Source organism: Spinacia oleracea, chromosome 3, assembly GCF_020520425.1.
Source record: "Spinacia oleracea cultivar Varoflay chromosome 3, BTI_SOV_V1, whole genome shotgun sequence".
Classification (NCBI taxonomy): Eukaryota; Viridiplantae; Streptophyta; class Magnoliopsida; order Caryophyllales; family Amaranthaceae; genus Spinacia; species Spinacia oleracea.
This window is the reverse complement of record NC_079489.1, coordinates 28,335,813-28,407,901: the sequence shown is the minus strand read 5'-3', so window position 1 is coordinate 28,407,901 and position 72,089 is coordinate 28,335,813. Positions and strand designations below refer to the sequence as shown.

Below are 72,089 nucleotides of genomic sequence, written 5' to 3'. Positions count from 1 at the left end.
TTTGGTGAAACTCAACGATATAAGTAAGGAGTCCTTTTATGTCGTGGCAAAATCGATAGGTTTACCTAATAAGTTCTTAGACGTACCTATCAACCAAGAATAGTTTCTAGACTATTAGCAAAAGGCTTTTGCTTACCTAAGATGTTCTAGGATTAAGTCGACAAACTGTGCTTAGTTCTTCAATGATTTTAGGATCTTTGAATCATTTTATTCACACCTGCCGGAACACATAACTTGAATAAAATGCTTAATAAACATTGAATTATGCATGTATGCTAGAATTTAAGTTTATTAAGAGAAACTGTGAATGGTTATTTATTTGTTTATTCTTTTCAATTGTAGTTTTTAATATGGCAAACAACAATCAAAACATCATCATGGGTTCTGAGCTTATGGTCAAGCTGAACCTGACAAATTTTCTTGAATGGGAAGCTAAGCTAGTTGAAATAGTCAAACTCAATGGACTTGAGTATGTACTGTCACATCCCATGCCAAGCTACTATGCCAGAGACATGACCCCTGAGAGATTTTACGCCTGGGATGCGGATCTCAAAAAGGTTATGAGTCTCATGCTGAACAATATCCCTGATGATTGGGCTAAAAGGTTTGTAGCCTATGAACCTTTTACGCTCATCAAGAATCTGAGGGATATCTGTCGTGGAAGTACGGAGGACAGGGACCTGAACGTCCATGAGTTGATTGAATCAATGTCTGGTCTAAAGGTTAGTTCTCCCAACAGGTGTTATAGGATGGAGGTCCAAGAAACACATGTTCAGCTCCTTCGCACTAAACATAGGGTAGGCGTCCCACTGAGGTTCCATGTGGATCTTATGTGTTCATACTTTGATCGCCTAAGTCTACTAGGAACACCAATAAGCGAAAGGATGGCAGTCTCTGTCTTGCTCAATTCACTACACAGTGGGTTTGGTCGCTTCAAGCAACTATACCTAAGTGAACCAAGAGAAGAAACAGTTGCAGAATTTGTTCACCTTGTCAGAAAGGCTGAAATAATACTGGACTGTGAAGCCAAAGATTTACTCAAGGCTAGAAAGAGACCGTTCAAGAAAGGTGGAAAGTCCAAGGGCAATGCTAAATCAAAGCAGGACAAGTCCACATCAAGCTGTCTTTATTGTGATGGAATAGGCCATTACAAAAGAGAATGTCCGAAGCTAAAGGAAGATCAGAAGAACGGAACAGTCGTTCCATCTTCAGGTATTTTCGTTATAGACTGTATACTTGCTAATTCAACTTCTTGGGTATTAGATACTGGTTGTGGCTCACACTTATGTTCCAATCCACAGGGACTAAGAAAAAGTAGAAAGTTAAGCAAGGGTGAAGTCGACCTACGAGTGGGAAATGGAGCACGGATTGCTGCATTAGCTGTAGGAACTTACTATTTGTCGTTGCCCTCCGGGCTAGTTTTGGAACTGGAAGAATGTTTCCATGTTCCAAGTCTTACTAAAAACATCATTTCAGTTTCTTGCTTAGATGCTAAGGGATTTTCCTTTTTAATAAAAGATAATAGTTGTTCGTTTTATTTTAAAGAGATGTTTTATGGATCTGCTAGATTAGTCAATGGACTTTATTTATTAGATCACGACAAACAAGTATATAACATAAATACCAAAAAGGCCAAAAAGGATGATTCAGATCTCACCTATCTGTGGCATTGTCGATTAGGCCATATAAACTTGAAACGCTTAGAAAGACTTCAAAAGGAAGGAATTCTACAACCATTTGACTTAGAGGATTATGGTAAATGCGAATCATGTTTACTTGGCAAAATGACAAAGCAACCTTTCTCTAAAGTTGGAGAAAGAGCAAATGAACTATTGGGTTTAATCCATACAGATGTATGTGGACCAATGAGTACAAATGCTAGAGGTGGTTTCAGCTACTTTATCACTTTCACTGATGACTTCAGTAGGTATGGTTATGTCTACCTAATGAAGCATAAGTCTGAATCCTTTGACAAATTCAAGGAATTTCATAGTGAAGTAGAGAATCAATTAGGCAAGAAGATTAAGGCACTGCGGTCTGATAGAGGCGGTGAATATCTGAGCTATGAATTTGATGACCATCTTAAAGAATGTGGAATTCTATCAGAATTGACTCCTCCTGGAACACCACAATGGAATGGTGTGTCGGAACGGAGGAACAGAACCTTGCTAGACATGGTCAGGTCAATGATGGGTCAGGCCGAACTTCCATTAGAATTTTGGGGACATGCACTAAATACAGCTGCACTCACTATAAATAGAGCTCCGTCTAAAGCTGTCGAAAAGACTCCATACGAATTATGGTTTGGAAAGCCTCCAAATGTGTCTTTTCTTAAGATTTGGGGATGTGAAGTATACGTCAAACGATTAATTTCAGACAAACTTCATCCAAAATCTGACAAATGTATCCTTGTGGGCTATCCAAAGGAAACAAAGGGGTATTACTTCTACAATACATCTGAGAACAAGGTGTTTGTTGCTCGAGATGGTGTCTTTTTGGAGAAAGATCACATTTCCAAAATGACAAGTGGGAGAAAAGTAGACCTCGAAGAAATTCGAGTCGAACAACAAACTCTAGAGAATGCTCAAGATGACATTCAGGATGAAACTCAGAGATCTTTAGAAGAATCTGGTGAGAATCATGGTCAATCTAGAAATGTTACCCCGCGTAGATCGCAAAGATATAGATCTCAACCGGAAAGGTACTTAGGTATTTTGACGAACGAGAGCCATGAAATTCTATTGCTAGAAAGGGATGAACCTGCGACTTACAAACAAGCTATGACGAGCCCTAGCTCCAAGCAATGGCAAGAAGCCATGCAATCTGAATTAGACTCCATGTCTGAAAACCAAGTATGGGATTTGGTCGATTTGCCAGATGGCTATCAAGCCATTGGAAGCAAATGGGTTTTCAAACTGAAAAAGGACAAGGATGGGAAACTTGAAGTTTTCAAAGCTAGATTGGTTGCAAAAGGTTACAGGCAAGTCCACGGTGTGGATTACGATGAAACTTTTTCACCAGTTGCAATGCTAAAGTCTATTCGGATAATGTTAGCAATCGCTGCATATTACGATTACGAAATATGGCAGATGGATGTCAAAACTGCTTTCTTAAACGGCGTTTTAACAGAAACTGTGTTTATGACACAGCCTGAAGGTTTTGAGGATCCAAAGAATGCTAAAAAGGTATGCAAGCTAAAGAAGTCAATCTACGGATTGAAGCAGGCATCCAGGAGCTGGAATATACGTTTTGATGAAGCAGTCAGTGACTTTGGTTTCATCAAGAACGCAGACGAATCTTGTGTATACAAGAAGGTCAGTGGGAGCAAAATTGCTTTCCTAGTATTATATGTCGACGACATATTACTTATCGGAAATGACATTCCTATGTTGAACTCTGTCAAGATTTGGCTTGGGAAATGTTTTTCGATGAAGGATCTAGGAGAAGCACAGTACATATTGGGCATCAAGATTTACAGAGATAGATCTAAAAGGATGATTGGACTTAGTCAAAGCACTTATATCAATAAGTTACTTGATAGGTTCAAGATGGCGGACTCCAAGCGAGGCTACCTACCCATGTCTCATGGAATGACTCTAAGCAAGACTTAGTGCCCAAAAACACTTGATGAGCGTAGACGAATGAATGGGATTCCATATGCATCATTGATTGGTTCAATAATGTATGCTATGATATGTACACGCCCGGATGTTGCGTACGCACTCAGTGCTACGAGCAGATACCAGTCAGACCCAGGAGAGGCGCATTGGACTGCTGCCAAGAACATTCTGAAGTACCTGAAAAGGCACAAAGATGACTTCCTGGTCTATGGTGGAGATGATGAATTAATTGTTAAAGGCTATACGGACGCAAGTTTCCAAACCGACAAAGATGATTTCAGATCACAGTCTGGGTTTGTCTTCTGCCTCAACAGAGGAGCAGTAAGCTGGAAAAGTGCTAAGCAAAGCACCATTGCGGATTCTACAACTGAAGCGGAGTACATTGCTGCACATGAAGCAGCAAAGGAAGCTATATGGCTAAGGAAGTTCATAGGTGAACTTGGTGTAGTCCCCTCCATTAAAGGACCAATAGCCCTGTATTGTGACAATAACGGAGCTATTGCACAGGCAGAAGAGCCTAGACACCACCAGAGAGTCAAGCATGTACTTCGTAGATTTCACCTTCTACGAGAGTTCGTTGAAAGAAAAGAAGTCGAGATAAGCAAGATTGGAACTGATGACAACATATCAGATCCATTAACTAAACCTCTGCCGCAAGCGAAGCACAACTCGCACACTGCAGCTATGGGAATCAAGCATATTGGAGAATGGATTTGATGTCTCTGTTTAATGTTTTAAAGTTTTAGAGTTTAAATCTTTGTAAAACATTATTGGTTAATCATTCACAATAAATGAAAAGAATTCATTTTTCCATTTAATTTGTGGTTTATTAAATGATGAGTCCCTTCAACTTGACGATATATTCAAGATAGACTGTCAGGGCCAGTCCTGTGACTAAGAAATGTCTATCAAGTGAACTTGAATGTCAAAGGTTGAAAATGGTCCCTAATCGGAGTTTTCTATAAAATTGGACGCATAGAAAACGTTAGACGATTAGAATGCAAGATGACTAGTAGTTCTGTTTCTTGAACTATGTGGACATGGCAATGTCATAATCATTTGCATAGATACTTACTTTGAGAAGATTAGTATCGGACAAGACCTATGAAACTTTACTGTAAGAGATGAAAATCTGTCATAAGTAAATTTCATTAAATTATTAGACACTAAATCCTCAATACCTGAGTGATTTGAGATTACTTGTTTGAGAACTGGTTGCTTTGACGTTGACCAACCGTCGCACCGTAAAAGGAGGCTATAAAGGCAACGCTCAGGTAATCACCTATCAAACGAAGTCTAATCTCAAGATCGCAAGATTGGGATTGTCCTCCCATAAATCGGGATGAGATGCTTAAAAGTTGTACAAGGCCACTCGGAGAGCTAGAAACTGTGAAATGCATGGCCGTGCTCGGATGAATCATAGGCTATGATTATCTGTTTATTTGATCAGTTGAACTCTGAAACCGAGGAACACCTCTGGACATAATAAGGATGACAACTCTTACCTTATGTTCAAGAGCAAGCATCGAGCGACAAAGGAATTAGGAAATGCACACTTGTCCCTAAGGACAAGTGGGAGACTGAAGGAAATAATGCCCTTGGTCCAAGTATGCATTCTATGTTAAGTCTAATAAATGCGGTTCAGTATTAATTAACAAGTTAATAATTCAGTGAGATCAAGTGAGCTGAATGCCTAGCTAGAGGCCGCTTCAGTTCAAGTGGAATTAATGATATTAATCCACAGCTTACTCTTGACTGAACCCGTAGGGTCACACAAATAGTACGTAAACGGATCAAGTATCTAATGGCATTAGATACTCTATCTATGGATATTCGGAATCGATGGATCTTGGTTTCAGTGGGAGCTGAGATCGTCACAGGTAAGAAATGAATACTCCGGAAACGATGATATTGCCGGAAACGGAAATATGGATCGTATCGGAAATATAAATATTATCCAAGTCGTAGATGTTGCCGGAAACGGAAACATGGTACGTATCGGAAAATATTATCGGAAATGGAAATATTGCCAGAATCGGAAATATTGCCGGAAACGGAAATATTGTCAGAATCGGAAATATTATCGGAATCGGAAAATAATTCCGGAAACGGAAATATTAAATATTTGTTCGAAACGGAAAATAATTCCGGAATCGGAAATGTTAAATATTGTTCGTATCGGAAATGAATTCCGGAATCGGAAATTTAATCGGAAGCGTATCGTACGAATAAGCATCGGACGAGGCCTGCCGGACGAGGGCCCAGCACGAAGCCAGGCCATCGCCCAGCAAGCCAAGCGCGCCACACGAACAACCAAGGCCACGCCAGGCCCAGCGCAAGGCCAGGCCCAGCAGGCCGTGGCAGCGCGCACAGCGCGCGCAGCGCGCGCAGGTGCTTGCGTGGGCTTGTAGCTCGCGTAGGCCTCGCTGCGTGGGCTGCTGCTCGCACGCACGCGCATGGGCGGCCCATCGTGGCTGCCGTGTGTGTGTGCGTAAGTGTTTGTGTTCATGCACGATTCCTAAAACGTGCAGAGTTCGGTTAATGATTAAATTCCTAATTCTATTTGATAAATTAATTAATTAGAGTTCTTGTAGGATTCTAAGTTTAATTAATTCGTATCCTAATAGGATTCCAATTCTCTTTCCATACCCCTATAAATATGTGGCCTGGGTTCACAATTTAGAACGAGTTTCAAGTATTCAAAGTGAGTTTTTGAGAGAAAAATTCAGTCACACATCTTGCTCAAAAGTGCCGAAAATTCTAGTACCTTAAGGGCGATTCTAGTTGGTCAATCTTAAGGCGGATCCGGACGTGCTGTGGACTATCTACGGAGGGACGACATTTGGAGTCCTAAAGACTTGTTCTTGCTCGGTTCGGGCGCAGCTAGGGAGGGCACGCAACAAAGAGTATGCATCTAAATTATGCTATATGATTATGTGTAAATAATATGTATTCCTGGGTTAATGGTTGTTTCCGCATGATTTATGTAATATCATATGTATCATAACCTAACAGCCTTGCGTCTCGCAAGCTCGTTCGTCGAGCGTTTGCACGTCGCGCTTCCTATTCGTTTTCCAATTCCGGAATTCATTTCCGATTCGAACAAATATTTACGTTTCCGGAATTTATTTCCGATTCCGGTAATATTTCCGTTGCCGGCAATATTTCCGATTCCGGCAATATTTCTATTTCCGATAATATTTTTCGATACGAACCATGTTTCCGTTTCCGGCAGCATCTACGACTTGGATAATATTTATATTTCCGTCATGATCCATATTTCCGTTTCCGGTAATATCATCATTTCCGGAGCATTCTATATTTTGCCTTTTGACGATTTCATAAATGGAGTATTTAATGAATAATATATTCACTTAAATACTTGATTCGTTCACGTACTATTTGTGTGACCCTACGGGTTCAGTCAAGAGTAAGCTATGGATTAATATTATTAATTCCACTTGAACTGAAGCGGCCTCTAGCTAGGCATTCAGCTCACTTGAACTTACTGAATTTATTCACTTGTTTAATTAATTAATACTGAACCGTATTTGTTAGACTTAACATTGAATGCATGCTTTGACCAAGGGTATTATTTCCTTCACCCCTCGTCAATGAAGGCTGTAAATCACAGCGATATTACGGTTTGTTATTTAGTTTGGTTTCAAATTTTCGGACAACTAAACCAGACCATAAAATGCGGTTTGAATTTCTCTTCCTACTATTTAATGTGATTTAGATTAAACTCTGAAAACTCCTAAATTACTTTATAAAGGAGAAAATATAAAATAAGATAGAAAGAGGTATTGGAGGTACCACTGTACTGGTTTCAATATGTTTTGTAAATTTAATGAAATTTTGGTATTTACTACTTTAAAAATACACCACTTTCGTATTTACTAACTTATGAAATTTTTATTTTAAATTACTATCCTATGAAATTTTTATTTTAAACTACTACCTTAAACTTTCAATTTTTTATTTATTTACTACCACTTTACAATTTTCTCGTTGTAAAATTAAGATATCTTTTTCGTTTCTTAATCATTTAAAGTGATTCAAAGTTAATTATTTCCCTTTTCCATAGGGATTTCATTCAGAAGGACATTTCAAAATAATTCATTTGATAATTCATAGACATTTTAAAATTTTACAAATAATATTTAATTCGTTTTGCCTTTTACAATATGTTAAAAGCAAGATCCCTATGGAATCATTACACATAAATGAGAAGAATGAGTGTTGAATCCCTTAAAATGATTAAGAAACGAAAGAGACATATCAATTTTAAAATAAGAAAACTGTAAAGTGATAGTAAATAAAATAAGATTGAAACTTTAAGATAGTAATTGACATGTACTCCGTATTTATGTAAGAGAATAATGGACAAAAAAAAAAAAGAATAATGAACAAAATGTTGCCATCAACAAAGAGCTTTCATTAAAAACTTACAAATTACAATATTTGACTTTGGGGTCGAACAATCAACAATAAGATGAAACTTCAATTCAACGTGGTTGTACAAAGTTGAGGTAATAAACATGCTTTGGGATTGCAAAGATAATTGTATAGCTGTCTTATTAATTCCCATTCTCTGTTTTCAATCCTTACAAAATTAAATTAAAGTGAATTCTCTGTTTTCAATCCTTACAAAATTAAATTAAAGTGAATAATAATGGAACATGAGCACGTGGCCCCTTCTATCCTTTAAACTCCAAAATACGAAAGTGGGACCCCACAAATGTACAAGATCTGAATTCTGAAGAAGAATGCCTTCAACTCCCAAAAATAGAACACTTCCAAATTGGCCAACCATTACCTTTACTTTCTGATTTGAAGTATTTTACACGAATTCTACTGAATTGTTGCTGACCTTCTGCACATGGTTCATATTTTTTACCTTTGTCAATTCATCCGTTAGTTTGGACGGTGATTTTTTTTACTGTGGTAACATTCATTTCTTATTTTGTGAATGTTACATGAATTCACTAGATCTAGCAAACATTATTTAGCCATAACTATGTTGTCATTTTGTGAATTGTGATTGTCTTTGTACAATACTCTGCAGTCTGCATGTCACATGTTTAAATCCCTTCTTCCATTCATGATATGTTATGGTTTTATGACATGTTTGTATTAAAAAATAAAATTATATACTCCGTAGTAATAGTTTCATTTTTAAGTTAAATTTATTTAAATGAAGTTTTAATTTGTTCATTTAAGATATAGAGAGTTTGGTTTTTTAATATAATTAAATACAAATTAAGCTGATTTGAAATGAAATAAATCCAAATTAACTTCAACGAATGTGCATATGTAAGTAGAATTTGACGACAAACTCTCATAGTCCATAAAATACATCTTTCGATAATATTTGCACTTTATAAACATACTAAATTCTAAGTTAATACTTCTTTCCTATGTCGCTTATCTTAAAATAAGTTTATATGGATTTATATTAGAATATTTTATCTAAATTCAAACAAAACTAATTTTATACAATTTTTTAATAATAAGCTCATTGAAACTGTATAAAATACTCCATAATAAGAAGGGTGTGATTTTCTCAAGACACGATATGTAGATAATGATATAAGAAAATATTATCCCATTCAAAATTAAATCCGGAGTGAATCATATGAACCTAATCCAAAAAACACAATTACCAATAAATTCTACTACTAGTAATTGGTAAGGACATGGGTCTTAAAAATCAACCATCATTTTAATAGTAAAGTCTAATTCATTAAACATGCTTAACCAAACTAGAGCTTCCTCTCTACTTCCTTAGTTCCTTCACTTAGTGACCAACCACTTTATGCCCATCAAAGAAAATGTAAATAAATAAGACGAATACTCCGTCATTAAAAAAAAAGATCGGATATGGCACAGACATTGACAGCAGTATATTAGAGAGAAAATACAAAAGAGTAGTATAAACTCAATTATGCAACATAAATAAGACAACATCTCTGTATATTAAATATGAACTGACCAACTAACGACAGCTTTGACACAAGGAAGGAAGTGCTGCTACGTCGTTATTATTGTTACTCTCCAATGTATTTGATCTACGGAGTAATTATTAATTTTCCATTTTACATTCATTGTTGAAGTAGCTAAAATGGGGAAAACAGGAAAGTGGTTCAAGAATTTGCTGGTAGGAAAGAAGGACAAAGGCGAGAAGGATCAGAAGAAGAGTAATACTAATAATAATCAGTTGTCTAAAGGTGAGAAGGATCAGAAAAGTAATACCAATAATGAGGTGTCTGTCGTTTCGACGGATAATCATCTGAATGGTACGACTACTCAGGTAGCGGTAGTGGTACCGAGACCGACAACTCCGAAGGAGAAGGAGAAGAAGAGATGGAGTTTTAGAAGATCGTCTGCTAGTAATAACAGTAATAATAGTAATAATGTTAATGCGGCTAAGGATGTTGCTTCTGCTGATGCTGTTAGTGTTGAGAAATCTCAAGTTCCGCAGATGGCCGTAAATTTGGCGGGAGAGATGCAGGAGGCTGAGGTTGAGGTTGAGGTTGAGGTTGAGGTGGAGGTGGAGGTAGAAGCCGATGCAATTGTTGCAGAAGAGAATGTAACAGTGATGGATACACAAGTGGAAGAAGTGATGAATCCCCAGGCGGATTTTAGTGATTGTAAAGAAAATGAAACCGCTGTTGAGGATGAGGAGGCTGCTGCTGCTGCTGCTGCTGTCAAGATTCAGTCTGTGTTTCGCTCGTATCTGGTATGTCAAATTTTTAACTTTTTTTTTTAGTGAAAGAAAATAAAAGTGGTCAAAGATTAGGAAATTTGTTTGACCACAACAGGTAAACTATGATAATGACAGTGTCAAGATTCAAAGAATTGTGTGAATTGTAATAAATGGAAACGTGTATTGCAGGCTAGAAAGGCTCTGAAGGCACTAAGAGGTTTGGTGAAGTTGCAGGCGTTGGTAAGGGGTCATTTGGTAAGAAAGCAGGCAACAGCAACACTGAGATGTATGCAAGCGCTTATCACGGCTCAAGCTCGAGCTCGAGCTCAAAGGATCCGATCAGGGGATGACGGGACGCCCATTAATCATAGACAGTCTACTAACCGACGAAATAGCCAAGAGAATTTCAATCATGTTAGTATTCTGTTATTTGACTTTTCTTATCCATCATTTTCCATTAACATTCACATTTTGACAGTAGCAAAGTACTTCTATTCTTAGAATTATTTGATGCTAAAAATATGATCAAGATAAAACTAACGGATGCACTCCCAATTAGCAGAGTCAATCTCATTATTTCGATCAATCAAAGAATCAGGATTTAGTTTTCCTGATCCATCTTGCAATGTTAATTGATTATGGCTTAATCAAATCATGTAATCTTGCTGTGTAGAATAGGTGTCACTAATCGATTTAATTTCTTATTAGTAAATCCAATCATAAATCATTATTTTGTAAGAAAGTTGACAGATATTTCCTGACATCTCAAAGTAGTCTTAATGAGTCTGGATCGAGGAAGTCGTATATTAACAGTGCTGCTGTCTGTTCACACTGATCTCTTAACAACTAGGATAAAACAGAATAATTTGGAATTTGTATAATGATGCAGGACATGGAGGATAATATCAAGATAGTAGAAATGGATCGCGGAGATTTTATATCAAATGTTGACAGCAGGGATAGCTATTCGATATCAAGCCAACAACAAATTGATGATCGAATGGACAATAGAATGTCTACATATTATTCTAACCACAACCAGAATGCATACATAAAGCAGCAGGACTATCAGCAATATTCACCAGCTCCTTCAGCCATCACCGAATTGAGCCCAAGAACTTGCAGTGGCCACTTTGAGGATTATTGTTTCACCACTGCACAAAGCAGTCCGCAGTGCTACCCATCATCAAGGGCTCCTTTCTCATTCCCCCAACCTGATTTTGCAGAGACAATGTCATATGATTACCCTCTCTATCCAAATTACATGGCAAATACTCAATCTTCTAAAGCTAAAGCACGGTCACAAAGTGCACCTAAACAAAGGCCAGAGTTGGAGAGGCAACCAAGTCGTGGGAGAAGACCGTCTGTTGAAGGACGGAATATACCAAAGGGTGCCAAGATGCAGCGTTCCTCCTCCCAAATAGGTTCTGCTGCACAAAAGTACAATTATCCGTGGTCAGTTAAGCTTGATAAGTCCAGTGTTTCACTTAGAGAGAGTGAGTGTGGTTCCACTTGCTCCATGGCTACTAACGCTTACTACTGCAGATCGGTTGTATCATTTGATGTAAGTAATCATTCTAAACTAACCTTACAATTTCCAATTACAAACATTTTTTACTACAAATGCACTAAATCTTTTCTCTTTGTGAATTCAGCCAAGATGCTAGAGTACTGATGCTGTTTTCTTGCTAACACGCTCCAATGTCAGATTGGTTTAGTCACACAAGGAGAGCGCTCAGAAGAACAACTCTGCTAAAAGGTTGCTACATCATAATTGTTTTCGTTTGGTGTTTGTCTTATAATTGATTAATTCTAAGGGAGTATGCTACATATTAAAGTTTGCTTCTTTTTTTTTCTTCTTCTAAATTTCACTGTACTGAAGTTATTTGTATTTGATGTGTTCTTGGATTAATTAGTGAAGAAAATCAACAATTGATGTGCAGAGAGTAATAGCTATTTGAGCTATGTATAGTTTCTATAAGGTCCATTTGGATGCTTTAAGTGGTGATTTCACACAAAATTTTCCTATACATGTTTATATGATTTTTATTATTATTATTATTATTATTATTATTATTGTACCGTTTTCTTTGATTGTGTTGTCTAGTGTCTCGTTTAGGGTGCTTTCTATTCAACTTATCTAAACTTATCTGATCTGAACTATCTAAACTCATTGGATATGATCAAAACTTATTGGAACTGGTCAAGCCCGATTAACCTTTTTTTTTTTTTTTTTTTTGACATAGGCTCAATTTAACTTTAACATAAATACAAGAGTTTTACAAACTAAACAATTAAACTAAGGCCTTTATAGACCATTACATGTACTACGAAACAAACTAAAAACATATGCCTAACAGCTGCAAGGGAAGCCGACTCTTCCCCTGGCGGTCCTTGATTGTCAAAACTTTGTTTACACCACCAACAAGGTGTTATTGTGCCAAGATCACTCATGGTTGTGATATCATTGCAGGAGATTGGCCAGTAGCTTAAGCAGTTAACACTAGGAGGTTCCTTAACTAACCTGTAATACATGGAAAGCAAAGAAAAGAGTGGAAGGGAAACAAAGTGACAGCGAATTTGGTTAAACCTTGTGATTAACACACAAGCATTTACAGTCACGGGACATGACTTAGGTAGCATACTATGAAACCCCAAAATTTGAGGAGCAGCGCTCAAATAACAGATTTTGAAAGCATCGAGAACAACTCTCGACGTTAACCTAAACAGAGGATTAACAACAACTATCCTCCAAAACCACTTAACAACCAAAACCCCAATACCCAGGCCCTTCCTAAAACCTAAAACTCTTTTCCTCACCAAGGTAGATGAACACAAAACACCGACCTCCAAGATCCTGACAGGCTAAATCGCACTCCTATCAAAGATAAACCTAACATTCACCAACTAAAAATATAGCAAGGGAAGCAGGGATCGTATCCACAGGGAAACAATGTTCTTTCTACTATTAATTAACTAATCTAGACTACTGGTAACAAAGAATTGGATTGGTTTGTATATTAAGCTAAGGCAAATAATCAAACTGGAATATAACAATATTAAGGGAATCTAGGGCAGCGGTTCACCACAAATGCAGACCGGGATTGGACAACGGACAATAACAATTAATTAACAATCATAACTAGGAAAACATGCATCTCTCGAATCTTATGAATTCCTTAGGATAGAACAACCAGCGGGCTCTCGCTACGTACTAGAAATAATTCCTATCTAATAGCCACAGACCAAAAACATCAGATTTATACCTCTCGGCGCATAATCTAAGGTTAATCAAACTCAAATCAAAATAGTCCGGCCGAACAGAATTGACGAGCAATAATAATAAGCTATAGAAATTATAATCAATCAATCAAATAATCAAATCCACATATAATCCCAATCATGCATTCATGGATCCCCTAAACCCTAGAAATTAAACTACTCACTCATGATAACTAATAACAAAGCGATTAACATAATGGAAAACATGATCAAAGCAATAGAATAAATTAAAGTAAGAAACAATACCTAATTCTCCCACAATGGAAATTGAAAGCTTGTGTTTTTATATCAATCGAACTAAGTGTTTGAATTAATGTAGAGAGGAAATAAAACTTAGAAAAATAAACTAAGGGTTTAGTGCTGGAAAATAAGATGATCCTAAAAAAAATAAAACAAGTTTGCTTATATAGTTTTGCCAAAATAAGGCCTAAAAACGGAATTAAAAACGCGAAAAACTGCTGGAGGTTGGCGTCGCCCGATCGGGCGACGCATCGCCCGATCGGGCGAATCACTCGATAGTCGGCCCGATCGGGCCAAAATCCGCCCGATCGGGCGGATTGCGAAATCTCCATAAAGCCTCCAGATTGACCGCCCGATCCGGATCGGGCGAGCTGCGCCCGATCGGGCGCGCGTTGATGAACTTGGCTTGCTTATACTTCCGCCCGATGGTTGCATTTCGCCCTCAGCTTCCAGGGCGATTTGCAATCTTCAAGGTATGTCGCCCGTATCACCAAGTCTAACTCCCGGGGCTCAACCATAAGCATCTAAGGCTCCCGAAAGTCGACGATGGAGGTCCCGAACTTCTCGGACTCATATAGTGGCCTTGATCAACAATGAAACGGGTCTAAAACGACCAATTTCTCATAATCAAACCTGAAACTCAAGGCACACTCAATAACACACATTAGTACTAGAAACGGCTCCTAAGAGCACGTTTGATACATAAAATTACTAAGGGACGGGGGTAAAAAACTCTATATAAAACGCATATATCAAACTCCCCCAAGCTAGATCTTTGCTTGCCCCTAAGCAAAGAAATCATCGATGAATACATAAATCAACTTCACCCCAAACACATCTTAAAACAATGGATACGATTCAAGGCAAAATCCAACAAGCATGCATCAATGTCAACCAATCAAATCCATCCAACCGCTAATCCGCCTTAACAATCGTCACGCAAAGCGAACCAAAAATGCACATTGGAATTCAAGACTAGTGCTCACATACTCGTCACTCATTTATGTGGCGGATAAAAGATGTACCCGTTCGCTCTCCTCCCAACATATAAGTGAACAATGCCCTCCCAAACTCACAACACTCGTGTGTCTAGAAAAACATACACTCAACCTAATAGTCGACTCGAAATGTGTCATGTCATAACTTGCATTGATAAACAACTACTTTCACATTAATACAACTCTATGCACAAAGGTCGGAAGGTCTTTCAAGCTTGTAATGTTAGGCTTAGGTAAGGGTGCGGTAAATTTGGGTAAAATGTGAGCTTAAAGCCTTGGCTTTGGGGAGCATAAATCCTAGCAAAACCATGGTCAACCACAAATGATGACCGCAACCACAACTTCCCACTCAACACATGATGAAACAACAAACAAACCACACTATACTTTCTTGCCTTTCTTTCACAATTAAAATCAATCACTCATAAAGATAAGAAATTACAATACTTGAGTGAAACAATGCTTTGAATTTTCTTGAGAATAACGATTTTTCCTTCTTATTTTTTTTTTTTTTCTTGCTCAATCTCTTTTTTTTTTTTTTTTTTTTTTTTTTTTTTTTGGAACCTTCACACGATTTTTTTTTTCTTTTATTCTCCTCATCTCATTCATTCTTTCATTTCATTTTTTTCAACAACAATCATGATAAGAAGAATTTCCCTTTTCAATACTCAATATGCTCAAAATGTACCACACTGCAACTCCCTCACCTCACTACTATTAGCTCCCCCAAGCTAGGCTTGGGACTAGTAACCAATGGGGAATTTACGGGCTTGTAATGTGGTTAGTCACCGAATAAATGGCACAGGCACAACATGGGTAGAAAAAGAGGGAACAAACGTATCTAATTTCATCTGAAGGCTACCTAAATAGAAAAATGCCTTCGTCCTCCACAATGTGCATGTATATGAGTCATAAAACATTACTAATAGTTGCAAACCAATACTCAAAATCAATGGCACACCAGGAAGCTATCACACATCCTAACCAAGTCAACTAGTCAAGCACCAAGTCCACAAGTAGTTGGTCAGAGTTGACTCATGTCAAGGCATCAAAGTAATCGGATCTCAAATCATGGTTAACAAATCAACAATGCTCGTCATCAAAAACCAAGAATCAAAACAGTTTACAATCAAGGGGCACAGGGAAGCATGGTTTTGTATTCATCGGAACGTATTTTTGTATTTTTTTTTTTTTCAAAGCAATAAACTAATCTAGAAAGCATTAAACACACCAAAATAAACACACCAAAATAAAGAAATGCAATAATAAAAGAAAGACATACCTACAATGTACAAGTAGTGTGAAACCCCCCCCCCCCCCAAACCAAATCAGACAATGTCCTTATTGGCTCAAGGGTATCGAACCTCATCATCAACATCATCTCGGCATCACTGATGGCGTTGGCCATCATCACCATCATCTCGGCCAGCATGCCCACTAGGACCCGCTCCCCACCCTCCGTACTGGGTGGGTGTGAAGGTGCCCATAGAACCCGGAGCTCCATATCCCTCCGCGGGATAGGTATACCAGGTAGGGTGCTCGTAATCTGGGGTAATATAGCCCTGCCTGGCATACTGATCATAAAATGGGAACATGGTCCTCTGGTAATCAGCTGCGAACTCCCGGAACCCGAGCTCAAGTCTGCTCAGTCGCTCATCAATGGAGCCCTGCTCCTCCTCTACTACCGGGCCACTCTGGGGCCTCCCCGTGTCTCGACGCCCCCTCCTGAAGTAGGTGCGAGGCTCTGGCTGGTACTGATGGGGCTCTGGCTGAGGGTCAGGCTGAGGCTGGGGGTCAGGCTGAGGCTCTTGCTCAAATCCAACAAATAGATAATGAGCCTGACCGGGTCTGAAACTAGTGCGGCCCTGAGGGTCGGGCAAGGTGAAAAGCCTGTTTCCCTCGAACATCCAGTACATGGCTCCCGGCCTAAATAACCCATGCTCCCCCTGTAGCCTACGGAGTCCAGCAAAAGAAGCCAAATCAAGCAAGTTGCTACCCAGAACTGGAATCTGGTTAGCCTCAGTAAAATTGGCCGTGGCCATGGCTATGTGGGTGATCAACCCACCAATGGTAATCTTGGTAGTATGTGTGGAGGTGGCTATAGAGTAAAATTGAGAGGCCATGTGATGTGCAAGGTTCATTTTGTAGCTCTCCTCTCCTTCGGAAACGTAGCCACCTAAGATCTCTAGCTCCGTACTCCTAATATTCTGGGTCTCATCCCTACCAAAGATCGTAAAACCAAGAAACCTGTAGAAGACAATGGGTACCGGGTGTTGAATCTTGGAAGCATGCAAATGTTGCATACTCCCGGGATTCGCATTGCCCGTAAGCTTTCCCCACATGGTGCAGTTATTGTGAGTCTCCTTGGGTTTCCTACTATATGTGGTAGACAATCCAAAAATCCTACCAAAATCAGATAAGCTCATGGTGTAGGTCCGGTTCATCACACGAAATTGAACCGATGACACGGTTCGATAACCATCCCTACGAACATTAAAACTACTCAAAAATTCTAGAGTCAACCGCCTAAATGTGAGACGGAGCATACCATACATGCTACTCATACCAACACCAACAAAAACACGTTTTACATCACGCTCAATTCCCATATCATGCAATGATTTTTGACATATAAAGCGAGTAGGGATTACCTCCCTCAATTTGAGGTGCATGAATCGTGCTCGTTGCTCCTCCGTAGTAAAGATGACATCCGGAAAATCTGTGTCGGGCTCGAATTGTGGTGGTGGAGGTGGTGGTGTCGGTTCCCGAGCTCGGCTTGTGGAAGCCTCATGTTGATTTCTTGGTACCCCCGTGCATTTTCTTTGTGGTCTATTTGCCATTGATGAAAAATCTGAATTTTTGAGTTTTTTGAGCTTTTTGGGTGAATTTGGGGATTTTGTGGGGATGAGAGAAAACTTAAATCGGTTAGGTGTAGGTTGTAGAGGATGATGAGAGGATGATTTTGATGAAAGAATTGTTGAATTTGGTGGAGATTTGAGGGAGATATGGTGGTTTGAAGTTTTTGGAAGTTGGGGTTTAATGGAGGAGTGAGAGAAAGTTAGGTTGAAGATGAAGAGGAAGTGAAGAAAGATTGGGGAAACCGTGAGTTTATCGCTGAAATCGCGTCTCGCCCGATCCGGCGACATTCCGCCCGATCGGGCGATTTGCGATCCTTTTCTTCTGATCCGTGCGCGCCCGATCGGGCGCACCTCGCCCGATCCGCATCGGGCGATTTGCGATTGCCTCTTTTCTTGACTTTTTCTGCCCAGAATTCCTCCTTGACTTTTTCACGAACTTTTCCTCAACCGCCCGATCGGGCAAAATAATTTCGCCCGATCGGGCATTCCACTCGCCAGTCCGCCCGATCGGGCATGCTGCGCCCGATCGGGCAGAAATAAGCTGCATGAAAATCATCAGTGCGCGCCCGATCGGGCGCACCTCGCCCGATCAGCATCGGGCGATTTGCAGCGTGCTTGGCCTTGAGCTTTATTTCACTTTCTCGAACTTGGGGCTTTAGGCCTGCACATTAAGAAACACCCAAACAGCGTAATGCCCTCTTCTCGCCTCACTAACACTAAAAACAATACTTAAACACACGTAGGTAATGGAAAATACTAACTAAACACACAAAAATTAGAATCAACAATCAAACTTATACTACTAAGGCAATAAATGGATAATGAAATACTCATCCCCTCTGAGATTGATGTAATGTCCCCATTACACAATCTCCGTTTATGCGCAGACAATGGACATGAAAGGGATGAGAGCCACGACAGCTCATCGAATGGGGGCACCAAAGATGGTGCCATCTGGTGTCACATCGATTACCTTGGATGAGCTGTGTGGTGCGGGAAGTGACAGATCACGACCCCGATCACGAATACGATGTCCACCGTTTACAGAACTTTCGGCCCTTTGGGTCGTGGCATCATCAATCCGTCCCTTCTTTCGAACCCATGCCGAAGAGTGCATACTCCGATCACCTCCACCTGCAAGATAATTTGAAACATGTGCTTTTTCCGAGGAGTTATTAGAGTTAGTATGAGTCAATTCGGTATTAAAATAATCATTAGAAACATTGACTCCAAAACATGACTCTTCTACCATAGGGTTCTTAGCAACATGGGTTAAATTGAAAGTAACCTTATCATCCCCCACATTTAAGGTCAGCTTGCCATTTTTGACATCTATGATTGCCCCCGCAGTGTGTAAGAAAGGCCGACCTAAAATAATAGGAATTTGCCTATCCTCTTCCATGTCTAAAACAACAAAATCAACAGGAATAAAGAATTTACCTACTCTAACAGGCACATCTTCTAAGACACCTAGGGGGTATTTTACAGATCTATCGGCCATTTGCAGAGTTATGTTGGTAACTTTTAAATCACCCATGTTCAACTTAGTACATACAGACAGGGGCATGACACTAACACTGGCACCTAAATCACATAAGGCTTTGACAATAAAAAGGTTGCCAATATTACACGGGATAGAGAAACTCCCGGGGTCCTTCAACTTGGGTGGAGACTTATTTTGTAGTAAGGCACTGCACTCCTCAGTAAATGCAACAGTCTCCACCTCACTAAATGCTCTCTTCCTAGTCAAGATGTCTTTCATGTATTTAGCATATGCAGGTACTTGAGTAATTAATTCAGTGAAAGGGACTGTTACCTGCAGATTCTTTACCACTTCTAAGAACTTACCAAACTGCTTGTCTAGCTTGTTCTTTAGCTGATGATGAGGGAAGGGAAGTTTGATAGGTGGAACTTGTATCTCAACTTTCTTCTCAACCCCTGTGTCAGCTTCCTTATCCTTGACCACCTTCTCACTTTCTCCTGGCACAGCACCACTAACAGATACTTCAACCCCTTCCTCTATAGTCATAGGTGGCCCATCATATTCATATCCACTCCGCAGAGTGACAGCATTTACAGACTCTCTGGTCACAGGCTGTGAAGGGAGTTGACCTTTGGGTCTCTCTGCAAGAGCGGTAGCCATTTGTGCCAACTGTTTATCCATGATCTTGTTATGAGCAGTGAGGGCATCGATTTTGGCATCCTTTTCGCTTAGAGATCTCTGCAATTCCAACATCATATTCCTCATCTCTACAAACATGGGATCAGGTTGTGTGGTTGAGGTTGTGGTGGTAAGCCAGGTGATCCACTAGGTTGCGAGTTGTAGTTACTCCGCGGTTGGTAGGGTTGTTGTGGTGGTGGAGGGTGTTGAATCTGGTGGGGGTTCTGAACATTAGTACTCCTATATGATAATAGGGGGTTGTTTTTATACCCCTCATTGTATGAGTTGGAATACGGATTGTTCTGCTTGTAGGACTGGAATGCATTGCATTGTTCGATGGAGCTCCGGCATACCTGTGCATAATGGCCTTGCATCCCACAACTATTACAGACATTAGCAGATTGGGCACTCATTGCAGCGACACTAGCATGTTGGGTGGATTGGGAAGATGCGATCTGTATATTGTCGAGCTTGTGATGTAGGGCAGTTAGCTGAGCAGTAAGCTGTTCAATAGAATTCATCTCATGCTTAACACCTCGGTCGGCAAAACCTCTAGGATTCCCATATTGGGCACTATGGATGGCCATCTCCTCAATCACCTCCAAAGCTCTAGGCACCTCCAGTTGCATAAATCTCCCACTGGCAGCTGAATCCAAAAGACACCTAGACTCATTACCCAGACCATTGTAAAACTGCTGAACCAGGAACCAGTCATCCAAACCATGGTGTGGGCACTCTCTTTGCAAGTCCTTGAATCTCTCCCAGACTTCGAACAAACTCTCATCTACTTGTTGAGAGATACCTAATATCTGACCCCTCAGACAAGCTGTCTTCTCAGGTGGGAAATATTTAACATAGAATGCAAGGGCCAAAGAATTCCAATCGGTGATTTTCATAGCTGCGCGGTTGAGACTGTTAATCCATAGCTTGGCCTTCCCACTCAATGAAAATGGAAAGAGTATCTCCATAGTCTGCTCCGGTGTTAAATTCTTCTGCTTAATGGTGGCACAATACTGAATGAAAGACTGAATGTGGAGATTGGGATCTTCACCCTTTTCCCCACCGAATTGGTGTCTCTCGATCATGTTTATCAGTTGGGGTTCAATCTTGAAATTCTCGACCGCAATGGAAGGCATGATTGCCTTGGGAAGCATAGACAGACTTGGTTTAGAATAGTCTGTAAGCCTTGGCACAAGTGGGGGTGGTGGTGCTTGGTCACCCATCTCTGAATCTGTATGGAATAGATTGCTTATCAGATAGTCGGATTCAGAGTCAGAATAGTCTCTCAACTGTTCAACGAATCTACGCCGTCTACGAAAGGTCCGTTCAGGTTCAGGATCGAACGAAGTCAGATCGCTGGTATGGACAGTCCTGGGCATAAACAAGCAAGAACTAGAAAACAGTCGTGAGATCCGGTCTCAAGGAACGGGAGTCCCTTGAGAAGTGACAAACAATAATCTAGAAAAACAATTAATAACAGAAAATAAAACCGTTTCCCCGGCAACGGCGCCAAAATTTGACAGGCTAAATCGCACTCCTATCAAAGATAAACCTAACATTCACCAACTAAAAATATAGCAAGGGAAGCAGGGATCGTATCCACAGGGAAACAATGTTCTTTCTACTATTAATTAACTAATCTAGACTACTGGTAACAAAGAATTGGATTGGTTTGTATATTAAGCTAAGGCAAATAATCAAACTGGAATATAACAATATTAAGGGAATCTAGGGCAGCGGTTCACCACAAATGCAGACCGGGATTGGACAACGGACAATAACAATTAATTAACAATCATAACTAGGAAAACATGCATCTCTCGAATCTTATGAATTCCTTAGGATAGAACAACCAGCGGGCTCTCGCTACGTACTAGAAATAATTCCTATCTAATAGCCACAGACCAAAAACATCAGATTTATACCTCTCGGCGCATAATCTAAGGTTAATCAAACTCAAATCAAAATAGTCCGGCCGAACAGAATTGACGAGCAATAATAATAAGCTATAGAAATTATAATCAATCAATCAAATAATCAAATCCACATATAATCCCAATCATGCATTCATGGATCCCCTAAACCCTAGAAATTAAACTACTCACTCATGATAACTAATAACAAAGCGATTAACATAATGGAAAACATGATCAAAGCAATAGAATAAATTAAAGTAAGAAACAATACCTAATTCTCCCACAATGGAAATTGAAAGCTTGTGTTTTTATATCAATCGAACTAAGTGTTTGAATTAATGTAGAGAGGAAATAAAACTTAGAAAAATAAACTAAGGGTTTAGTGCTGGAAAATAAGATGATCCTAAAAAAAATAAAACAAGTTTGCTTATATAGTTTTGCCAAAATAAGGCCTAAAAACGGAATTAAAAACGCGAAAAACTGCTGGAGGTTGGCGTCGCCCGATCGGGCGATTCAACATGCCATTTTTTTAGTTATTTAACTATTAACTATACTTTTCATAATCTCATCAAATCCTCCAAATTTTAGGATTATTTTAGAATCCTATCTTGATTACGTCAAATGTTCGTTTAGAAAACGTGGTTCGAGGAACTATAAGTGGAGCAATTCGGCATAAATTAATACCGACTCCTCAGAATTTGGTAACTTCAACTCCATTAACAACGACTTTTGAATCTTTTTTTGGTTTGAACCCAGCTCACGTACCGCTTTAATGGGCGAACAGCCCAACCCACTCGATAGTCGGCCCGATCGGGCCAATATCCGCCCGATCGGGCGGATTGCGAAATCTCCATAAAGCCTCCAGATTGACCGCCCGATCCGGATCGGGCGAGCTGCGCCCGATCGGGCGCGCGTTGATGAACTTGGCTTGCTTATACTTCCGCCCGATGGTTGCATTTCGCCCTCAGCTTCCAGGGCGATTTGCAATCTTCAAGGTATGTCGCCCGTATCACCAAGTCTAACTCCCGGGGCTCAACCATAAGCATCTAAGGCTCCCGAAAGTCGACGATGGAGGTCCCGAACTTCTCGGACTCATATAGTGGCCTTGATCAACAATGAAACGGGTCTAAAACGACCAATTTCTCATAATCAAACCTGAAACTCAAGGCACACTCAATAACACACATTAGTACTAGAAACGGCTCCTAAGAGCACGTTTGATACATAAAATTACTAAGGGACGGGGGTAAAAAACTCTATATAAAACGCATATATCAGATCCCCCAGGAGATGACTATCTCCCCCAATACCCATAGTGCTCCTCTAGCAGACCAAAACCCCATTGCAGAGGAGAGGGGACCTTCTAATTCCTTAACCTCCCACCACTTATTAACCACCCTTATTGCTACTACAACCCTCCTAACCAACAGAAACCACAATTTATTACCACTATCAACAATCACAGGAAAACCTTTACCATCAAAAAGAGAAAACAACACAACTACCCACAACAGCCTAAGCATTGACATTAGAACTAATAAAACAACCAAACAAGCCAACAACCAAACTCCAAAGGCTACAGAAACAAAAGAAAAATTGGCACTTAACTGAAACCCTTGACTACCCTTTACCTTTACCATCAAGATCGGGATATATCCGACACTACAAGACGGCGGCGGGTGATAGATTTCAGAACCCAAAATTCCCAAACTCACAGATCGCAACCAAAAATTAACAATCTAAACCGAAATTGAAACCCTTTTCCCTAAACCTTTACCTTTACCTACAGATTAAAAGAGGCGGCTCTTTACCTTTACCAGCAATTAATGGAGGCGGCGATTTAGGGGAGCTCGGATTAGAAGACGATGTGAACTGGACAGATCACCTCCGAAGTCGAAGAAAACCAGTGAACCCTTGTCGGTTGAAACAGACCCGGTGAGAAGAGCGGCGTAACTAAGAGGAGGTGGAAGCTCCCGATTGGCTCCTTCTTCTTCTTCTCTTTCCCGAAAACCACCTTCGTCGGCACCGCAAAAGAGCTGCAAAGGAAACCTATCAACCTTATTTCAGTCACCCAAAGTCGAAACCCTAACTTCGATTTGGTCGGAATCCTTGATGCAAGCTTCGCCAACAAGAATTAAACACAAAACAACCCAAAATTATAACAGAGGCTCACCGGCGACCCGATTTATGAGTCAAGATCGGGCCGCCGGTGAGCATGGGAGATACTAGGGTTTTGGTTTTTTGGGATATTTTAGAGAGAAGTGAGAGAGTTTTTCGATTAACCTTATTGGACATGATTGAAACTCATTAATAATAATGACAATAAAATAATTAATAATAATACTCCCTTAATTTTAAGGGGTATAGTAGGGATAAAGGCTTACTTGAGAATAAACAAGTGGGTAATTTAGATATTTACAAGGGTATAATGGGGATAAATGTTGGACAAATAAGAAAAGATTCTAAAAAAGGACTAATAAATAAAAACAACTCAATACGGAAAGAGGACTAAAACTCAAGAAGGGAGGGAGTAATAATAATAATAATAATATTAATAATAAGTACTTATTATTATTAATAAATAATAATAATAATAATAAATAAGAATAATATTAATAATTATAATTTATTATTATTAATTATGATTAATAGTAATAATTAATAATAATAATAATAATGATAACAGTAAAAATAATAAATAATACTCACTCTGTTCTTAAATATTAGTCCTATTTGGAATCTTGACACTATTCGCAGTTGAAGAGAATCTTCTAATTTATTTCAATACGTATTTCAAAATAGAAAATTTTGTGAAACACTAACTTTAAGTTTGGAGGTTTTGGGAATTGCTACTTTTCAAAAACTTTTTAAATTTTAACTGCCTTATAAATTTGGTTTGTTTGACTAACACTACCATTTGACATTTTTCGATAATGTTTTCGTCGTGTACTTCTTCTATTCTTTTAAATAGCTCTGTTCATTTTTCATTTTGTTTATTTGTCATATTAAATAACCGTTGTAGTGGGGTCCAAAGACGAAAAACATTAATGAAAAACGTGAAATGGTAGTGTTAGTCAAACAAACCAAACTTATAAGGTAGTAAAATATAATTTTCTTTTTAAAGGGTAGCAATTTAATTATAAAACCACCAAACTTAAAGGTAGTGTTTCACCAAATTTCCTTCAAAATATAGGGGATTTTGAATCGACGCCCTCATTCGTTAATAACGCCCGTATTTTTTATGGTAAAGTACGATTTTACCCTTTATAAAAAAACTCACGCTCACCCTCCTTCTCCACCATTACTGTCACCCTCACCCTCACAAAAACTCTGGGCACCTTCAAGAAACTCCGGTCACAAAAACTCCCTACCACCGGAATTCGCGGTCTCCGTTGCCGACCCTCTTGTCGCCTCCCTTTTGTCCTCCATTTTCGCCTCCTTCGTCCTCCCTTTTCGCCTCCCCTTCGTCCTCCCTTGTCGCCAATCCGCCTCCTCCTCCTTCGTTACCTCCACTGCGTAAGGTATAGTGTGAATTTAATGTATTTTTTTTAAAAAAAACTAAACGTCGCGCACGACTTTTCCGAGGGTTCCATGGCAGCCGGCGCAAAGGCTTTGCGCCGGCGATACGGTGGCCGTGCAGATCCGGTGCACGAGCACCGTGTCGCCGGCGCACAGCCTTTGCGCGACGGCCAAGGAACCCCCGCAAAAGCTGTGTGCGGGCCATGGAAATAGGTGTATTGCACGATCGCGCACGGTCATTGCTTGGCGACCATGTCAGCCGCGCACGGGAATTGCTTGGCTTTCATGGCCACCAAGAAAAGACCGTGCGCGGCTGACCGTCGGCGGTTCCATTTTCCGTGCGGTAGACCATGGTTCAAGGCCGCAATTTTCGAAGGTGAAGGTTGAAGGGAGATGGAGATGGTGATGACAAGAAGATGGTGGTGAAGGTGGATGGAGATGGTGGTGAAGGAGGGGGGAAGATGGAAGAAGATGGGAAGAGGGTCGCCGGAAAAATTTGGTGGGTTGTCGGAGAAGGGGTGGCAGTTTGAGGGGAAAATGGAAGGGGGGTAGAATTGTCCTTTTATATAAATAATGCGGGTGATTTTAGCGTGCGTGGGCGTCGAATAACGGCACACAAAATATATTCATGTGAGATCTTGTTTTATTTGTCTCAATGTATGGTTTCACAATATCAAATTTTTATAATTTTTTAACATACGTATTTGGAGATATTTTCAGCAATGTTGAGTTGAAACCAGTGAAAAGGTCAAAATGTGACTAATATTTAAGAACGCATGGAGTGATTATTATTATTATTATTATAATATTCATAAAAAATCATTAATAATAAAATTATTATTATTATTAATTATTATTGATAATAAATAATATTATTAAGGAATTTTTGTCAGAAAGGACCTTTTATAATCAAAAAATTGTGACAAAGGACCTTTTAAAAAAAAAGTTGTAAGGTAGGACCTAAATCAGAATTTTTGTTGTGAATAGGGACCAAGACCCATTTTCCGGTAGTCAAACCATATTCTCCGGCGTTGACCAACACGTGCGTGGCACGTGCCCCATAAAAGCGATTTTTTTTAATTTTCACCTCCAATTCCCCCTTGCATGCCTACTGAAAATCTAAAATTAAAAATCCCCTTTTCTCTCTCCTTCGTTGCTCTGTTCCTCGACGTTACCTTCTCATGGCTTCTTCATCTTCTTCATCAGTCCGTTGCATATTGCTTATGGAAAATAAAATTCATTGCTTCCTCTTGATTTTCGTTGCAATTCGTACCAGGTAAGAGTAAAATCCCTAATTGTTTTGGTCCAATTCCTCCAATTTCGTAACTTTCGAAATTAGGGTTCATAAGCTAAATTTATTTTCAGGCCGTAATTGGTTGTTTTTAGACCATATTGTTAGATTATGATTCATATGACAGTTCATAAATCATGCGGAAAAACCATAAAGCCAGGAAACATATTATTTACACATAATCATTTAGCATAGTTTAGATGCATACTCTTTGTTGCGTGCCTTCCCTAGCTGCGCCCGAACCGAACAAGAACAAGTCTTTAGGACTCCAAGTGTCGTCCCTCCGTAGATAGTCCACAGCACGTCCGGATCCGCCTTAAGATTGACCAACTAGAATCGCCCTTAAGGTTCTAATATTTTCGGTTGGGTAGGCAAGAATATTGGCTGATTTTTCTGCTTAAAAATCTTAGTTTTGAATACTTAAAAACTTGTATATAAATAATGACCCCTAGGCCTTTATTTATAGAGTTATGGAAAAGGAATCGCAATCCTAGTAGGATACGAATTAATTGAAATTAGAATCCTACATGAATTCTATTTAATTAATTTATCTAATTAGGAATAGGAATTTAATCACACACTAACTCTTGCAGTTTTAGGAATCTCGCATGAGCACAAACTCACACACACACACGGCAGCCACAAGGGCTGCCCATGCGCATGCGAGCAGCAGCCCATGCAGCGCGGCCCACGCATCCGTGGCCTTGGTGCGCGCTGGGCTTGTGGCGTGCGTGCTTGCTGGGCGATGGCCCGGCTTCGTGCTGGGCCTTCGTCCGGCAGGCCTCGTCCGATGCTAATTCGTACGATACGCTTCCTGATTAAATTTCCATTTCCGGAATCTATTTCCGATACGAACAATATTTAATATTTCCGATTCCGGAATTAATTTCCGTTTCGAACAAATATTTAATATTTCCGTTTCCGGAATTATTTTCCGATTCCGGTAATATTTCCGATTCTGACAATATTTCCGTTTCCGGCAATATTTCCGATTCTGGTAATATTTCCATTTCCAATAATATTTTCCGATACGTACCATGTTTCCGTTTCCGGCAACATCTACGACTTGGATAATATTCATATTTCCGATACGATCCATATTTCCGTTTCCGGCAATATCATCGTTTCCGGAGTATTCATTTCTTGCCTGTGACGATCTTAGCTCCCACTGAAACCAAGATCCGTCGGTTCCGAATATTCATAGATGGAGTATTTAATGCCATTAAATACTTGATCCGTTTACGTACTATTTGTGTGACCCTACGGGTTCAGTCAAGAGTAAGCTGTGGATTAATATCATTAATTCCACTTGAACTGAAGCGGCCTCTAGCTAGGCATTCAGCTCACTTGATCTCACTGAATTATTAACTTGTTAATTAATACTGAACCGCATTTATTAGACTTAACATAGAATGCATACTTGGACCAAGGGCATTATTTCCTTCAGTCTCCCACTTGTCCTTAGGGACAAGTGTGCATTTCCTAATTCCTTTGTCGCTCGATGCTTGCTCTTGAACATAAGGTAAGAGTTGTCATCCTTATTATGTCCAGAGGTGTTCCTCGGTTTCAGAGTTCAACTGATCAAATAAACAGATAATCATAGCCTATGATTCATCCGAGCACGGCCATGCATTTCACAGTTTCTAGCTCTCCGAGTGGCCTTGTACAACTTTTAAGCATCTCTTCCCGATTTATGGGAGGACAATCCCAATCTTGCGATCTTGAGATTAGACTTCGTTTGATAGGTGATTACCTGAGCGTTGCCTTTATAGCCTCCTTTTACGGTGCGACGGTTGGTCAACGTCAAAGCAACCAGTTCTCAAACAAGTAATCTCAAATCACTCAGGTATTGAGGATTTAGTGTCTAATAATTTAATGAAATTTACTTATGACAGACTTTCATCTCTTACAGTAAAGTTTCATAGGTCTTGTCCGATACTAGTCTTCCCAAAGTAAGTATCTATGCAAATGATTATGACATTGCCATGTCCACATAGTTCAAAAAACAGAACTACTAGTCATCTTGCATTCTAATCGTCTAACGTTTTCTATGCGTCCAATTTTATAGAAAACTCCGATTAGGGACCATTTTCAACCTTTGACATTCAAGTTCACTTGATAGACATTTCTTAGTCACAGGACTGGTCCTGACAGTCTATCTTGAATATATCGTCAAGTTGAAGGGACTCATCATTTAATAAACCACAAATTAAATGGAAAAATGAATTTCTTTCATTTATTGTGAATGATTAACCAATAATGTTTTACAAAGATTTAAACTCTAAAACTTTAAAACATTAAACAGAGACATCAAGGCCATTCTCCAATATGCTTGATTCCCATAGCTGCAGTGTGCGAGTTGTGCTTCGCTTGCGGCAGAGGTTTAGTTAATGGATCTGATATGTTGTCATCAGTTCCAATTTTGCTTATCTCGACTTCTTTTCTTTCAACGAACTCTCGTAGAAGGTGAAATCTACGAAGTACATGCTTGACTCTCTGGTGGTGTCTAGGCTCTTTTGCCTGTGCAATAGCTCCGTTATTATCACAATACAGGGCTATTGGTCCTTTAATGGAGGGGACTACACCAAGTTCTCCTATGAACTTCCTTAGCCATATAGCTTCCTTTGCTGCTTCATGTGCAGCAATGTACTCCGCTTCAGTTGTAGAATCCGCAATGGTGCTTTGCTTAGCACTTTTCCAGCTTACTGCTCCTCCGTTGAGGCAGAAGACAAACCCAGACTGTGATCTGAAATCATCTTTGTCGGTTTGGAAACTTGCGTCCGTATAGCCTTTAACAATTAATTCATCATCTCCACCATAGACCAGGAAGTCATCTTTGTGCCTTTTCAGGTACTTCAGAATGTTCTTGGCAGCAGTCCAATGCGCCTCTCCTGGGTCTGACTGGTATCTGCTCGTAGCACTGAGTGCGTACGCAACATCCGGGCGTGTACATATCATAGCATACATTATTGAACCAATCAATGATGCATATGGAATCCCATTCATTCGTCTACGCTCATCAAGTGTTTTTGGGCACTGAGTCTTGCTTGGAGTCATTCCATGAGACATGGGTAGGTAGCCTCGCTTGGAGTCCGCCATCTTGAACCTATCAAGCACCTTATTGATATAAGTGCTTTGACTAAGTCCAATCATCTTTTTAGATCTATCTCTGTAAATCTTGATGCCCAATATGTACTGTGCTTCTCCTAGATCCTTCATCGAAAAACATTTCCCAAGCCAAATCTTGACAGAGTTCAACATAGGAATGTCATTTCCGATAAGCAATATGTCGTCGACATATAATACTAGGAAAGCAATTTTGCTCCCACTGACCTTCTTGTATACACAAGATTCGTCCGCGTTTTTGATGAAACCAAAGTCACTGACTGCTTCATCAAAACGTATATTCCAGCTCCTGGATGCCTGCTTCAATCCGTAGATTGACTTCTTTAGCTTGCATACCTTTTTAGCATTCTTTGGATCCTCAAAACCTTCAGGCTGTGTCATAAACACAGTTTCTGTTAAAACGCCGTTTAAGAAAGCAGTTTTGACATCCATCTGCCATATTTCGTAATCGTAATATGCAGCGATTGCTAACATTATTCGAATAGACTTTAGCATTGCAACTGGTGAAAAGGTTTCATCGTAATCCACACCGTGGACTTGCCTGTAACCTTTTGCAACCAATCTAGCTTTGAAAACTTCAAGTTTCCCATCCTTGTCCTTTTCAGTTTGAAAACCCATTTGCTTCCAATGGCTTGGTAGCCATCTGGCAAATCGACCAAATCCCATACTTGGTTTTCAGACATGGAGTCTAATTCAGATTGCATGGCTTCTTGCCATTGCTTGGAGCTAGGGCTCGTCATAGCTTGCTTGTAAGTCGCAGGTTCATCACTTTCAAGTAATAGAACGTCATAGCTCTCGTTCGTCAAAATACCCAAGTACCTTTCCGGTTGAGATCTATATCTTTGCGATCTACGCGGGGTAACATTTCTAGATTGACCATGATTCTCACCAGATTCTTCTAAAGATCTCTGAGTTTCATCCTGAATGTCATCTTGAGCATTCTCTAGAGTTTGTTGTTCGACTCGAATTTCTTCGAGGTCTACTTTTCTCCCACTTGTCATTTTGGAAATATGATCCTTCTCCAAAAAGACACCATCTCGAGCAACAAACACTTTGTTCTCAGATGTATTGTAGAAGTAATACCCCTTTGTTTCCTTTGGATAGCCCACAAGGATACATTTGTCAGATTTTGGATGAAGTTTGTCTGAAATTAATCGTTTGACGTATACTTCACATCCCCAAATCTTAAGAAAAGACACATTTGGAGGCTTTCCAAACCATAATTCGTATGGAGTCTTTTCGACAGCTTTAGACGGAGCTCTATTTATAGTGAGTGCAGCTGTATTTAGTGCATGTCCCCAAAATTCTAATGGAAGTTCGGCCTGACCCATCATTGACCTGACCATGTCTAGCAAGGTTCTGTTCCTCCGTTCTGACACACCGTTCCATTGTGGTGTTCCAGGAGGAGTCAATTCTGATAGAATTCCACATTCTTTCAGATGGTCATCAAATTCATAGCTCAGATATTCACCGCCTCTATCAGACCGCAGTGCCTTAATCTTCTTGCCTAATTGATTCTCTACTTCACTCTGAAATTCCTTGAATTTGTCAAAGGATTCAGACTTATGCTTCATTAGGTAGACATAACCATACCTACTGAAGTCATCAGTGAAAGTGATAAAGTAGCTGAAACCACCTCTAGCATTTGTACTCATTGGTCCACATACATCTGTATGGATTAAACCCAATAGTTCATTTGCTCTTTCTCCAACTTTAGAGAAAGGTTGCTTTGTCATTTTGCCAAGTAAACATGATTCGCATTTACCATAATCCTCTAAGTCAAATGGTTCTAGAATTCCTTCTCTTTGAAGTCTTTCTAAGCGTTTCAAGTTTATATGGCCTAATCGACAATGCCACAGATAGGTGAGATCTGAATCATCCTTTTTGGCCTTTTTGGTATTTATGTTATATACTTGTTTGTCGTGATCTAATAAATAAAGTCCATTGACTAATCTAGCAGATCCATAAAACATCTCTTTAAAATAAAACGAACAACTATTGTCTTTTATTATAAAGGAAAATCCCTTAGCATCTAAGCAAGAAACTGAAATGATGTTTTTAGTAAGACTTGGAACATGGAAACATTCTTCCAGTTCCAAAACTAGCCCGGAGGGCAACGACAAATAGTAAGTTCCTACAGCTAATGCAGCAATCCGTGCTCCATTTCCCACTCGTAGGTCGACTTCATCCTTGCTTAACTTTCTACTTCTTCTTAGTCCCTGTGGATTGGAACATAAGTGTGAGCCACAACCTGTATCTAATACCCAAGAAGTTGAATTAGCAAGTATACAGTCTATAACGAAAATACCTGAAGATGGAACGACTGTTCCGTTCTTCTGATCTTCCTTTAGCTTCAAGCAATCTCTCTTCCAATGCCCCTTCTTCTTGCAGTAGAAGCATTCGGATTCAGAAGTGGGTTGACTGACCTTCCTCTTTGCAGATTTGGCGCCAGTTTGCTTAGTTGGGCTGGCCTTGTTGCCACCTTTCTTAGCATTCCTCTTCTTTCCAGATTTCTTGAACTTGCCCCCACGCACCATAAGCACATCCTGCTTATCACTTTTGAGCGTCTTTTCAGCGGTCTTCAGCATACCGTGAAGCTCAGTGAGCGTTTTGTCCAGACTATTCATACTGTAGTTCAGTTTGAACTGATCATACCCGCTATGAAGAGAATGGAGGATGGTGTCTATAGCCATTTCCTGAGAAAATTGCTGATCCAGCCGACTCATATTCTCAATGAGTCCAATCATTTTGAGAACATGTGGACTTACGGGCTCGCCTTTCTTAAGCTTGGTCTCAAGAATTTGCCTATGAGTCTCGAATCTTTCGACTCGAGCCAGATCTTGGAACATGTTCTTCAACTCACTGATGATTGTGAAAGCATCTGAGTTGATGAACGTTTTCTGCAGATCCGCACTCATGGTGGCGAGCATTAGACATTTCACATCCTTGTTGGCATCAATCCAACGATTGAGGGCTGCCTGAGTGACCCCGTCGCCTGGAGCTTCGGGCATCGCCTCATCTAGGACATACTCCTTTTCTTCCTGCATAAGAACTATTTGCAAGTTCCTTTGCCAGTCAAGGAAGTTTTTCCCGTTCAACTTCTCCTTTTCGAGAATTGATCGAATGTTGAATGAATTGTTGTTTGCCATATTAAAAACTACAATTGAAAAGAATAAACAAATAAATAACCATTCACAGTTTCTCTTAATAAACTTAAATTCTAGCATACATGCATAATTCAATGTTTATTAAGCATTTTATTCAAGTTATGTGTTCCGGCAGGTGTGAATAAAATGATTCCAAGATCCTAAAATCATTGAAGAACTAAGCACAGTTTGTCGACTTAATCCTAGAACATCTTAGGTAAGCAAAAGCCTTTTGCTAATAGTCTAGAAACTATTCTTGGTTGATAGGTACGTCTAAGAACTTATTAGGTAAACCTATCGAATTTGCCACGACATAAAAGGACTCCTTACTTATATCGTTGAGTTTCACCAAAACTAACATGTACTCACAATTATTTGTGTACCTTGCCCCTTTAGGACCAATAAGTAACACCTCGCTGAGCGAAAACTATTACTAGATTGATGTAAAGGATATCCAAGCAAGTGTATATTTTGGCATGGCACCTTTTAACTCAATTTTTTTTAAGTTTGGAACTTAAGGCTCTTACTATGTTGGTTAGATTTTAAGTGAACTAAAATCCTTAATCATGCAACATAATCAAGCTTTTGATCTCATGCATTTTAAGACATATTTAAAACAATAAATAACTTAAAACATGCATAAGATATTTGTGATCTAGTATGGCCCGACTTCATCTTGAAGCTTTGACTTCAAAGTCCGTCTTGAAAATCTCCGTGGGAGGCACCATTTTCTTCAAATAGGATAAGCTATAACTAATTACAACTATTTGATGGTACGCAGACCATATTTGAATTGAAAAATAACTTTGGTGCTTTAGACCAATTACATTCAAATTAATGGTACGCAGACCATATTTTCTATCCTATTTGGGCCATACTAGTCACTTCATAACCTGCAAAACAGTACATATACAATATATACCATTCACCCATTCATTATCATGAATGGCCCACATAGCTGGTTAGTAAAACACATTATGCATCACGTAAACATTTGCAGCAATTAATCAAGGGCACCAATAATCTACCAATTATTCAGTCCTTATTAATTCTAATCAAGTTGTTTTAACCTTAAGGATTTGTAGACCTAATCAAGAGTTTATGACTAAAAAGCGCTCCCACTTAAACCAATAAATTCATATGCTTTACTAATTTTAAACATAAAATTGTATTTCTAGTCTAACCGGAAACATACAAATTTAATTAAAATTTAAAGCTCATATAAATTTATAATTGAATCCAAAAATTTTAAAATTAATTTCAGTCGCATTTAAATTAATTCATGATTTTAATTTTAGTAAAATAATTAGAATAAATTCCATTTATTATAATTATAATATTCAAAATTAAAATCCAAGAAATTAATTCAAATTATTAATTTTAAAATTAATTAAAATTACGTGAACTGAAATTTTCAAATTAAACATTCAAAACGATCTAATCGTAACGCAAACACCCTACGCGTTGCACGCCCATGGGCCGTACGCACACAGCCATTGCTGGCCATGTGCGCGCAGCCCATGCGCTCGTCGCATAGCTGCTGCTGTCCTATCGCAAGCCTCCGCACAGCGCCCCATCGCACGCGAGCTATCGCTCGCAGTGCGCGCGCGCGAGATTGCTCGCTGGGCGCGCGACATCGCTCGCTGGGCGCGCTGGCTCGCTCGCTGTGCGCGCGAGCCATCGCTCGCTGGGGCGCGACATCGCTCGCTGGGCGGGCGACATCGCGCGCTGTGCGCGCGAGCCATCGCTCGCTGAGGCGCGACATCGCTCGCTGGGCGAGCGACATCGCGCGCTGTGCGCGCGAGTAGTGCTGGGCGCAGCGCTCGTGGCACGCGAGCTTGCGCTCGCTGCGCGCGAGGCTGCGCGCACTTGTGCGAGGCAGCGCGCGTTGTGGCGCAGCTCGCTTGCTGCCCACACGCGACTGCCTTGGCTCGCCCCTCGCCCATGCCCATTCGTTCATTGCTCGTGGCACACGACACAAGGCAGGGCTGCTGCCTTGTGCTCGTGCACTACGCCCTTGCTCATTGCATTCGTGCCGCACGGGCGACGAGCTCCCTTGCTCGTCGTCGCATGCCCGCATTATACAACACCCCTTAAGGGTAACACGAAGCGTCCATTGCTTCGTGCGTGCAAGTTATTTGAACGAATCGCATAAAAATTTAAAATTTATATTTAAAATTAATGACAAATTAATAAATAATATTAATTTCATAATTTTAGGGCGAAAAATCGAAAATTTATTATCCAATTGATTTCCGATTGATATGGATTCAAGTCTAGGTCATAAAAATTTAAAATTTATCGTAAATTTACAATTTTTATGGTGGTTTTTAATCATAGGTTTCTAATTAAATTACAATTAATTATGAAAATCAAATTAATTCTAAATTATTCTAATTTTCAACAAATTAATCATAATTACAAATTAGATTGCATAATTAACAAGACTAGGCATTCAAACTTGTTAAACATATGCAGTAGGTCAATCAAAAATTCAAGATTTATCAACAAGAATCGCAAATATTTAATTTAACATCTTAAATTTACGAAATTTTGCATTCGAAAAACTAAAACCTTCGAAAAGTCATAGTTAGGCTTCGAATTTGAGAATTCTGGGTTCGGCAGAAAAATACTATTTTTGTCAAAATTTTAGAATGCCTTTTACATGCGGAATTGACACAAAAATCACTCAATTCGGATGAGTAACGAAGAAACTGCCGAAAAACTGCGTACGTATAATTAAATAAACGCAATTTGCAATTAATTAACAATTACGAAAATTAATCACCCCTTTTAATTCTTGCAAATTTGTAATATTTAACCATGTTCATGCAATTTAGATTATGAAAATAATAAGGGGCTCGTGATACCACTGTTAGATTATGATTCATATGACAGTTCATAAATCATGCGGAAAAACCATAAAGCCAGGAAACATATTATTTACACATAATCATTTAGCATAGTTTAGATGCATACTCTTTGTTGCGTGCCTTCCCTAGCTGCGCCCGAACCGAACAAGAACAAGTCTTTAGGACTCCAAGTGTCGTCCCTCCGTAGATAGTCCACAGCACGTCCGAATCCGCCTTAAGATTGACCAACTAGAATCGCCCTTAAGGTTCTAATATTTTCGGTTGGGTAGGCAAGAATATTGGCTGATTTTTCTGCTTAAAAATCTTAGTTTTGAATACTTAAAAACTTGTATATAAATAATGACCCCTAGGCCTTTATTTATAGAGTTATGGAAAAGGAATCGCAATCCTAGTAGGATACGAATTAATTGAAATTAGAATCCTACATGAATTCTATTTAATTAATTTATCTAATTAGGAATAGGAATTTAATCACACACTAACTCTTGCAGTTTTAGGAATCTCGCATGAGCACAAACTCACACACACACACGGCAGCCACAAGGGCTGCCCATGCGCATGCGAGCAGCAGCCCATGCAGCGCGGCCCACGCATCCGTGGCCTTGGTGCGCGCTGGGCTTGTGGCGTGCGTGCTTGCTGGGCGATGGCCCGGCTTCGTGCTGGGCCTTCGTCCGGCAGGCCTCGTCCGATGCTAATTCGTACGATACGCTTCCTGATTAAATTTCCATTTCCGGAATCTATTTCCGATACGAACAATATTTAATATTTCCGATTCCGGAATTAATTTCCGTTTCGAACAAATATTTAATATTTCCGTTTCCGGAATTATTTTCCGATTCCGGTAATATTTCCGATTCTGACAATATTTCCGTTTCCGGCAATATTTCCGATTCTGGTAATATTTCCATTTCCAATAATATTTTCCGATACGTACCATGTTTCCGTTTCCGGCAACATCTACGACTTGGATAATATTCATATTTCCGATACGATCCATATTTCCGTTTCCGGCAATATCATCGTTTCCGGAGTATTCATTTCTTGCCTGTGACGATCTTAGCTCCCACTGAAACCAAGATCCGTCGGTTCCGAATATTCATAGATGGAGTATTTAATGCCATTAAATACTTGATCCGTTTACGTACTATTTGTGTGACCCTACGGGTTCAGTCAAGAGTAAGCTGTGGATTAATATCATTAATTCCACTTGAACTGAAGCGGCCTCTAGCTAGGCATTCAGCTCACTTGATCTCACTGAATTATTAACTTGTTAATTAATACTGAACCGCATTTATTAGACTTAACATAGAATGCATACTTGGACCAAGGGCATTATTTCCTTCACATATATACTAGAGGGTTGTTGGTCTCTTCAGAGGCGGCAACGACGACAACTCGAGTGTTAATTCTGATTTAGGTCCTACACCAACTCGAAATAATTAATAAGTCATTTTTATGGGGCACGTGCCACGCACGCTCTGGTCAACGCCGGAGAATGTGGTTTGACTACCGGAAAAGGGGTCTTGGTCCCTATTCACAACAAAAATTCTGATTTAGGTCCTACCTCACAACTTTTTTTTAAAAGGTCCTTTGTCACAATTTTTTGATTTTAAAAGGTCCTTTCTGACAAAAATTCCTAATCGTTTTAATGGGTCACGTGCATTGCACGTGGTGGTCAACGCCGGAGAAATGGGTTTGACTGCCGGAAAATAGGTCTTGGTCCTTATTCACAACAAAAAATCTAATTTTAGGTCCTATTTCACAACTTTTTTTTTAGAAGTTCCTTTGTCACAATTTTTCGAATATAAAAGGTCATTTCTTACAAAAATTCCTATTATTAATAATAATAATCTGTACTGCCTCCATTGCTCGAAGTTCTTTACTCCTAGAAATATATGTTAAAAGTACAAAAACTTTAACAGTAAATTCTCACAGTTATATACATCAAAACTTTATCATGTAATCTGTAAGATTTTGTTAGATTGATATCGTTATGTACTTTTAGAATATCAACTTTTTATATTTTTTTCATGTACGAAATTGGATATATTCATGGTTGAAACTGCATTGGAATCCGTGCAAATAGTAACTGTAATGAATTTTAAGGAATGGAGGTAATAATAATAATAAAAATATAAAAATAATAATAATAATTATTATTATTATATAATATAATAATAATAATAATAATAATAATAATAATAATAATAATAATAAAGTAACGAGTTTAAGTAAAGATTCTTGATTGATTAATTAGCCGATTTTGCTCTCGAGAGGTTTCGAAGAGGTGACTGACTTCTCCTATTTCGACGCCATGGCTGATGAATCATATTTATATAGGGTATTCTAGGCTCATTTAGGTTGCATTTCTAGGCATTCGTCTCATTTTAGTTGCATTTAGAGTCATAATTGCATAAGTCGTCGTTATTGTACTCTATTACGCTCCGTTTGTGTTTTCTTTGATATTTCAGGTGATTTTACAATCATTTGGGTTCTTTCGGAGTGTTTGGAGGTGGAACTAATGATCACCGGATGGTTTGAGTCGGAGACGAAGTGTTTGATCGGAGAATTGAGTTTTCCGGGGATGATTAACTCGATGTATCGCTTGTGCATAGCTCGCAAGATCCCTCGTTGGCTTGCAAGATCCCTCGTTGGCTCGCAAGATCCCTCGTTGGCTCGCAAGACATCTATCGTAGGCTCGCTACATTTATCGTTGGCTCGCAAGATCCCTCGTTGGCTCGCAAGACATTTATCGTAGGCTCGCTACATTTATCGTTGGCTCGCTACATCTATCGTCGTGCCTCATCGCTTCATGGTTGCTTGCTTCACTAGGCCAGCGAGGGATGGCTCGCTAGCTCCCTCGATGCCTCGTTGCTCGTCGCCTTGGCCTGCTATGCATCTCACTAGGCCAGCGAGGGATGGCTCGCTAGCTCCCTCGCTGCCTCGTTGCTCGTCGTCTTGTCTTGCTGCACTTCACTAGGCCAGCGAGGGATGGCTCGCTAGCTCCCTCGCTGCCTATAGCTTCGTCGCTTAGCTTGCTACACACACGCGCAGGGCAGCGAGGGATGGCTCGCTAGCTCCCTCGCTGCTCTACCTTCTTGCTAGTCGCTCATCATGATGCCAGCGAGGGATGGTGCGCGAGATCCCTCGCTGCCCATGCCTCGCCATCTATCTTCCCGTGTGCGCGGCTCGTGCTCGGGTTTGGCTGCCACATCATCGCTCCATCGACCAATCATCGACGACTTTTATTTTTTATTTTCATATTTATTTATTTATTTTATTTTAGAAAATAGGAGCATATAAATACTCAAGGGAACTAATTTATTTCCCTCATGTTATTATTTCCTGAGAATTCTTTTAAACGCTCAGTTTTATTTCTCTCTCTACACATTATTGAGCCCTAGTTCATTCCATTCAATTAATCAATATAGAGGTATTTTTCATAATTTCTTTTGCTTTAATTTATTATTATTGTTTTCGTTCCTTAGTTTAATTTTTCCTTTGATTATGAAATTCATGTTTATTATTTCTATCATGTTTATTAATTCAATTATGAGCGAGTAGTCGTACTCTAGGGCTAAGTAAGGGAAGTCATGTTTATACCATGATTATTATGCATAAAGTTTGGTAATTTATAGATTATTGCTTGAGTATTCCGATTGATTTGTTTTAATTGTTGATTCATGTTATCGGCCAGTTTCATGAATTGATTATCTAGCTAATAGGAATTAGAATCGAAAGATCGTATTTTTAGAGGCTTAGTGCAATTGGCAATTCTTATTATGTTAGCGACCGTACTGCATTTGTTGAATTGAAAGTGTTAAGACCCGACCGTAGGATTAGCATGTACTTTAATTACTCGGTCTAGTTTATTCGTTGTCGAATTGAATTGTGTTATTGGATTGGTACAAGCATGGTGAACCGAACAGACGCCCTAGACCTTTAATTCATTGATAAATTACTCATTTTTATTATTGCTTTAGCTTTAGTAGTTAATACTCAAACTCAACTTTCGTTATTGAAATAGTTCGTATAATTGGGCAAAAACTAATAGAACTTGTCTCCCTGTGGGATCGACCCGTATTTGCTAAGTATCTGCTAATAACAGACACCGTGCACTTGCGGTATCACTTTTTAATTCATCAAGTTTTTGGCGCCGTTGCCGGGGAGACGGCTATATTCTATTAGTTTTAGTTTGATTATTTGAACTGTTTCCATTGTCTCATTGGAACTCTCAGTTCCAATTGAGGCAAATCTCACTGCGTTTTCTTTCGTTGTTGTTTATGCCCTGGTCTGCCAGAACGGGTACCTTGGTTCCTCCCGATCCCGATCTTGGAAAGACCCTTCGTCAACTAAAAAAGCAATAGAAAAAAAAGAAGCAGTCAGGGTCCCAAGACTCACAGACTCCACCGAGTCACACGATGTCTAAATCCCTAAAATCATATGGGGTTCCTTCCTCGAATAGTGTTCCGACTGGGCTCACAATGCCAACTATTGATGCAGTCAACTTTGAGATCAAGCCCGCTCTAATCTCCATGGTCTCACAAAGTCAATTTGGTGGCCATCCATCTGAGGAACCCACCAACCATTTGCAGAGGTTCAACCAACTGTGTGGTACTATCAAGCATCAAGGGGTCACTCAAGACCAATTGAAAGTCATGTTGTTTGGTTTTAGCCTTCGTGATAAGGCTCAGACATGGTTGAATGATGTCAAGGAGACAGAGTGGAGTGCTATTTCACAGGCCTTTCTAGAAGAATTCTTTCCACCCACCAAGACTGCTGAAATAAGGCATAAGCTGACTACATTCACTCAAGAACCTGGTGAATCACTTCGAGAAGCCTGGGATAGATTCAAGGCTTTGCAGCGGTCGTGTCCGCATCACAACATTGAAAAATGGTTCTTGGTTCAGATTTTCTACCATGGTTTGCAAGATGAAACAAAGAACACGGTTGATTCTGCTGCTGGGGGTGTTTTTCTTGACAAAGAAGTGGATGCAGGTTATGATTTTCTTGCCAATTTAGCTGCCAACCATTACAGCACCACCAGATCCACATCTAAGAAGGGAAAATTGGATGTCGATGCTTATGCTCTATTGTCCTCACAAGTGGCAGCCTTGAACCTGAAGATCGATTCTTTGAAGGCTCCTCAGTCTAGTACTCCCCCAATGAGTATTAATGCTATGTCTAGTGTAGCTCCAGTGACAACTTCTTACTGCGAAGTATGTGGAATCCAAGGTCACTTTGGTCATGAGTGCTCTTATAGTTTACAGGATACTACGCAATTGGAGCAAGTGAATGCTTTTCAACAGAGACAACCCAATGACCCATACTCCAATTCATTTAATCCGAGTTGGAGGAATCATCCAAATTTCTCATATCGGGGCAACCATGTTCAGAATCCTCAACCCCAGCAACAATGGTCGCAACCACAGTTCCATCCACCTCAACCACATGTTGCTAGGCCTCCATTTCAACAAGGAGCCTCACATAATGCTCCCCCGGGGTTTAATAGGCCCCCGCATCAAGGATATCAACAACCCCCTCAGAGCAGTGCTACTCCAGAGCCTAACATGGGTGATCTGTATAAGCTCATTGCAAATATGCAGAAGACCGCAGAGATAGCTCAAAAGAACCATGATGAGAGCATCAAAGAGTTGAAGAATCAGAATAGAATGTTGGAGAATCAAGTTGCTCAACTTGCTGACACTCTATCTCAAAGGCAACCGGGTACACTACCAGGGCAACCTACTCCGCCCCAGAACAGAGAAAGTGCCAATGCTATCACTCTTAGAAGTGGCACTAAATATAATGGACCCCCGATGCCCACTAATGATGCAACTCTTGCTAAGGAGAACACAGATGGACCAGGGAAAGCAATTGATGCAGAGCCTCAAGTCCTGGAAGTTGGTAATGCTGATGATGTTGGTGCAAATAAGGGGAAAGAGAAGAATTCTGATTCTCTCCCTATTGTGCCTAAGTTACCTTTCCCTCACCGGATGCAGAAAACTAAGGTTGATCAACAACTTGGTAAGTTCTTGGCAATGGTCAAGAATCTTGAGGTAACGGTCCCTTTTACTGATTTAATATCTCAAGTTCCTGTTTATGCAAAATTTTTGAAAGAGATGATCACTAAGAAAAGGGATTATGGTGGTGTGGAGAGAGTCGCTCTAACTGAAGAGTGTAGTGCCATATTGCAAAATAAGTCTCCACCAAAACTTAAGGATCCGGGTAGTTTTTCCATCCCCTGTCATGTAGGTGCATTGTTCATTGATAAAGCATTATGTGATTTAGGTGCAAGTGTGTCTGTCATGCCCCTTTCTGTCTGTAATAGGTTGAATATGGGAAAACTAAAATGCACACAAATCACTTTGCAAATGGCAGATCGTTCTATAAAATATCCTTTAGGTATTTTGGAGGATGTTCCTGTCCGGGTGGGAAAATTCTACATTCCTGTTGATTTTGTGGTGCTAGATATGGAGGAGGATAGTCAAATCCCCATAATTTTGGGTAGGCCATTTTTATGTACTGCAGGTGCTGTTATTGATGTCAAGTCTGGGTCTCTTACTTTGAGTGTTGGTGATGATACTGTTACTTTTAATCTAACCAATGCTGTGAAGTCTCCTATGCTTGAGAATACTTGTTGCAGGATTGATATTGCAGAAGAGATTTCTCTAGACAACATTCCTAGAATGTTGTATGATGATCTATTGCTGGCGACTCTCACCTTGGAAGCCCATAAAGGAGAAGGAGATTGTGAGATTGATTCCTTGATCTCGGATTTAGATGGAATTGAAGTTGAGAAGGTCGATGGTTTTGAGGTATTGGCAACTGTTTGCTCTATTTCCGAGCCACGGGTAACGAAGGTAGAACTAAAACCATTACCATCTCACCTTAAATATGCATTTCTTGATGATAATGAGGATTTTCCTGTGATCGTTAATGCTGCACTCGACGATAGCCAGCTTTCTAAGCTTCTGACCGTGCTACGTATGCACAAAAAGGCAATCGGGTATAGCATTGACGATCTCAAGGGCATTAGTCCTGACTTTTGTATGCATAGAATTAACTTGGAAGCAGATCACCGCCCTCGCATACAGCCACAACGTCGTTTGAATCTTAATATGCAAGATGTGGTGAGAAAAGAGGTAGTGAAACTACTTGATGCGGGCATCATCTATCCCATTTCAGATTCTAAATGGGTGAGCCCGGTGCAAGTCGTTCCTAAGAAGGGGGGGACAACGGTCGTTAAGAATGATAAGGATGAGCTTATCCCCACTCGTGTTGTCACAGGTTGGCGTATGTGTATAGATTATAGAATGTTGAATATGGCCACCTTGAAGGATCACTTTCCCCTCCCCTTTATTGACCAGATGCTAGAAAGATTAGCAAAACACAACTTTTTCTGTTATTTGGATGGATATTCAGGTTTCTTTCAGATTCCCATTCACCCAGACGACCAGGAGAAGACGACGTTCACCTGTCCATATGGGACTTTTGCATACCGCAGAATGCCGTTTGGTTTGTGCAACGCCCCTGCTACATTTCAAAGGTGTATGATGGCCATCTTTTCTGACTTCATCGAGGATATCATGGAGGTATTTATGGATGATTTTAGTGTTTATGGTTCTGACTTTGATGTATGTTTGCATAATCTTTCTAAAGTGCTTAAACGTTGTTCTGACGTGAATTTGGTATTGAACTGGGAAAAGTGCCACTTTATGGTCAATGAAGGAGTGGTACTTGGTCATCTTATTTCTGAGCGTGGCATCCAAGTTGACCGAGCAAAAAGTGAGGTGATCAAGAAACTTCCCCCTCCCGTGAATGTCAAGGGAGTGAGGAGTTTTCTCGGTCATGCGGGTTTCTATCGCCGTTTCATAAAAGATTTTTCTAAAATTGCGAAACCCCTCACTCAATTACTGCTCAAGGATGCCACATTTGAGTTCACTGATGCTTGTTTGGAGTCTTTTGACAGGATAAAGAAAGCATTGATAACTGCTCCGATCATTCAGCCTCCGGATTGGGATTTGCCGTTCGAAATTATGTGTGATGCGAGTGATTATGCTGTTGGAGCAGTGCTTGGCCAAAGAAAGAACAAGGTGTTGCATGCCATCTATTATGCAAGCAAAACCTTGGACGGAGCTCAGATGAATTATGCTACTACTGAGAAAGAGCTCCTTGCGGTTGTTTATGCACTTGACAAATTTCGGACGTATCTTGTTGGTTCGAAAGTCATTATACACACTGATCATGCCGCTTTGAAGTATTTGTTGGCCAAGAAAGAGGCCAAACCAAGACTTATTCGATGGATTCTTCTTCTCCAGGAGTTTGACTTGGAGATTCGGGATAAGAAGGGTGCTGAGAATGTTGTTGCAGATCATCTCTCTCGGTTGAAATTTCAATCTAGCGCAGACGGGCCTATCAATGATTCTTTTCCTGACGATCATCTATTCTCTGTGTCTACTCAATCCCCATGGTATGCGGACTTTGCGAACTATTGTGTTGGTGGCTCCCATCCTCCGGAATTGACATATCAACAACGTAAGAGATTCTACCATGATGCTAAGCGGTATTTTTAGGATGATCCACATTTGTATCGGAAGTGTGCCGATGGTATGTTTCGTAGGTGTGTAGCGGATTGGGATACCCACGGGGTTCTTAAGCATTGCCACAGTTTACCTTCTAGTGGCCATCTTGGTGCTATTCCGACCGCCCATCGAACTCTTCAAAGTGGTTTCTATTGGCCTTCTATATTCAAGGATGCTCGTTTCTTTTGCAATGCATGTGATGAATGTCAACGGACGGGCAATGTTTCGAAAAGGCAAGAGCTACCACAGACCGGAATTCTTGAAGTTGAGCCATTTGATGTATGGGGCATTGATTTTATGGGACCGTTCCCTTCTTCATGTGGGAATCGGTACATCTTGGTTGCCGTTGATTACGTTACAAAGTGGGTGGAAGCTATTGCATCGCCAACCAACGACTCTAACGTCGTAAAGAAGCTTTTCAAGAAAATCATCTTTCCGCGCTTTGGAGTCCCAAGGGTCGTGATTAGTGATGGGGGTTCCCATTTTCATCAAAGGACTTTTAAGGCTCTTCTGAAGAAGCACGGAGTTACTCAAAAGGTTGGCATGGCTTATCATCCTCAAACGAGTGGCCAAGTCGAAGTTTCTAATCGACAGATCAAGAGAATTCTCGAAAAAGTGGTCAACAAGTCTCGAAAAGATTGGTCGTTGAAGTTGGATGACACATTGTGGGCGTTGCGCACGGCCTACAAGACTCCGTTGGGGACAACTCCGTATAGGTTGGTGTATGGCAAAGCTTGTCATTTACCAGTTGAAATGGAATATCTCTCTACTTGGGCCGTCAAGGAGATCAATATGGATTTAGAAGCGGCCGGTGAAGCGAGACTTCTTCAATTGAATGAGCTAGATGAACTACGGTTTGAAGCTTACGAGAATCATAGGCTCTATAAGGAGCAAACGAAGAAGTTTCATGATAAGATAATTCAAAAACGGGAGTTCAACATCGGTGATAAGGTCTTGCTTTATAATTCACGACTACGGCTTTTTCCAGGAAAGCTTAAGTCTAGATGGTCCAGACCTTTTACCATCACCGAAGTCAAGGAACATGGAGCTATTGAGGTTGCTAGTGAAAATGGCACCAAGTTTAAAGTGAACAGTCAACGTTTGAAGCTATACACTGAAGGGGCGTTTATTGGAAAATTGGAGACGATCTATCTCTCCGATCCACCCACCGACGCTTGACTATTGAGGTTTGGAGTCAAGCTAATGACTTAAAACGAGCGCTTATCGGGAGGCAACCCGATTTCTAACTCTTTTTCTTTTCAATTTTTTCATTTAATTCTATTTTTAATCTAATTTATTTTATTTATTTGGTTATTTTATTGAAAAAAAAAAGTATATAAACAACAAAAGAACAAAAATATTTTATTTTTGAGTTCACCTGAATTCATTTATTTATTTATTTATTTTCGTATTTTTATTTTCATTTTTTTTAGATTAGTTTTTCGTTCTTCGTATTTATTCATTTATTTTTGCGTGTTTTAATTTTACTAACGATTCTAATTTTTGAGTTAGTGGTGTTTGAATTTTTTTTAGGATGTGTAGGTGCACGATCAAGCTATTCCGAGAAATTTTAATGCATCGACAAGCCGCAAATGGATCTACGAGCATCGAATTCGTCGCGCACCATGAGCATCTCAGCGCCAGCAGCACTCTTCGCTGGTTGATCTTGCGCAGCACTCGCACCAGCACCAGTACGCGCAGCTCCAGCGAGCGCTGGCTCGACCACAGCGAGGGATCTCGCGCAGCTCCAGCGAGCGATGGGTCGAGCACAGCGAGGGGTCTCGCGCAACGCCCATGCCTGCCAGCCCGCCTCGCCCTTCACAATCTTTTCGCTCACTACCAACGAGCGCTGGCTCGACACCAGCGATCGATCTCGCGCAGTACCAGCGAGCGCTGGCTCGACGCCAGCGAGAGAACTCGCGCAGCCCGCCCTGCAAGCTCGATGCTCTTCGTCGTTGCGCCAGCCTTCCATCCCACCTCTCGCCCAATGCCGCGCCACTTCTTTGCTCGCAGGTCCCAGCGAGCGCTGGCTCGGCACCAGAGATCGATCTCGCGCGATGCTTCATCGCCCCTCGCCTACAAGCAGCCCACCCCCCCACCTCCTTTCACTCTCTTGCCTCACGCAAACACCCCACCTCTCTCTCACCAACACTCTCCAACACCATCACTCACCATCACCCTACCTACCACCACCACAACAAACCAACGCCGTCGGCGACCACCCCTGTTGTCGGCGCCGCCCTAGCCCAGCCACCCACCCTCAACAATCCTTCACCTTTTTCCCCACTTTAACACCATAAACCCTAGACTTAATCAAGTTGGGGGTTTTTGTTTCTCATAATTGGAGCTCAAATTGGTTGAATTGTGAACTTCATAAGGGTCAAAGGAGGAGATTTACATCAATTTCATGCTCTATTCATCACCAAATTGGTAGTAAGATTCGAATTACTCCCTCTATTTTACACTTTGACATTATTCAAGAATTTCTATGCTTATGGTTAAATTGAATTACATGAATTACTTGATTGTCAATTGAAATTGATTGAGGGACAAATTGTTTCATTGTGAATTCTGGTTTCATTGATTTGATTGTTGCTTGGAGTACCGGAGTTTTGATTTACTTGGATTATTAGCATTTTTGATTGCGGTGACACTTATCACAGATTTCATACACCATGACACCACCAAGACGCTCAAATCCTAAGCGTAATGCCACTAAACCAACTGCACCCAAACCTGCCACATTGAAAAAGCCACCCACCCCAAAACACCCACCATCAAAAGTCACCACACCCATATTACCACCACCCTTACAAGCCCCCACACCCATAATACCATCACCACCACCACATCTAAATCCTGAGCTTCGCCAACAATCTTTGCTAGCCGCCTTGCACAAAAGACCGGTCCGTTCTACACTTTTCTACTCCATAGATGCGGCTACCAAATTGGGACTTCATTCTAGTATTGACGAACTTCTTTCTGGTTCGTCTTGGGAGAAATTTCTTGGTATTACTGAGCTTACTTTTGCAGATTGGACTTATGAATTCCTAGCTTCCTTTGAGTTTAAAGGAGAGCCCTCAAAGATGTATTTTAAACTTGGTGGTGTAGCTCGCGAATTGACTGTCGATGAGGTAAATGATATATTTGGATGGGAGAAAGGATGCTTAATTGATTCATACGGGTTCAACACCTTCTTGGATGACAAGATAGGCGAGGATGGTACACCTTGTGATCTCTCCCACTTTTGGTTTCGAATAACTGGAAAAAAGGATTAGAATCCCGGCCATAGCAAGTGTGGCTCGATCATCAATCCTTCCCTCAGATTACTCCATCGGGTGATTAAGAGTGTCTTCTACCCTAAAAAGGAGATGAATCAAGTCACCTCATCTGACCTCAGACACTTATTGGCTTTCACTATTGAAAGGACCCCGGACTTTCCTACGATTGATTATGGTTCTTTCTTGGTCTCAGCTTTTCATACTGCTCGCAACAGAGATGTTGGAGATATCCATTGTGACGGTTTTATCACTAGTATTGCCAAGCATTTTGGGTTGTCAACTTAGGGCAAGAAGCCGGTTTCATCGAAAAACTATTTGCTTGATATTAAGGCATTGGGTCGTTTTGGTTGGCTCAAAGAGACAGGAGATCGTTATATTTGGAACGTGAAACGATGGGGACACCGCCTGGCCGACTCCCCTTATGCCTATCTCCCGTGTTCTCGAGCGGATCTCACTACCTCGGGATGTTTGACATTCTCACCTGACTTTCGACGATCCGGGAGCCGGACGGCAGACTCCGCGCGTCCACCCCCCGGACCCTCAGTGAGTCCTCCTGCGTCCTCCATTGCTGCTACCCTCGAGGGTCCGGCATCACCTACTCCTATTACTGGCTCTGTACCACTTGAGCACCAGCTGGGAGCTTTTGTTTCGCTTTGCGAAACTTTTCATACTGCTGTCTTTGAGCGTCTCTCTGCTCTTGACGACCAGGTTGCCTCTTTGCGACAGGATGTTTTCACCATTCTTGGACGGCTTCCAGCTCCTGCCCCGACTCTTGCTGAGTGAGTCGTTCCTTTTCTCTTTCCCTTGCATTACTATGTATTGTCGCAGTGGGGTCACTGCATCATTCTAGCTTGGGGGAGGGATATCCTATCCTTTATTGCTTTCTTAGTGTACTTTTTATCGCTTTCATAGGTGTTGTACGCTTTGTACCATCCATTAGGGGTGGGAGTTTACGTGCAACGAAAAAAATGTACTGCTTTCCTAGTATTATTGATTAGTTTAGTTGTCTTTCTTTACTTGCATTACATTCATATTTCCTTATACCCTGCATAGTGAATTTGACTTTCAAACCATGTTCAGACTCTTTTTGACTCTTTGGAGCTTCTCTTGAACTTAGCTATGATTCTGAAATTCAGTCGGTTGTGCTATACATTGATAACTGCTTTGCATTGTGTGAACCAATTGAATGGTATGCGGTAAGATGTTGGTCTCGTATCAAGAATAGCTAGCCAATTATCTTGTAGGTCACCTTACTATGTGTTTGTGTGATTGATGTGACTTGTTATCGTATGATTTTGGCTTGAGATTCACTAGTAGTTTAGCTGCAACTCACGCATGCCGCGTATGACAGAGGCCATTCTCTTAGGAAGCCTTCAGACGAATTTAGAAATATCAGTTCCTGCCTTTCATACCCATGTTGTAGCCTTGTCCGTTTATTCTTTTAACTCCACAAAATTGAGCCCTATTAGCCCCGTTGGTTACTTATCCCGAGTCTAGCTTGGGGGAGCTTCGGTGTTCGTAATGGTTTCGTCGATGTTGATTGATTGGCACACTAAGCCAATAGTTCGTGGTTCGAGGCTATGTTTGGATCTGTGGTTCGGAAATGGTGTATATTATTGTTGGCACCCAAGCTTGTAACAGTTAGAATTAGATTTATCTATATACTTTCGATTTCATTCTTTAGTTTCATTTTCAAAAAAACAAAAAAAAAAGGAAAAAGAAAAAAAAAAAAAAAAAAAAAAAAAAAAAAAAAAAAAAAAAAAAAAAAAAGAAAAATCAAAGAAAAATCAAAAATACGTTTTTTGTTTTTGTATATAGTTTGAAGGCAAGGAAAGGGGATTTAACAAAGATCATTGACATTATATTATGTTTTTCCCCTTGGTCATATATAACTTGGTTGATTGTTTGGGTTTCATGGTTCGACGGAGTTGGATTTTCGGCATTATCACGCCGACGCATATAGTTCACATTTGCTCCCCAAGTTGGACCTTACTCTCACTTTTTCCCAAATTATATCCTACCCTTCCTTTCCACCTAGCCCCATTACAAGCTTACTATAAAGACCTCTTGATCGGCATGTTTGTTTTGTGAATAAGCGAAAATTGTTTCTTGCTATTGTCATCTTACCCCGCGTTGCATCATATATTCATATTCTACAAAGTATGCGGCGAAGACTAGCTTGATTGAGAACGGTTTGTGGCTAAGCTTGGTTGTTTCAATTGTGGATCATGATGCTTTGTGGTTCTATTTGTATCCGAGCTAAATTTCTGTCTTAATAACTTTGTTTGATTGTTTGCCCGAGAGTTGAGTAGGTTCGTTCAGGTTCAATGAAAGTCATGTGCGTCTCATTTCTCTGTTTTCGGTCTAGTGTTGCTTGGGGACAAGCAACAGTTTATCTTGGGGGAATTTGATGAATCATATTTATATAGGGTATTCTAGGCTCATTTAGGTTGCATTTCTAGGCATTCGTCTCATTTTAGTTGCATTTAGAGTCATAATTGCATAAGTCGTCGTTATTGTACTCTATTACGCTCCGTTTGTGTTTTCTTTGATATTTCAGGTGATTTTACAATCATTTGGGTGCTTTCGGAGTGTTTGGAGGTGGAACGAATGATCACCGGATGGTTTGAGTCGGAGACGCAGTGTTTGATCGGAGAATTGAGTTTTCCGGGGATGATTAACTCGATGTATCGCTTGTGCATAGCTCGCAAGATCCCTCGTTGGCTCGCAAGATCCCTCGTTGGCTCGCAAGACATCTATCGTAGGCTCGCTACATTTATCGTTGGCTCGCAAGATCCCTCGTTGGCTCGCAAGATCCCTCGTTGGCTCGCAAGACATTTATCGTAGGCTCGCTACATTTATCGTTGGCTCGCTACATCTATCGTCGTGCCTCATCGCTTCATGGTTGCTTGCTTCACTAGGCCAGCGAGGGATGGCTCGCTAGCTCCCTCGCTGCCTCGTTGCTCGTCGCCTTGGCCTGCTATGCATCTCACTAGGCCAGCGAGGGATGGCTCGCTAGCTCCCTCGCTGCTCGTCGTCTTGTCTTGCTGCACTTCACTAGGCCAGCGAGGGATGGCTCGCTAGCTCCCTCGCTGCCTATAGATTCGTCGCTTAGCTTGCTACACACACGCGCAGGGCAGCGAGGGATGGCTCGCTAGCTCCCTCGCTGCTCTACCTTCTTGCTAGTCGCTCATCATGATGCCAGCGAGGGATGGTGCGCGAGATCCCTCGCTGCCCATGCCTCGCCATCTATCTTCCCGTGTGCGCGGCTCGTGCTCGGGTTTGGATGCCACATCATCGCTCCATCGACCAATCATCGACGACTTTTATTTTTTATTTTCATATTTATTTATTTATTTTATTTTAGAAAATAGGAGCATATAAATACTCAAGGGAACTAATTTATTTCCCTCATGTTATTATTTCCTGAGAATTCTTTTAAACGCTCAGTTTTATTTCTCTCTCTACACATTATTGAGCCCTAGTTCATTCCATTCAATTAATCAATATAGAGGTATTTTTCATAATTTCTTTTGCTTTAATTTATTATTATTGTTTTCGTTCCTTAGTTTAATTTTTCCTTTGATTATGAAATTCATGTTTATTATTTCTATCATGCTTATTAATTCAATTATGAGCGAGTAGTCGTACTCTAGGGCTAAGTAAGGGAAGCCATGTTTATACCATGATTATTATGCATAAAGTTTGTTAATTTATAGATTATTGCTTGAGTATTCCGATTGATTTGTTTTAATTGTTGATTCATGTTATCGGCCAGTTTCATGAATTGATTATCTAGCTAATAGGAATTAGAATCGAAAGATCGTATTTTTAGAGGCTTAGTGCAATCGGCAATTCTGATTATGTTAGCGACCGTACTGCATTTGTTGACTTGAAAGTGTTAAGACCCGACCGTAGGATTAGCATGTACTTTAATTACTCGGTCTAGTTTATTCGTTGTCGAATTGAATTGTGTTATTGGATTGGTACAAGCATGGTGAACCGAACAGACGCCCTAGACCTTTAATTCATTGATAAATTACTCATTTTTATTATTGCTTTAGCTTTAGTAGTTAATACTCAAACTCAACTTTCGTTATTGAAATAGTTCGTATAATTGGGCAAAAACTAATAGAACTTGTCTCCCTGTGGGATCGACCCGTATTTGCTAAGTATCTGCTAATAACAGACACCGTGCACTTGCGGTATCACTTTTTAACTCATCAATGGCCAGACCTCGAAAGCAGCAGAATCACAGCAAAGGACAATCCAATAAGAAGCAATCGAGTAAGGTGATTACACGAGCTGCTTCAAAGAACATTATCTCACCGGAAAAAGAGGCGGTGGAAATCATTGCCACGCCGGAAACACCGACTGACCCAGATGACCATTTTGCGATTGAGGACCAGATTCTAACCCCAAAATCGTCATTTCGAGAGTTACAACAACAATCTCAAGTACGAACAACGTTTAATGCTTGGATTAATGGATTGGCACAGGGGAAAGATGCGCGAACCCATTTTCAATCAAACCAGAGTATTGGCGGGAATGGGTTAGTTCAATCTCATCCTATTCAATCCACTATTCATGATCATATTCCTTGCAATTTAGATGATAATCATGCTGATAATTTGAATTCCCCCAATATTGATGCTGACATTGTTCAAATTGATATTGAAGACATTGAGGATGAAATTGCATATTGGAATTCTGCTGTAATATGTTATGTTTTAGGAGCCAATCCACCACAGAATGCTTGGGAGGGATTTGTGAGGAGAATTTGGGGGAAACAGGGAGTTGATAAGGTAGCCATGGTTGGGAAAGGGATTTACATGGTTCGTTTCAAAACCATGGAAAACTGCTCAAATGTGCTTAAGGGGGATACTCAATTCTTTGACTCAAAACCTGTAATCATAAGACCATGGACCCCTGATGTTAACATTGCAAAAGAACCAGTCAAGAAATTACCCATTTGGATCAAACTACCTAGGCTTGATATCAAATACTGGGGTGAGAAGAGTCTCTTTAAGATTGTTGGTTTGGTAGGGGAGGCTGTGAAGGTGGACCAAGCTACCTTACACAGAGATAAGATAATGTTTGCTAAGGTTCTTGTTGAGGTGGACATTGACCAGCAATTTCCTGCTTCCATTCAATTTCTGAATGAAAAAGGGGTTCTCACAAAACAACAGGTGGAGTATGAGTGGATTCCACTCACTTGCTCCATCTGTAAAGGCTATGGTCATACCCAAGCTAATTGTCACAATAAGAAGCATGTTAAGACAAAGAAGGTGTGGGTTCATAAAGCTGGTGTTGTTCCCATTCCTAAGGAAAAAGTGGTTGCTGCACCTGTAGAAGAGGTGGATAATGCTGATGGGTTTACACAAGCTCTGGGTTTCAGCAAACATAAGTGCAAACAATTACAACCAATTGTTACTAGGAACCAATTTCAGTTGCTTCCTTCTGAGGAGATCATTGATGATGATTTGAGTGATACTGAATCAGTTCTGGTAGAAGTTCAGCCATTGGACAGGGGAGGGAACCCTCCTATTTCCAATGGATAGTGTTTTATGCTGGAATGTTAGGGGACTAAACAGATTAGCCAAACAAGTAGAGGTGAGGAGAATGATTCTCACTCATCAAATTAAACTGTTTAGTCTCCTAGAAACAAGGGTGAAGGCTGCTAACATGGGGGCCTTATACCTGAATGTTTGCCCAAATTGGTGCTTCACTACTAACCTTAGCACCCACAGAAATGGTAGAATTGTAGTAGCCTGGGATCCTCACTATTTTGTTGTGGACATTAAGGTTGTGTGTAGTAAAGTAATCCACTGCAGTATCATACATAAAGATTCTGGTGCCTCCTTTTGTGCCTCCGTTGTGTATGGTTTTAATGAGAGGAAAGAAAGAATTGAGCTCTGGAATCAGTTAAGGGAGATTGCTGATAAAATGGTCCTTCCATGGGTGATCATGGGGGATTTCAATGCTTTGATAGCAATTGAGGATAGGGTGGGTGCACCTGTTAGATTGTCTGACATTCAGGACATGAGGAATTGTATGGCTTATTGTTGTTTGAATGATTGCAAAACTGTTGGTAGGCACTTCACTTGGACAAACAAACAGGAAGGAGATGCAAGGGTGTTCTCCAGGATAGACAGAGTCCTTGCTAATAGTGCATGGGATGATTTGTTTCCTACTGCTGAAGCTACTTTTTTACCAGAAGGATGTTAGGTTATGATACATATGACAATTCATAAATCATGCGGAAAAACCATAAAGCCAGGAAAGCATATTATTTACACATAATCATTTAGCATAGAATAGATGCATACATGTTGTAGCGTGCCTTCCCTAGCTGCGCCCGAACCGAACAAGAACAAGTCTTTAGGACTCCAAATGTCGTCCCTCCGTAGATAGTCCATAGTACGTCCGGATCCGCCTCAAGTTAGACCCACTACTACAAAAGTTAGAATAAGTGACACTGGATAGAGAACGCTTAAGTGTGGTAGGCGTTTCTCAGGAGAATATAGAACGCCTTTCCCTGATAACTGTTCCGTGGAAAAAGAATATAGAGCGCTTGCCTTACTTAACAGTTTCGTATTTTTTACCACGATAAAAAAAAATTAAAATAAATAAATACATATATACGACTCATAACATATAAAGCGGTAATGATATATGCGTACTATCAACCTTGACGGCAGAATGAAATTAAAACCAAATCTAATTAACTGAACAAAAATTTAAATTTTAGGGTTAACCCAAAACCAAATACAAATGAAACTCTAATCAGTAAAACTCAACTACTCGTATTACTAGTGTTTCACAGAATATAAACCCCAAAATCCATCTCCCGCAAAACCAAATCCCAAAACCGCGCACCACTACCCGTTCTCCCTCGCTGTGCCGTTGTACTGTCGTACTGCAATACCGCCGCCGCTCCTTTTCAACATCCGGTGAACGCCGATCGACTCCCCACCACTCTAAATTTCAAGGTTGGTATCCTTAATTTTGTTCTGCATATTTATCCTTCAACTAATAACCCTAGGGATTATGAATATTGTTAATTATCAAATTACAATGTCAAAGTATGGAATTTTATATGTGGAAGAAACTTTCATTCAAGTTTTAGATCGAATCATTGATGCTTGATTAATAATTAAGCCGAACAATTCATGATTTTTTACCGAATGAATCTGATAAACTAAGTCCTTTAAACTGATTTAGTTTTAAGTTTATATGATTTAAGTCGAGTTATATTGAAATTCCCAGTTAAAGAAAGAAAGAGGAGGAGGGGGAAATACTTTTTAAGAATAAATTTTATATTAGATCAGATGATTTGTTTATCTGAAGTTTTAGGCATTAACGAAGAAATTTGTGTAATTCTAGCAACATATTACGAAAATTAGTTTGTGTAGATGATGATGATGATGAAAGCTTGTCATTTTCCCATAACTATGCTTATAGATGAAACTGTAGCCTTGAGGTTCACAAGGGATTTTGAATCTGCATTTTTCATTTTACAAACTCCTGTCAAATTAGTTCTGTAAACCTAAAGGTGGGATTTCTTTGTCTTTTGTTTTCATCTGTTTCAATTAAGGCACCTAGTTGTTTTCATCTGTTTCAATTAAGACACCTGGTTATTATACAAAATGTGTTAGGGGGGAAAGTAACCAGTTTGGTTGATGAAAGGGAATGCACGTATCCAATCCTCATAACCCTTTTTCTGCCCTTGCCTTGAGTTGAGGTGGTCTGTTATAAAGGTGGTTGTCTTGTTGAGGTTAATATGATGTTTACAAATTACAATGTTGGTTGCTCCCAGGTTCTAATACTGCAATGTGCTAGGATCATTGTAATTTGCATTCTTTCTATTTACAGTGATGAGAATAATGTGCTCGGAGAGAACATTGCTGGTCCAGAGAAGAAAAACGCAGATGTTTCCGAGGAGACGAAGCATTTAGTAGCATATCATGGTGGGTTAAGATAAAATGATCAAGCCTAGTAAACTTCTCGCCTGATAGTGCTAACCTATAGGTTGTAACTGTTTTAAGCTTTCCTTTTTGTGTAGAGGCCGGCCATGCCTTAGTGGGCGCTCTCATGCCTGAATATGATCGTGTGCCCAAAATTTCAATCTGATTTTTCTTTCTTAAATTTACAGCAAGTGATATTTTCTGCTGATAAAACAAAACTCGCATTGGTAAATCACGACCTCCTTTGTTTTTTGCGCTTCTCCAATGGTTAGTTGCCTTAAATTTTCTATTATTGTGAATTATTTGGGTTCAGGTTAACATTTACAAATAACAGATAAGTTATGGTAAATTCATGTTATGATTATTGTACTTATTCAAGTTGTGCTTTGAGATGTCTTTGGAGGCATGGTTGCCTGTAGTGGACTAATACGAGTACTTGCTATGTTCTTTCTGGTGATTAGATTATATCCTAGCAATCAATCATTGTAGTCTTGTTCTTTTTGTAAAGAGTTCTTTGCTTGAACAAAATTGTGATGGTCCTTTCTCTTTTAGTTTTTACTTTCTCCTCTATAAGTAGATGTTTTTAACTTACAGTATATTTGATATCTTTTTACCTTCTATAATGGTTCAGGTCAACGATACAGTTGGAACCCTAGCTAGAGGTAGGTACCATAAAGATGTAATTGCTGCTGTTATATTGGGTACTGGAATAAAAGCAGCTTATGTCGAACGTGCTAGTGAAATTCACAAGTGGCATATTGGCATGGTCCTTTTCCCAAATCAGGGGAGATGGTGAGTCTTTTCTGCTATCCTTGATTCTTTGTTTCCCCCTCAACGTTCCAAATTTATCCTCTTCTTTTTCTGTCCTCTTTATTTCTCTCGTGACCCTCAAATCTGCGTATTCCTTTTATCTTACAAACTCTAAACAATATCCACATATTGTGACAGATATTTGAGAAAATGATATCAGGAATGTACTTGGGTGAGATTGTGCGAAGAGTCTTGTATAGGATGGCAGATGAGGCCAGCCTTTTTGGTGATACAGTCCCATCAAAATTGAAAACTCCATTCATCTTAAGGTGCATTTTCTATCTTATGTTAGGTTTAGTAATTACTAATTAGTATATTTGATATCCTTTTTGACGATGATCTAGTGTGACTTAAGCTAGCTCAAGGAGATGGTTAATTACCTCAGTTCAGTCCTGCAGACGAACTGCCAAGCTAGTCTACCACCAGTAGACAATTGCACCGATATTGTCCCTACTGTTGCTGTAGAAGTTGATGTTGCTGCAGAAGTTGTTCTTGCTTCAGAAGCTGCTATTGTTGCTGCTACACCATCCCCAGTTGCTGCTGCTATACAATCCCCAATACGTTGTTGCTGCTACCATTCTACCAAAGCTCTTCCGCTACAATTTTTTTATTTTTTTTATTGATATTGGATTTTGTTTTTGCCGTACTTGTGTAGATCATTTATATTTTGTCAATGAATAATAGGATCTTGTTATTGAATGAACAATATTATTTTATTATTGAATGAAATTATTTTCAGAAAGATCTCGTGGATATCATTTCTATTTTATCTATTAAGATTTGGTTTACATATAGGACCTAGAATCGTAATATCCTATTTTAGGGACGCGTGTGCAACTATAATATAAAAAAAAAGGGTAGAATATAGAACGGTTGTGTAAGGAAACTACTTTCTATTTTTATATTAAACAGGAAGTATATAATACGCACGCAAGGTGTTATGTATCTCAATATTTAACAGGAAAAATAGAGGACGGTTATGTACGGAAGGCGCGCATTATTATAGAGTATAAGAGACGGCTATGTACGTTAACCGTTCTATATTTCTTCTTTATTTTCTGATTTTAGGAAGGGAATAGAGGACGCTTATCTCTTATCACTGTACTTTATGACTAGCTATATAAAACACTTCTTTAACCCGTTTTATAAACTTTATAGCGCGTTAAGTTGGAGAACGCCTCTAAGGCGTCCTATAAAGTGTATTTCAACAGTACTCTATGCCCTTTTTTGTATTAGTGACCAACTAGAATCGCCCTTAAGGTGCTTAGGATTTTCGGCTCTTATTGCAAGTGTATGGCTGATTTATATTTCAAAAACTTACCCTTTGAATACTTCAATCGTACCTGCAAATAATGACCCTAGGCCCTTATTTATAGAGGTATGGAAAAGGAACTAGAATCCTATTAGGATACTAATTAGTTAAACTAGAATCCTAGTAGGACTCTAACTAATTAATTTTATCCTTTTAGGTTTAGGAATTTAATCATCAAACAAATCCTATACAATTTAGGTTTCGTATGTGAACACAAACTCTACACGAGCATGACCCACGAGCGTGCAGGCCATGCCCGCGCACAGCCCACACGGCCGCTCGGCCCACGCGAGCCGCAAGCCCACGCGAGCAGCAGCACCACTCGCAGCCCATTGCTGCGCGCGCTGCGCGCGTTGCCATGGCCTGTTGGGCCTGGCCTTGCGCTGGGCCTGGCGTGTCCTTGGCTGTTCGTGTGGCGCGCTTGGCTTTGCTGGGCGATGGCCTGGCTTCGTGCTGGGCCCTCGTCCGGCAGGCCTCGTCCGATGCTTATTCGTACGATACGCTTCCGATTAAATTCGCGGTTCCGGAATTCATTTCCGATACGAATAATATTTAATATTTCCGATTCCGGAATTAATTTCCGTTTCGAACAAATATTTAATATTTTCGTTTCCGGAATTATTTTCCGATTCCGATAATATTTCCGATTCTAACAATATTTCCGTTTCCGGCAATATTTCCGATTCCGGCAATATTTCCATTTCCGATAATATTTTCCGATACGTACCATGTTTCCGTTTCCGGAAACATGTACGACTTGGATAATATTTATATTTCCGATACGATCCATATTTCCGTTTCCGGCAATATCATCGTTTCCGGAGTATTCATTTCTTGCTTGTGACGATCTCAGCTCCGACTGAAACCAAGATCCGTCGATTCCGAATATCCATAGATAGAGTATTTAATGCCATTAAATACTTGATCCGTTTACGTACTATTTGTGTGACCCTACGGGTTCAGTCAAGAGTAAGCTGTGGATTAATATCATTAATTCCACTTGAACTGAAGCGGCCTCTAGCTAGGCATTCAGTTCACTTGATCTCACTAAATTATTAACTTGTTAATTAATACTGAACCGCATTTATTAGACTTAACATAGAATGCATACTTGGACCAAGGGCATTATTTCCTTCAGTCTCCCACTTGTCCTTAGGGACAAGTGTGCATTTCCTAATTCCTTTGTCGCTCGATGCTTGCTCTTGAACATAAGGTAAGAGTTGTCATCCTTATTATGTCCAGAGGTGTTTCTCGGTTTCAGAGTTCAACTGATCAAATAAACAGATAATCATAGCCTATGATTCATCCGAGCACGGCCATGCATTTCACAGTTTCTAGCTCTCCGAGTGGCTTGTACAACTTTTAAGCATCTCATCCCGATTTATGGGAGGACAATCCCAATCTTGCGATCTTGAGATTAGACTTCGTTTGATAGGTGATTACCTGAGCGTTGCCTTTATAGCCTCCTTTTACGGTGCGACGGTTGGTCAACGTCAAAGCAACCAGTTCTCAAACAAGTAATCTCAAATCATTCAGGTATTGAGGATTTAGTGTCTAATAATTTTAATGAAATTTACTTATGACAGATTTTCATCTCTTACAGTAAAGTTTCATAGGTCTGTCCGATACTAGTCTTCCCAAAGTAAGTATCTATGCAAATGGTTACGACATTGCCATGTCCACATAGTTCAAGAAACAGAACTACTAGTCATCTTGCATTCTAGTCGTCTAACGTTTTCCATACGTCCAATTTTATAGAAAACTCCGACCAGGGACCATTTTCAACCTTTGACATTCAAGTTCACTTGATAGACATTTCTTAGTCACAGGACTGGTCCTGACAGTCTATCTTGAATATATCGTCAAATTGAAGGGACTCATCATTTAATACTAAACCAAGATTAAATGGAATATGAAAATTCATTTCATATATGATAAATGTTCAACCCCAATGTTTTACAACCATGGGCCTCAAACCCATCTTTAAGACAATTCATGGAATTCAAAGTTATGCTTGATTTCCAGTGCTACAACGTGAGTGTTGCTTCTCACTTGTTGCATAGGTTTAGTTATCATGCTTTGCCAATCTTAATATCCTTTTCACCGAATGTTCTTCGAGATATGATGATAAGATCTTTTGAGTTTGTTTATTGTGTGATCTAGTCTCTCTTGCTTTGATAGTGGTTCTACACATTTCGCAATGAAGAACCATCAAGCCAGCAGACATGTGATCTACCCAAGTTCAGTGAAGAACTCCTTAACATAAACAACCCTGTTTTATTGCTTCTCAGGCAATAAGTACTTTTACTTCAACTGTATAGGTTGCTAGTGATGCTTTATTTAGATTTACTTATCCAAGCAGTTCACAGATATGTGGAAGACTTTCCAGCTGTGTCTCAGAACATAGAAATTAATATTTAATTTCCCACGCAACAACTCATGGTCTCCAATCCATGTTGCCATTTCAAAACACGATGCTCTATAGCTCGTCCTTATCAATGGTTAACTCCAAAGGGTCTTGCTTGATCCTTTGCCAGTGTTTATGCGTGTAGCATCAATATTTAGCATATCTTTATTTCCTTGAATCAAGAACTTTTCCTATGTACCTTTTCAAGTACCATAAGTATTCTTGATCTCAATCTAGTTGATCTTCACTTAGATCAATAGAGATTGGTATATGTTCGTCATGCCTAAAGTCATACGATACGTTTTTGGCGATCCTCATATTATATCATACATGATAAATTCTTTTGCAGAATAATTCCCAATTGAATTTTATTCATGTAGCTTTTAGCTCATATAGTTTCAGTAGATACTAATTCCAGCTAAATTCTTTGACATACAATATAGGTTAAGAATCTCATTTAGACTCTTTGATGTTTAACTTAGTAAATGCTTATACATAGTTCAAATATCCTTTACTTAGATTTATTCATATGGGTCGAATATCTCCAATGGAGTCTTTCGTGTTTCATTTAGTAAATGCCATTACTTAATCCAAAACAATATCATAAGATCTTTGTAAATAGATCTTAATACCCAGTATGTACTAAGTTTCGCCTTGGTCCATCATTGATGAATAATTTCAAACCTAAGTCATTAGCATTTGAATGTTATTTCACAATAGAGAGATATGTGTGATACACATAGGACCAATTAAGTTTTACGTACTCCCACTAAACTTCTTATATATCTATAAGAATCATGTACATTTTATGAAACTAAAATGCTTATTAGCTTCACTAAAATACAGTTCCAATTCCCAATTGCTTGCTTAAATCTGTACTTAGATTTCATAAGTTAGAATTCCTTTTCAAGCATTTATTTGGATCCACAAATCCTATGACATGCCATGTACATAGTTTTCTTCCAACATTTGATTGAGGAATACGTTTTGTCATCCAATTGCCATATGTACCAATATGCAATTATTGCTTGAATTATAGACTTAAGCATTACGATTAAGCATGAGGTTTCAACACAATCCACGCCGTGAATTTGCTTGTAACTTTTAGCAACTAATCTAGCTTTGTGTGTGAACACAATTCCATGTTTGATAGTTTTTATCCTTAAAACCAATTTGCAAATAGGTGTTAACTAATTCTTGCAAATCAACAAAATTCAATTTTGTCATCAAAACATTTAGCATGTTTTATGGCCTCTAACCATTTAAAACATTTGAGTCTATATATGGCCTCTAACCATTTTAGGGAATCTGGGTTTCGTCATAGCTTTCTTACAGGTCACAAACTCATTAATCTACATGATAATAGTTTGACTGCAAGTTGTAGGTTTCTTCACTATCTAATAGAAGAATTGCATAGTTTCAGTGACTTGAACTCTATGCCTACTTGGGTATGGAACATCAAACAATAGAATATCAATAGCCACTTGAAAGTCCTTTGAATATTCTGTTCTCCTTGAAGCATTTGTAAAGTCTTCTAAGAGATGTCTATTCTTTAAAAGCCACTTCTAAAGTCCTTAAAGAATACGTGTTCGAATTTTCTAAAGAACTTCAAAAAGCCTCCGGAATGTCCGTTTATGTTTGTTGTTCGTCTCGAAAACTTTCGAGGTCTATTTTCTCCCACTTGTCATTTTGGAAACGAATCTCCAAAAGGACATTATTTCGAGCAAACAAACATTATGTTCTCAAAAATTCGTGGTAGAAACAATACCCTTGTGTCTCATTTGAATAAATCACAATGAAACATATATCTATACTTGGGCCTTAGTTTGTCGAATGACAAACACTAAGCTCCCACTGAGTTTTGCAACTCTCTAGATATATTTTATGAAAAGTTATTCTGAAATTACTTTTCAATAGCTTTGACGAATTTGGTTTAGTTTGGTGGTAGTTGAGCATTTTGTTTTAGAAATTATAGGAAAAGTCTTTATGATTCATCATTAATCGAGTCAAGTACTAATTGACTTTGATTATTCTAACTAAGATATGCCATATCTTATGGACCTAGATTGTGAAATTACAACACACAATCATTGATGATCATATTTGGTCTCAAGTAATCATCAACATGATCTAACCTAGATCTTTATGATTTCTTACCAAGTGGATTTCATACTTCTGAATCTTTGAACTAGCCAAACAGATTCAACTTATATCACATTTGAGTAAATAAACCTATATTCACTCAAATCCATAATAAAGTCATAAAATCTTTCTTTAGCTTTGAACTCTATTGTCTAGGCGTTCTAACAATAGTTCATATCTTTTGTTACTTTCAACAAGTAAGACTAGTCGTCTTAAATTGATCTAGAAATAAATGAACTTTCAAAAGTCCATCAAAATAGAGCTTTTGAAGTTTAACTTGTTGATATGGTCTAAGCAACAATGCCAAAGATTAGTGGAACTCAAATCAAGGGGTTGATTTGAACCTAGTAAAGTTATTTAAAGAGTTGTTTGTTTTAATCAAGCATATTGACTCAACCTGTAATTGACCATTTCATTCAAATAAACAAAAAAACATTGTTTTTGTTTTTCTTGAATGTGAGTCTTTCTGTGTTTGAAAACAGAAATTTAGGTATGTTGATTATGGAACAAAATAGCCATTGAGTTCCAGCCTTTGAAAGGACTTAAAACAAACTAGATGACCCTACAACTAATGCAGCACTGCCATGCTTCATTTCCCACTTGTAGGTCATTAGTGTAGCCTAGCTTCCATTGTTTGAGTTATTACCGAAGTAAGAACCTCAAGCGGTATATGATACCAAGGAAGTTTGATTGCTAGGTCACTTCTCTTTTAAACATAAACTTATAGGTCGAAACGGAATCGTAAATTCCTTTCATTTGTTCCTTTGTTTTCCTATTTCTTGTACCCTTTCTTATAGTCTTAAGAATTGAATTCTTTAGTATTGACTTTTATACTTTGTTAGACATGTCCAATGTCACGTACTCCAACAAGGTTCTTATCATTTAATTTATGTTGAATATTTTGTTTCAACTAGATGATCTTACCAGAAGCTTCTAAAGTTCTCTAAGCATCGATCTATTCGAATGTCTAGGGACTAGACTCATTCGAGAATTAAATGGACAAAGATATTAGGTTGTTAACCATTGGTAAAGCTGAGCATTTAAGCTCAATGCTTTATGATCTCAAAACTACAGTGTATTTTGAATTCACAAGCACCAATTGGTTTGCCATTCGATTTTGATATTCGAAAACAACCATAAAAGTCGCTAAAAGAAACGTACATTTAAAATCGCTCATTTTCTCTCATTTCCGTGAATCGTTCTTGGATTCACTACCAATCGAGGAAATTTACTGTTACCTTTCTAAAAGGATTTACTGCAGTGCAAGATATTTAATTATAAACAATAATTAAACATACATTGAAGCATGCAAAGTCTAAACATTTATCATGAACAATAACTTGAAATTAAAGCAATCATGCAATTCAAACAAGTTATTAGCATTTTATTCGATTTTATTGTTCCGGCAGGTGTGAATAAAATGATTCCAAGATCCTAAAACCATTGAAGAATTAAGCACAGTTTGTCGACTCAATCCTAAAACATTTTAGGTAAGCAAAAACCTTTTGCTAATAGTCTAGAAACTGTTCTTGGTTGATAGGTACGTCTAAGAACTTATTAGGTAAACCTATCGATTTTGCCACGACATAAAAGGACTCCTTACTTATATCGTTGAGTTTCACCAAAACTAACATGTACTCACAATTATTTGTGTACCTTGCCCCTTTAGGACCAATAAGTAACACCTCGCTGAGCGAAAACTATTACTAGATTGATGTAAAGGATATCCAAGCAAGTGTATATTTTGGCATGGCACCTTTTAACTCAATTTTTTACTATGTTGGTTAGATTTTAAGTGAACTAAAATCCTTAATCATGCAACATAATCAAGCTTTGATCTCATGCATTTTAAGACATATTTAAAAGCAATAAATAACTTAAAACATGCATAAGATAAATGTGATCTAGTATGGCCCGACTTCATCTTGAAGCTTCAACTTCAAAGTCCGTCTTGAAAATCTCCGTGGGAGGCACCATTTTCTTCAAATAGGATAAGCTATAATTAAAACTAATTACAACTATTTGATGGTACGCAGACCATATTTGAATTTGAAAAACAACTTTGGTACTTTAGACCAATTACATTCAAATTAATGGTACGCAGACCATATTTTCTATCCTATTTGGGCCATACTAGTCACTTCATAACCTGCAAAACAGTACATATACAATATATACCATTCACCCATTCATTATCATGAATGGCCCACATAGCTGGTTAGTAAAACACATTATGCATCACATAAACATTTGCAGCAATTAATCAAGGGCACCAATAATCTACAAATTATTCAGTCCTTATTAATTATAATCAAGTTGTTTTAACCTTAAGGATTTGTAGACCTAATCAAGAGTATATGACTAAAAGGGCTCCCACTTAAACCAATAAATTCATATGCTTTACTAATTTTAAACATAAAAATGTATTTCTAGTCTAACCGGAAACATACAAATTTAATTAAAATTTAAAGCTCATATAAATTTATAATTGAATCCATAAATTTAATTTAATTTCAGTTGCATTTAAATTAATTCATGATTTTAATTTTAGTAAAATAATTAGAATAAATAAAATTTATTATAATTACAATATTCAAAATTAAAATCCAAGAAATTAATTTAAATTATTAATTTTAAAATTAATTAAAATTACGTAAACTGAAAATTTCAAATTAAAATTTCAAAACGATCTAATCGCAACGCAACAACCCCACGCAACGCACGCCCATGGGCCACACGCACACAGCCATCGCTGGCCATGTGCGCGCAGCCCATGCGCTGTGTCGCATCGCTGCTGCTCCCCAACGCAAGGCGCGCGCCAGCGCTCGTCGCAACAAGCACGCTGCTCACCATCGCTGGGCGCAGCGCTCGTCGCACGCGCACGCTGCTCACCATCGCTGGGCGCAGCGCTCGTCGCACGCTTGCACGAGGCAGTGCGCGCTGTGGCGCAGCTCGCTTGCTGCCCACACGTGACTGCTCGTGCCTTGCTCTCGCCCTTGCCCATGCGCCCATCGCACACAGCCCACGACACAAGGCATGGCTGCTGCCTTGTGCTCGTGCACCATGCCCTTGCTCGCTGCATTCGTACCGCATGGGCGACGAGCTCCCTTGCTCGTCGTCGCATGCCCGCACTATACAACACCCCTTAAAGGTTACACGTAGCGTCCATTGCTTTGTGCGTGCAAGTTATATGAGCGAATCGCATAAAAAATTTAGAATTTATTTTCAAAATTAATGACAAATTAATAAATAATATTAATTTCATAATTTTAGGGCGAAAAATCGAAAATTTATTATTTAATTGATTTCCGATTAACATGGATTCAAGTCTAGGTCATAAAAATTTAAAATCTAACATAAATTTACAATTTTTATGGTGGTTTTTAATCATAAGTATCTAATTAAATTATAACTAATTATGAAAATCAAATTAATTCTAAATTATTCCAATTTTCAACAAATTAATCATAATTACAAATTAGATTGCATAATTAACAAGGCTAGGCATTCAAACTTGTTAAACATATACAGTAGGTCAATCAAAAATTCAAGATTTATCAACAAGAATCGCAAATATTTAATTTACCATCTTAAATTTACGAAATTTTGCATTCGAAAAACTAAAACCTCCGAAAAGTCATAGTTAGGCTTCGAATTTGAGAATTCTGGGTTCGGCCGAAAATTACTATTTTTGTCAAAATTTTAGAATGCCTTTTACATGCGGAATTGACACAAAAATCACTCGATTTGGATGAGTAACGAAGAAACTGCCGAAAAACTGCGTACGTATAATTAAATAAACGCAATTTGCAATTAATTAACAATTACGAAAATTAATCACCCCTTTTAATTCTTGCAAATTTGTAATATTTAACCATGTTCATGCAATTTAGATTATGAAAATAATAAGAGGCTCGTGATACCACTGTTAGGTTATGATACATATGACAATTCATAAATCATGCGGAAAAACCATAAAGCCAGGAAAGCATATTATTTACACATAATCATTTAGCATAGAATAGATGCATACATGTTGTAGCGTGCCTTCCCTAGCTGCGCCCGAACCGAACAAGAACAAGTCTTTAGGACTCCAAATGTCGTCCCTCCGTAGATAGTCCACAGTACGTCCGGATCCGCCTCAAGTTAGACCAACTAGAATCGCCCTTAAGGTGCTTAGGATTTTCGGCTCTTATTGCAAGTGTATGGCTGATTTATATTTCAAAAACTTACCCTATGAATACTTCAATCGTACCTGCAAATAATGACCCTAGGCCCTTATTTATAGAGGTATGGAAAAGGAACTGAAATCCTATTAGGATACTAATTAGTTAAACTAGAATCCTAGTAGGACTCTAACTAATTAATTTTATCCTTTTAGGTTTAGGAATTTAATCATCAAACAAATCCTATACAATTTAGGTTTCGTATGTGAACACAAACTCTACACGAGCATGACCCACGAGCGTGCAGGCCATGCCCGCGCACAGCCCACACGGCCGCTCGGCCCACGCGAGCCGCAAGCCCACGCGAGCAGCAGCACCACTCGCAGCCCATTGCTGCGCGCGCTGCGCGCGTTGCCATGGCCTGCTGGGCCTGGCCTTGCGCTAGGCCTGGCGTGTCCTTGGTTGTTCGTGTGGCGCGCTTGGCTTTGCTGGGCGATGGCCTGGCTTCGTACTGGGCCCTCGTCCGGCAGGCCTCGTCCGATGCTTATTCGTACGATACGCTTCCGATTAAATTCCCGGTTCCGGAATTCATTTCCGATACAAACAGTATTTAATATTTCCGATTCCGGAATTAATTTCCGTTTCGAACAAATATTTAATATTTTCGTTTCCGGAATTATTTTCCGATTCCGATAATATTTCCGATTCTGACAATATTTCCGTTTCCGACAATATTTCCGATTCCGGCAATATTTCCATTTCCGATAATATTTTCCGATACGTACCATGTTTCCGTTTCCGGCAACATCTATGACTTGGATAATATTTATATTTCCGATACGATCCATATTTCCGTTTCCGGCAATATCATCGTTTCCGGAGTATTCATTTCTTGCTTGTGACGATCTCAGCTCCCACTGAAACCAAGATCCGTCGATTCTGAATATCCATAGATAGAGTATTTAATGACATTAAATACTTGATCCGTTTACGTACTATTTGTGTGACCCTACGGGTTCAGTCAAGAGTAAGCTGTGGATTAATATCATTAATTCCACTTGAACTGAAGCGGCCTCTAGCTAGGCATTCAATTCACTTGATCTCACTGAATTATTAACTTGTTAATTAATACTGAACCGCATTTATTAGACTTAACATAGAATGCATACTTGGACCAAGGGCATTATTTCCTTCAAAGGAAGCTTTGATCATTGCCCAATGATCCTGCAGAGCTATCACCAACAAGCTCAGAAAAGACCCTTTAGGTTCTATAATATGTGGATTAAGTCTCCACAATTTTTGCCACTGGTTGAGGGGAATTGGAAGACTGATATAGCTGGTTGTCACATGTTTAGAATGGTCCAGAAACTTAAAAGAATTAAGCAGGAGCTCAGGCAACTTAACAAGACTGGTTTCAACTCTATTGAAGCTGAAAGTTTGAAATTGCATGCTGAATTACTTCACATTCAGCAAGAGTTACACAGGTACCCTGGTGATGCTTCTTTAGCCACTGCTGGAAAAAAAAAAGGCAAACCAGGCTTACCAAGTGGCTCATGAATGCTACTTGTCTTTTCTTCATCAGACAGCCAAAGTTCAATGGTTGGAACTGGGTGATGAAAACAGCAGATTATTCCATCAGAGCATCAGACAAAGAAGAAAAGCTAACCAAATCCACTCCATTCAAACTAGTGAGGGGATTTGGGTTAAAACTCCTGATGAGGTGCAAACTGCATTCACTGATTTCTATAAATCACTCTTTGAAACTGCCATGACTAATAGGAGCAAGGTGAAACCAATCATTCTTGATCAAGGGGATAAGCTGACTGACACTCACAGGCAGCTGCTTATTTGTTCTTTCACTGAATCTGACATTAAGAAGGTTCTGAATTCTATCCCAAACAACAAGGCTCCATGTTTGGATGGGTTTAGCAGTCAATTTTTCAAAGCCACTTGGTCTATTGTGGGATCTGAGTTTTGTGCAGCCATCATTGACTTCTTCAGAACTGGCAAGATTCTCAAAGAAGTTAATGTAACTTCTATCACCCTTGTTCCAAAAGTCACTGTGCCTGCATCTGTGGGTGATTTCAGGCCAATTGCATGTTGCTCTGTCATTTACAAATGCATCTCCAAGCTGCTATGTAGCAAATTGAGTGATGTTCTTCCTGATATTATCACTCACACTCAAGGTGCTTTTGTCTCAGGGAGGTCAATCTTACACAATGTCTTGATTTTCCAAGACATTATCAAACACTATGGCAGAGGGAACACTCAACCATGTTGTATGATGAAACTGGATTTAAAGAAGGCCTATGATACTGTTGAATGGGCATTCATTGAGGAAGCAATGACTGAATTGGGTTTCCCTTCTCATTTTATCTCCTTGATCATGACCTGTCTCTCAACCACTCAATACTCTTTGATGATTAATGGTGTTCCCTCCCCTCTCATCCACCCTAAAAGAGGGCTGAGACAAGGGGACCCCCTCTCTCCTCTCCTGTTTACCATTTGTATGGAGTATTTCTCAAGATAAATGAAGTTGGTTGGCCTGCATCCTGACTTCCATTACCATTCCAGATGCAAATCAATGGCAATGAATCATTTGTGTTTTGCAGATGATTTGCTAATGTTCTGTAGGGGTGATCTTAACTCTGTTAAGTTGATGTTGGAAGGTTTCGAAGTCTTCTCTGAGGCCACTGGACTACAAGTTAACCCTGCTAAATCTTCTATATACTGTTGTGGAATGAGCTCTTCAATTCAGACTAGCATTCAGCAATGTTCTGGTTTTAAGCTTGATTTTCTTCCCTTCAGACATCTAGGGGTACCTATCAATTCTAAGAAGCTGAAGGCTAGTGATTGTGATTTGTTAGTGGAGAAAATGGTGGCTAAAATCAAGGTCTGGAGTTCCAGACATATCTCCTTTGCAGGAAGGATGCAACTAGTTAACTCTGTTCTCATGAGCATTTGTGTTTACTGGGGACAGATTTTCCTTCTCCCTAAGAGAATTACACAAAAGATTACTGCTATCTGCAGGTCCTTTTTATGGTTTGGTACTTATGATGAGAGCAGGCCTGGCAGTGTTGGTTGGGACCATCTGTGTAACCACAAAGACCAAGGTGGGTTGGGTTTTAGGAACATCTCTCTTTGGAATCAAGCTGCTGTTGGAAAGCTGGCTTGGGAAATCAGTCAGAAGCAGGACAATCTTTGGGTGAAATGGGTGCATACTCTATATGTGAAACAACATAACTGGCAGCAGTTCACTCCCACTCTAGCTGCCAGTAGTGCTATCAGATACATTTGCAAGGTGAAAAACAATATTACTGAAGCTCTTGCTTCCACTCAGTGGTTGACTGATCCCAAATATTCTATTAAGAACATCTATGGTGGATTATGTACTCAACAACCAAAAGTATAGTGGCATAGATTTGTTTGGAATAGATTTTCAGTTCCAAAGCACAGGTTCACTCTTTGGTTGGCCCTCCTAGACAGACTGTAAACTAGGGCAAGGTTATTTAAGATTGGTGTCGGGGACGATCCCAGTTGTGCTATTTGTGGCTCAGTTGTGGAAACCTGTTCCCATCTGTTCTTTGAATGCACATTCAGCACTGACTGTTTACAGTTGGTTTTGAATTGGCTTGGTTATACTGTGACCAAGACTAATCTTACTCAAGTCTTTCTGTGGGTAAGGAGGTACTGTAAGAAAGAGTTCAGAAGGAAGGTCATCTTCACTGCTTTGGCTGGTCTTGTCTATCAGATTTGGAAGGCAAGGAATGATGCTGTGTGGAATCATCATGTCCCTACTAAACAGTTTATCTTGAAGACTATCCAGTTTGACACTAGGCATAGGATTCAAAACTTGCTAGGGAAAACTGTTAGCAGAATAGACCATGATTGGTTTAGGGCCTTGTGAGTGCTCATGTGTTGTATTAAGCTCAGGTTGTTGAGCTGTAGTTGCTGCAGGTTTGGTCCTTTGGTTTATTCCTTTGGCTCCTTCCTGGCTAGGGTGTAATATCCCTTACTGTTGATTAATATATTGCTTGCTTGCTTGCCAAAAAAAAATAAAAATAATAATAAATATTAAAATAATTATAATTATTTTGGAACTTATTAGACCTGTTTGGAACATATTGAACTTATTATACCTGATTGTAAATTATCTGAACTTATCTAGACTTATTGGACCCGAAACTAATTTTTTAAAGATGAACAGAATGTCCCCTTAATTGTCGGATGTTCTAATTTGGATTTGAAGAAAGTTCTTAGCTCGATCGTGCAATAAGATTGTGGAATTGTATGAATGTATGATATATATATATATATACTTCTACGTTGCATAAATAAGCTAATTAACTAGAGATAGACCTGATCATCATGATTCCGGTCCAAACCGAGCCGGCCAGAAAAATAGCCGGTTTGGGGCAGAATGTTTAGGCCCTGTTTTTTTGCCCGGACCGATTTTTTTTATATTTTTAGGTTAGTTTTAGACAACTCAAATCGCATTTTTAGTTAGAAATTTGGCCCGGTACGAAAATGACTCAAAAAACCCGCTATTTTTGGCCCAAAATAGCGTGTTTTGGGTATAACTTTTTGGCCCGAAGTTGCCCTAACCCGACACAATGGCCATAATATTCAATAGTATCAAAAATGAAAAAAAATGGAATAAGAAAAGAACAATGGTATAAAAAAAAGAACAATGGTATACGTGACCCTGTTATATGAAGCAAAATTACTAGCGTACCCCTGTGGTGTGTTTATAAACACATCACATCATGGCGCCTCTCCGCGCTCTACTTAGGAGGCCTTATAAGTATCTTATTGATTGTAAAAGTGGTTGGATGTTCGATACATTTATTGCATTGTTATTAATGATTTGATTGAAGCTCTTGCTTTTCTCTATTTCAATCTCACAGAAACACTTACTTTAGCCTTGGAAGAGGATATTCGGAATGAATATTCTTGTTTTGTAGGCACTTGTAGTGAATAACACTAAGAAAAACTCCCACAACCTATGGCGTCGTCTATGAGGAGGTACAATTAGGACTGTGCACCGATCCAAATTCGACCCTGTCCGGACCGGATCTGGAATCCAGATTTTTCGTGTCCGGAGACCGGTCCGGGATTATTCCGGACATGACCGGTCCTGTCCTGAAAATTCCGTACCGGACGTTTTAGACCGGTTGGTCCGGTTTTTGTGGTTTTTATATTTTTCTTTAAAAAAAAGACAATTGCACATTTCCGAACCTGATGTATGATAAAAACCTTAACTAAAATAATTAAGATAGTTATTTTAAATCGAAGTGAACAATTAAGATTTAGGGAACCGTGTAAAGATAAGCGCAAATCCTTTCATAACACTGAATTGGACTCTGATTTGGACATGTTCTACACATATCGGTTATAAACTGGAAAGATCGATTTTAATCCGGAAATAGGGTTTTGATTAGGACATGATATGTACAAAATTGTTCTAATTTAAGATCGGTTTGATTTGAATATTTGGGTTCTGATCTGGACATGATCCATACATATCGGTTTTGAATGAATGTATGGGTTCTGATTTGGACAAATCGATTTTGATCTTGACATGATCTGGATAGATCAGTTCACATCTGGACATGATCTAGACAGATTGATTTTGATTAGGCATATGGGTTCTTATTTGGACATGATCTTGACAAATCGA

General features: G+C 39.5%; 2 protein-coding genes, 1 long non-coding RNA gene and 2 other non-coding genes across 8 annotated transcripts; 4 read left to right on the top strand and 1 right to left on the bottom strand.

Moving 5' to 3' along the window:
- Positions 1-9,536: 9,536 nt before the first annotated feature.
- On the top strand, positions 9,537-12,405 carry LOC110803710 (protein IQ-DOMAIN 19). 2 transcript variants are annotated; one of them, XM_022009249.2, is made up of 4 exons: positions 9,537-10,362; positions 10,519-10,743; positions 11,219-11,893; positions 12,038-12,405. In XM_022009249.2, exons 1-4 carry the CDS (start codon positions 9,745-9,747, stop codon positions 12,083-12,085), a joined length of 1,566 nt encoding a protein of 521 aa, XP_021864941.1. In that variant the 5' UTR covers positions 9,537-9,744; the 3' UTR covers positions 12,086-12,405. The 2 variants fall into 2 exon arrangements, with proteins under 2 accessions (XP_021864941.1, XP_021864942.1); XM_022009250.2 differs by having other exon boundaries at positions 9,541-10,362; positions 11,985-12,405.
- Positions 12,406-20,585: 8,180 nt separating this feature from the next.
- Positions 20,586-20,692, top strand: LOC130470962 (small nucleolar RNA R71). The gene has a single exon (XR_008931673.1). It is a non-coding gene; the product is annotated as a small nucleolar RNA R71 (small nucleolar RNA).
- Positions 20,693-40,274: 19,582 nt separating this feature from the next.
- On the top strand, positions 40,275-45,503 carry LOC130469593 (uncharacterized). Its single transcript, XM_056838970.1, has 7 exons — positions 40,275-40,353; positions 40,738-41,030; positions 41,136-43,029; positions 43,192-43,334; positions 43,449-44,305; positions 44,363-44,653; positions 44,819-45,503. Exons 1-7 carry the CDS (start codon positions 40,275-40,277, stop codon positions 45,501-45,503), a joined length of 4,242 nt encoding a protein of 1,413 aa, XP_056694948.1.
- On the bottom strand, positions 40,522-40,627 carry LOC130471136 (small nucleolar RNA R71). The gene has a single exon (XR_008931802.1). It is a non-coding gene; the product is annotated as a small nucleolar RNA R71 (small nucleolar RNA).
- Positions 45,504-55,488: 9,985 nt separating the features above from the next.
- On the top strand, positions 55,489-57,135 carry LOC130470746 (uncharacterized). Of its 3 annotated transcripts, XR_008931470.1 has the most exons (4): positions 55,489-55,839; positions 56,204-56,364; positions 56,521-56,651; positions 56,727-57,135. It is a non-coding gene; the product is annotated as an uncharacterized lncRNA (long non-coding RNA). The 3 variants fall into 3 exon arrangements; XR_008931471.1 differs by having other exon boundaries at positions 55,489-56,364; positions 56,738-57,135; XR_008931469.1 differs by having other exon boundaries at positions 55,489-56,364.
- The last annotated feature ends 14,954 nt before the right edge of the window (positions 57,136-72,089 follow it).

Bases quoted from the DNA above. Each gene is read 5' to 3' on its own strand.
- LOC110803710 (XM_022009249.2), top strand. From the start codon at position 9,745: ATGGGGAAAACAGGAAAGTGGTTCAAGAATTTGCTGGTAGGAAAGAAG. The intron at 10,363-10,518 runs GTATGTCAAATT...CGTGTATTGCAG, and splicing joins CTGTGTTTCGCTCGTATCTG to GCTAGAAAGGCTCTGAAGGC. The intron at 11,894-12,037 runs GTAAGTAATCAT...CTCCAATGTCAG, and splicing joins GATCGGTTGTATCATTTGAT to ATTGGTTTAGTCACACAAGG.
- LOC130469593 (XM_056838970.1), top strand. From the start codon at position 40,275: ATGGTCTCACAAAGTCAATTTGGTGGCCATCCATCTGAGGAACCCACC. The intron at 40,354-40,737 runs GTACTATCAAGC...AAGTGGATGCAG, and splicing joins GAGGTTCAACCAACTGTGTG to GTTATGATTTTCTTGCCAAT. The intron at 44,654-44,818 runs GTACATCTTGGT...TTTTCATCAAAG, and splicing joins CCTTCTTCATGTGGGAATCG to GACTTTTAAGGCTCTTCTGA.